We start from the raw sequence: 72,089 nt of genomic DNA, 5'->3' as shown, positions 1-72,089 counted from the left end.
CATGCTGTGCTCCATGAGCAGTTAAAGCCTCACTTTCAGAACTCTCTACTGCAGGGTAGTCTTCCCGGTCACGATTGCAGTCTGACAGCGGTGAGAGCTGGCGGTGCGGTGGACAGCTTTGCCCCGAATGCCTGCATACTTAGATGTGCCTGTTTTAATCATCAACCATGTGAGTTGCTAAATGTTGGACCTTCATTAAATGTTACCATATTGTTACACTTAGAGGCGCCTCTCTTCTCTTTTATACTCTGTAGCTCCTGCTGGATTTTTCTTCTAATCCCCTTGTGGAGGCTGCCATTTGTGGATGGACATTTTATGGTTACATTATGGTCACATTGCTATAATGTTTTTTTATATGGACTATAAACTGAAGGACTTATGAATAAATGGTTGTGGAACTAATCATTTGAGTTTCCATTATTTCTTATGGGAAAATTTGCTTTGATATAAGAGTGCTTTGGATTACAAGCATGCTTCTGGAACGAATTATGCTCGCAATCCAAGGTTTTACTGTACTTACCTGCTCTGTTTCAGTGGATTTGCGCAGAGCAGCCCCAATCCTCCTGTTCTTGGGTCCCTCTTCTGTGTTTCTGGCCTCTCCCTTCTGTTGAGTGCCCCCATAGCAAGCAGCTTGCTATGGGGGCACCCAAGTCGAGCTGCAGCTACCTTTGTCCATTCAGACATGGAAATGGGGTTCGGTCCCGCCCCCTCTCTCTCCTGACTGGTTAACTGACTTTGAATTACAGCATCAGGTGCCAATGGCGCCGCTACTGTGTCTCAACCAATCAGGAGAGAGAGTCCCGGATGCCCAAGACACTCGTGGACATCGCTGGACAGAGATGGGGAGCCGCTAAACATTAACGGGGCCAAAGGGGGCTGCTGCACTCAGGAGACTTTTTATCTTAATGCATAGAATGCATTAAGATAAAAAACCTTCTTACTTTATAACCACTTTAAGTCCAGAGTTGTCCCCGGCAGTACCTGCAGTACCTGTTCTCTGCAAAGCTACCCAGTGCAGTTCCAACGTGCCTGGTGTAAATGGGTCCTTAACCGAGTGTATTTATGAAAAAATATTTTTTTTCTAGATTTCTGCATAAATAAAGCCTAAAATGTGATCTGGTTTTGATTTAAATCATGTATGGTCTTAGGAAACAGCATGCACAACATTTTACATTGCCATTTTAGTATTGAATTAGTTACTTACACAATCAAGGTAATTGATGTAAAATCTATGCGAGTCTCTTGAAAAGAGGGTAATTGCAGGCTATTCCAATCAGTTAGATGCCCTATTGAATTCATGTGCGGGTTTAACTTGGCTAGACATGCTTTTAACAACAAATTTCTGTGAAAGTGCAAAATGACATGGGTAAAGGGCGGTGGCGGCCTGTCCATTAGGGGCCCCCTCTATCCACGCCACCCCCTATATTTATAATAGATCGATTCATGCATAGCATGAATCTATCCACAGCCATCGCGGTCACCCCCTATTCATGCTTCCGGCCCCTTTCAGGACGCTGGGCGCCTGAATTACAGCGACGGGGGTGTTTTTTTGAAGCACCTGATTAGAGCCATAGGCTTCAAAATAGGGTAGGCTCGTGGTGCAGAACATTTTGCCATAAGCTCACCCAGGTGTTACAACAGCGAATGAATATTGTTGGGATGTCGGTGGCAATATGGTTTGCCGCCCCCCCAAACAAAAATTACCTCCGGCCGCCACTGGTAAAAGGGATTTCAGTCCTAACCAACACTTGCTGACATTCTCTTATACTGAAAAAAAAAACTGCTGTTGTGAAAATTTAATTTCTGGATTTTGATTTGAATGGTCCAAACAATCTAATCTTTGTATAAGTCAAAACTTACGAAAGTAAATATTACAAAAATGTCAATCGCCAACTGCCAAACCAGCTACTGACAATACTGCTTATAGTCACACTGGAAAAAAAACAATAAATATCCAGTTCACTTCTACTTAATTTATATGGTTTTCAGTCTCAATGCCTGATGAAGGAAATGGTCTTGGACCCCCAAAATATGTTGGTACTCTTTTGATAGTTCCCTTGACCTTTATTGGAATAAAGTTATATCTGGACCTTTTAGCAGTGGTGTGTAGCTTCAGCAGACCGTGGAGATCCTATGGCGTGTAGCCTGTTCAGAAACTAGGTAACATCATCTCTGACTAGGGTTGCCAACCAACCATAAATTTACTGACATTTTGTAAACGTAGTAGGCCTATTTACGAACTGTCCATTTAAATATTGGTTACGAACTGTGGCTACTTGTAAACAAATTTGAATTTAGGCCAACTGTGCACTGCGCATGCACAGTGCCGAAGCTGCTAAAATGACATTCAGGTCGGGTCTGTGCATGCGCAGTGGGCATTTTGCATGACGTCATGATGCATGGCGCTCAGCATGCATAAAACCGCCTGCCATTTCCTGGCAGCTGCCATTTGCCTAGCAGGACTCCCGATGGAAGAAGCTGCTCTGCTCACTCAGTCACGCACCTTGCCTGCCCTGCTCTGCTTGCTCAGTGACCGCCAGTTTGCTCTGCTCTCAGTGCCTGCCCAGGCGCCACCGTGGGCACACCAGGGACCAGACCACCTGTGCCCACCACCAGTGCAGTGCCCACAAAAGTCAGTATGTATTCAGGCAGTTTGCAAATTGAGATGTGTACAAGTGCAAACTACAAATACTGTGCAAAACAGTGAATTTTTTTTATGCAAATTTGCAAATGGACATGTAGTCTCTGCTGGTCTGGACATGAGCTGGGCAGCTTGAGCAAATGAAGATGGAATGGATTGGTGGCATTATTGCCAAATGGCAATTTATTTATTTGACACGCATGCAAAAATGGAGCAGCAGTACTGCAGTGGGGCATTAAAGAATGAATGCATGCAATGGTCAAAATGTAATGGATGTGGTGGAGAAGTCTGGTCTGGCCAGGCCCTGGGGCTAAATAATACACAATGCTGGCAGTCAGTGGAGTAGTTTACTAGTGCTGGGGAACCACCAGGGGCAGTAATTATTTAAAGCAATGGTCAATGGATGGATGGAGCAATGAGTGTACCCCTGGTCAAATAATGAGAATACATTACATGCAATGGAGCAGCAGTACTACTGGGGCAATAATAAATTTATGCAATGATCAATGGATAGATGAAGCAGTCTACTCTCTCTGGGGCAATTATGAATACATGCAATAAATAGAGCAGTACTGGGGGCAGTAATGAATGCATGCAATGAAATAGAGCAAGCAATGACTGCAGTAGAGCACTGCCACAGACAGCCACAGCTATACTATCACGTTTGGTTTTTCTCCTTCTCCCTCCCTCCCTCCCTCTTTGTGCTGTTAGGTTGGATCTCCTTGGACTCCCAATCACATCTGCTTTAACTGGCCTATGCCACCACTGCCCCCAACGCCTTGCCTACCTGCTGCCACCCTCCTGTTGGAACAAGTAAACTACAACTGCACCAAACACAAGGTCAGCTGTCTGCCTACAAGCAGAATGCCGCCTGCCTGCTGCAACTTCTCCTGAAGCATTCCTTTTTACTGTCTATCATACAGTAAGCAAATATACAAATTGTTGTGGTGTGCTTTGTTAATAAATGATCTGCTCTATTGAGTCTCATGTTTGGTTTTCTCCTTCTCTCTCTTCATGCCGTAGGATGGTTCTCCTCTCCCTGGACTCCCACTTTCCCAGTCACACCACTCCTGAGCAGCCTCAGCCTGTTCCACCATTGACACCAACACCTTTGCCTACTGCCCTTCTTGGATCAAGTTAACTGCACCAAAACACAAGGTCAGCTGCCTGCCTGCCTGCCGGCTGCAACTCCCCCTGAAGCATTCCCTTTGGCTTCATATCATGGTAAGCAAATACACATTTTTCAAGGATGTGCTTTGTCAAGAAAGTATCTGCTCTAATGAGTCTCATGTTTGATGTTCTCCATCTTCCTCTTTGTGCTGTAGGTTGCTTCTCTTCTACTTAGACCCCCAGTCATGCCACTTTGACCAGCCTCAGCCTGTTCCACCACTGCCGCCCACACCTTGCCTGCTCCCCTCGCCACTCCTTCCATCAAGTGAACTGCACCAAACCTAAGTTCCACTGTCTTTCTTCACTACAAGCACAACATATGAATCGGACCGGCTTTCAATCTTGCTGGTTCACACATGTCTGGGGCGGCTACCATCCATTTCTGAAAAGGGTCCTGTGCAATTTTGTGTCATGATTAGGTGCGAATTCATGTAAAAATTCGCACTTGAATCGCACCAGAATCAGTGAACCAAACCCCACTGAATTCCGGACTGCAAACCCAAAAAATTTGTCTCTGTCAGTACATTTTTGCCGTCCTGTCAGTAAATTTAACTTAGAGAGGTTGGCAACACTGGCTCTGACATAATGATCATACAAAGGCTGGTGGCTTCATTGATACAAATTAAAGCCAACAGCCTGCAGAAGAACACTGCCTTTGCCAGGCCGCAGTGTTCAGCTGCAGTGCCATCTATGTAACAGTGTATTTATCAGATACTGTTGCATTATAAAAAATATAAATGAATGAATAACTTACAAAACTTACAAAAGAATGTAAAAATATATTTTTTAAACGTTTGCACGTTTTCAGTCTTTAATAAAAGCAGAACAGGGGTTTTCTTTTGTTATAACAGTGTACCAAATAGAAGCCTTATGTATACTTAAAAATGTATATAGTGTATATAAAAATTATTTGGTGATGCAAATTAGTCATAGAATTTTTGCTACATTCTGACCAATAAGGAAACAAAACCACTGAACATTTCCTTTACAAAACACATAACATTTTACATTTGGCAGTAATCCCAATTAAACACAATATTTACAAATAGTGCAGAAAAAAATTCCTGCGCTAAAGGATTCTCAAACTTTGTCTTAAAAGCATATGTGCTTCAAAGTGAATTTATCATGAAATAACTACATCTGGAGATCACAGTCTTTACATGAAAAGGAAGCCTTTGCATTGGTGTTTTAAAAATTTACTAGTGAAATATATAACCTTACATGTGAGCTTTCAGATCTGAACTCAGTTCTAAAGGGTGCTTAGAGATTTACAAATAAAAGAAGGGTGATGAAAAATGGACTGAAATAATAAGTACTTTGAATGACAGATTATAATTCTCTGCATCGAATACCACAATAATATGCCCAGAAAATAGAAGGGATACAGTGAGTAACCTCCACTGAGGCAGAATATTAACATAGAATGGGGAGCAAGGTTATCCACAACTCTACCTTTAACCACTTCAATACCAAGCACTTTCACCCCCTTCCTGCCCAGACCAATTTTCAGCTTTCAGCGCTGTAACATTTTGAATGACAATTACGAGGTCGTGCAACACTGACCCAAATGAAATTTTGATACATTTTTTTCACACAAATAGAGCTTTATTTTGGTGGTATTTGATCATCTCTGCGTTTTTTATTTTTTTGCGCTAAAAACAATAAAAGAGCGACAATTTTGAAAAAAACACAATATTTTTTATTTTTTGCTATAATAAATATCCCAAATTTGTTTAAAAAAAAAAAACAAAAAACTATTTTGTTCCTCAGTTTAGGCCGATATGTATTCTTCTACATATTTTTGGTAAAAAAGTTGCAAAAAGCGTATATTGATTGGTTTGCACAAAAGTTATAGTGCCTACAAAATAGGTTATTGATTTATGGCATTTTTATTATTATTTTGTTTTTTTTAACTAGTAATGGCGGTGATCTGTGATTTTTATAAGGACTGCGACATTGTGGCAGACAAATCGGACACTTTTGACACTATTTTGGGACCATTGACAGTGATCAGTGCTATAAATAGCCTTTGATTACTGTATTAATGTCACTGGCAGGGAAAGAGTTAACACTAGGGGCGATCAAGGGGTTAAATGTGTTACCTAGGGAGTGATTCTAACTGTGGGGGGAGGGGACTGACTGGGGGAGGAGACCGATCAGTGTTCCCATATACTAGGAACACACGATCTGTCTTCTCTCCCTTGACAGGATGTGGATCTGTGTGTTTACACACACAGATCCACATTCCTGATCTGTCACGAGCGATCGCAGGTGCCTGGCGCACATCGCAGCCACCGGGCACGTGCATTGGCTCCTCGGCTGCACTATGCCGGCCAGAAGCCGAGGACGTCATATGACGCCCGCCCAGGATGGGAGATCCCATCTGCGGATGTCATATTTCTATAGTCCGGTATTGAAGTGGTTAAAGATGAGCCTGTGTTTTACTCATACAGAATAAAACAATAGATCCACATTAATGGTGGCTCCACCAGCAGGTTACACTTTCCGTTCCTTGTGCTCTCCTGCTGCTCATTTTGGTCATCAGGAACAAAGAAAAATAACCTATCCTTTTGGATACAGGAATGATTTGATCCACTTCCCTTACTTCTATGTACCAGTGCTGTTGCTTGGTGATTGGCTGCTCGGATACTCTGTGACATGGGGGCAAGAAAAAAGTAGTTAAAGTGGTTGTAAAGGCTAAAGTTTCTTTTTTTGCCTTAATGCATTCTATGTTTTAAAGTGGTTGTAAAGCTTCTTTTTTTTTTTTTAATAACAAACATGTCATACCTACCTCCACTGTGCACCTCGTTTTGCACACAGTGGCGCCAATCCACGTCTTCTGGGGTCCCTCGGGGGCTTGGCTCCTCTCCGCATCAGCTAACCTCCTCTGGGAAGCGCTCTCCCTGTCCATAAAACGCCGACTACAGGACATGGCCCCGCCCCCCCTGGCCCTCGCGTCATTGGAGTTGATTGACAGTAGCGCGAGCCAATGGCTGCGCTGCTATCAATCTATCCAATGAAGAGCCGAGAACAGCCGAGAAGACCGGGCCGACATCGTTCTCGACGCGGGACTTTCGAGGGCTCAGGTAAGTAAATGGGGGGCTGGGGGGCCTGCAGTCGCCAAATGTTTTTTCACCTTAATGCATAGGAGGCATTAAGGTGAAAAAACATGAACATTTACAACCCCTTTAACCACTTGCCGACCGCCTAACGCACATATACGGCGGCAGAATGGCACGGGCAGGCAGAATCACGTACCCATACGTGATCTGCCTCCCGCGGGCGGGGGGTCCGATCGGACCCCCCCCCCGGTGCCAGCGGCGGTCGGCATTTGACTGGGAGCGTCGGGAGGCGAGGGGGAGACCATCCGATCGTGGCCCCCCCCTCGCGATCGCTCCCAGCCAATCGGAATCCTCCCCTGCCTGTGTGTAGTTTCACACAGGCAGAGGATGTGATGTCATCTCTCCTCGGCTTGGCAGTTTCCGTCCCAGCGCCGAGGAGAGAAGACATGTGAGTGCACAACATACACACACACACAGTAGAACATGCCAGGCATACTTTACACCCCCGATCCCCCCCCGATCGCCCCCCGATCCCCCCCCGATCACCCCCCCCTGTCACAAACTGACAGCAAGCAGTATTTATTTATTTATTTTTTTCTGATTACTGCATGGTGTCAGTTTGTGACAGTTACAGTGTTAGGGCAGTGAGTATTACCCCCCTTTAGGTCTAGGATACCCCCCTAACCCCCCCTAATAAAGTTTTAACCCCTTGATCACCCCCTGTCACCAGTGTCACTAAGCGATCATTTTTCTGATCGCTGTATTAGTGTCGCTGGTGACGCTAGTTAGGGAGGTAAATATTTAGGTTCGCCGTCAGCGTTTTATAGTGACAGGGACCCCCATATACTATCTAATAAATGTTTTAACCCCTTGATTGCCCCCTAGTTAACCCTTTCACCACTGATCACCGTATAACCGTTACGGGTGACGCTGGTTAGTTCGTTTATTTTTTATAGTGTCAGGGCACCCGCCGTTTATTACCGAATAAAGGTTTAGCCCCCTGATCGCTCGGCGGTGATATGCGTCGCCCCAGGCAGCGTCAGATTAGCGCCAGTACCGCTAACACCCACGCACGCAGCATACGCCTCCCTTAGTGGTATAGTATCTGTACGGATCAATATCTGATCCGATCAGATCTATACTAGTGTCCCCAGCAGTTTAGGGTTCCCAAAAACGCAGTGTTAGCGGGATCAGCCCAGATACCCACTAGCACCTGCGTTTTTCCCCTCTGCCCGGCCCAGCCCACCCAAGTGCAGTATCGATCGATCACTGTCACTTACAAAACACTAAACGCATAACTGCAGCGTTCACAGAGTCAGGCCTGATCCCTGCGATCGCTAACAGTTTTCTTGGTAGCGTTTTGGTGAACTGGCAAGCACCAGCCCCAGGCAGCGTCAGGTTAGCGCCAGTACCGCTAACACCCACGCACGCAGCGTACAGCTCCCTTAGTGGTATAGTATCTGAACGGATCAATATCTGATCCGATCAGATCTATACTAGCGTCCCCAGCAGTTTAGGGTTCCCAAACACGCAGTGTTAGCGGAATCAGCCCAGATACCTGCTAGCACCTGCGTTTTGCCCCTCCGCCCGGCCCAGCCCACCCAAGTGCAGTATCGATCGATCACTGTCACTTACAAAACACTAAACGCATAACTGCAGCGTTCACAGAGTCAGGCCTGATCCCTGCGATTGCTAACAGCTTTCTTGGTAGCGTTTTGGTGAACTGGCAAGCACCAGCCCCAGGCAGCGTCAGGTTAGCGCCAGTACCGCAAACACCCACGCACGCACCGTACACCTCCCTTAGTGGTATAGTATCTGATCGGATCAATATCTGATCTGATCAGATCTATACTAGCGTCCCCAGCAGTTTAGGGTTCCCACAAACGCAGTGTTAGCGGGATCAGCCCAGATACCTGCTAGCACCTGCGTTTTGCCCCTCCGCCCGGCCCAGCCCAGCCCACCCAAGTGCAGTATCGATCGATCACTGACACTTACAAAACACTAAACGCATAACTGCAGCGTTCGCAGAGTCAGGCCTGATCCCTGCGATCGCTAACAGTTTTTTTTGTAGCGTTTTGGTGAACTGGCAAGCACCAGCGGCCTAGTACACCCCGGTCGTAGTCAAACCAGCACTGCAGTAACACTTGGTGACGTGGCGAGTTCCATAAGTGCAGTTCAAGCTGGTGAGGTGGCAAGCACAAGTAGTGTCCCTCTGCCACCAAAAAGACAAACACAGGCCCGTCGTGCCCATAGTGCCCTTCCTGCTGCATTCGCCAATCCTAATTGGGAACCCACCGCTTCTGCAGCGCCCGTACTTCCCCCATTCACATCCCCAACCAAATGCAGTCGGCTGCATGAGAGGCATTTTCTTTATGTCCTCCCGAGTACCCCTACCCAGCGAACCCCCCCAAAAAAGATGTCGTGTCTGCAGCAAGCGCGGATATAGGCGTGACACCCACTATTATTGTCCCTCCTGTCCTGACAATCCTGGTCTTTGCATTGGTGAATGTTTTGAACGCTACCATTCACTAGTTGAGCATTAGCGTAGGGTACAGCATTGCACAGACTAGGCACACTTTCACAGGGTCTCCCAAGATGCCATCGCATTTTGAGAGACCCGAACCTGGAACCGGTTACAGTTATAAAAGTTAGTTACAAAAAAAAGTGTAAAAAAAAAAAAAAACACATACAAAAATATAAAATAAAAAAAAAAATAGTTGTCGTTTTATTGTTCTCTCTCTCTCTATTCTCTCTCTATTGTTCTGCTCTTTTTTACTGTATTCTATTCTGCAATGTTTTATTGTTGTTATGTTTTATCACGTTTGCTTTTCAGATATGCAATTTTTTATACCTTACCGTTTACTGTGCTTTATTGTTAACCATTTTTTTGTCTTCAGGTACGCCATTCACGACTTTGAGTGGTTATATCAGAATGATGCCTGCAGGTTTAGGTATCATCTTGGTATCATTCTTTTCAGCCAGCGATCGGCTTTCATGTAAAAGCAATCCTAGCAGCTAATTAGCCTCTAGACTGCTTTTACAAGCAGTGGGAGGGAATGCCCCCCCCCCAACGTCTTCCGTGTTTTTCTCTGGCTCTCCTGTCTCAACAGGGAACCTGAGAATGCAGACGGTGATTCAGCCAGCTGACCATAGAGCTGATCAGAGACCAGAGTGGCTCCAAACATCTCTATGGCCTAAGAAACCGGAAGCTACGAGCATTTTATGACTTAGATTTCGCCGGATGTAAACAGCGCCATTGGGAAATTGGGAAAGCATTTTATCACACCGATCTTGGTGTGGTCAGATGCTTTGAGGGCAGAGGAGAAATCTAGGGTCTAATAGACCCCAATTTTTGCAAAAAAGAGTACCTGTCACTACCTATTGCTATGATAGGGGATATTTACATTCCCTGAGATAACAATAAAAAATTATTTTTTTATGTAATCAAAAAGTGTCAGAAAGGGCTTTGTCTTCAAGTGGTTAGAAGAGTGGGTGATGTGTGACATAAGCTTCTAGATGTTGTGCATAAAATGCCAGGACAGTTCAAAACCCCCCCAAATGACCCCATTTTGGAAAGTAGACACCCCAAGCTATTTGCTGAGAGGCATGTCGAGTCCATGGAATATTTTATATTGTGACACAAGTTGCGGGAAAGAGACAATTTTTTATTTTTTTTATTTTTTTTTGCGCAAAGTTGTCACTAAATGATATATTGCTCAAACATGCCATGGGAATATGTGAAATTACACCCCAAAATACATTCTGTTGCTTCTCCTGAGTACGGGGATACCACATGTGTGAGACTTTTTGGGAGCCTAGCCGCGTACGGGACCCCGAAAACCAAGCACCGCCTTCAGGCTTTCTAAGGCCGTAAATTTTTGATTTCACTCTTCACTGCCTATCACAGTTTCGGAGGCCATGGAATGCCCAGGTGGCAAAAAACCCCCCCAAATGACCCCATTTTGGAAAGTAGACACCCCAAGCTATTTGATGAGAGGTATAGTGAGTATTTTGCAGACCTCACTTTTTGTCACAAAGTTTTGAAAATTGAAAAAAGAAAAAAACATTTTTTTTTTTCTCGTCTTTCTTTATTTTCAAAAACAAATGAGAGCTGCAAAATACTCACCATGCCTCTCAGCAAATAGCTTGGGGTGTCTACTTTCCAAAATGGGGTCATTTGGGGGGGGGTTTGTGCCACCTGGGCATTCCATGGCCTCCGAAACTGTGATAGGTAGTGAGGAGTAAAATAAAAAATGTACACCCTTAGAAATCCTGAAGGCAGTGATTGGTTTTCGTGGCCCCGTATGCGGCTAGGCTCCCAAAAAGTCCCACACATGTGGTATCCCCGTACTCAGGAGAAGCAGCTAAATGTATTTTGGGGTGCAATTCCACATTTGCCCATGGCCTGTGTGAGCAATATATCATTTAGTGACAACTTTGTGCAAAAAAAAAAAAAATTGTCACTTTCCCGCAACTTGTGTCAAAATATAAAACATTCCATGGACTCAACATGCCTCAAAGCAAATAGCTTGGGGTGTCTACTTTCCAAAATGGGGTCATTTGGGGGGGTTTTATGCCATCTGGGCATTTTATGGCCTTCAAAACTGTGATAGGTAGTGAGGAGTAAAATCAAAAATGTACGCCCTTAGAAATCCTGAAGGCAGTGATTGGTTTTCGGGGCCCCGTACGCGGCTAGGCTCCCAAAAAGTCCCACACATGTGGTATCCCCATACTCAGGAGAAGCAGCTAAATGTATTTTGGGGTGCAATTCCACATATGCCCATGGCCTGTGTGAGCAATATATCATTTAGTGACAACTTTTTGTAATTTTTTTTTTTTTTTTTTGTCATTATTCAATCACTTGGGACAAAAAAAATGAATATTCAATGGGCTCAACATGCCTCTCAGCAAATTCCTTGGGGTGTCTACTTTCCAAAATGGGGTCATTTGTGGGGGTTTTGTACTGCCCTGCCATTTTAGCACCTCAAGAAACGACATAGGCAGTCATAAATTAAAGGCTGTGTAAATTCCAGAAAATGTACCCTAGTTTGTAGGCGCTATAACTTTTGCGCAAACCAATAAATATACACTTATTGACATTTTTTCTACCAAAGACATGTGGCCGAATACATTTTGGCCTAAATGTATGACTAAAATTGAGTTTATTGGATTTTTTTTAGAACAAAAAGTAGAAAATATCATTTTTTTTTTTTAATTTTCGGTCTTTTTCCGTGTATAGCGCAAAAGATAAAAACGGCAGAGGTGATCAAATACCATCAAAAGAAAGCTCTATTTGTGGGAAGAAAAGGACCCAAATTTCATTTGGGTACAGAATTGCATGACCGCGCAATTAGCAGTTAAAGCGACGCAGTGCCGAATTGTAAAAAGTGCTCTGGTCAGGAAGGGGGTAAAACCTTCCGGGGCTGAAGTGGTTAAGAAAAAAAAACCTTCTGTGCTGCAGGATCACCCCAGCCCCACCTTATATTTACCCGAGTCCGATCCTTTTCAGCGATCGCACATGAGTGGGGCCACAGCCGGGTGCCCACAGTTACAATGCCGGCACCGCCGAGAGGAGGGGGGAGACAAGCGGGGCTTCGATCCCCCGCATCGCTGGACCCAGGGACAGGTAAGTGTCTGATTATTAAAAGTCAGCAACTGCAGTATTTGTAGCTGCTGACTTTTAATTTTTTTTTTTTTAATTGGAACTCTGCTTTAAGCATTATTAAAATCACTGCTCTTGAAAAAATGTCCGTTTTAAAAACCTTTTTTTACATTGATACATGTCCCCTGGGGCAGGACCCAGGTCCCCAAACACTTTTTATGGCAATAACATGCATATAAGCCTTTAAAATGATCACTTTTGATTATTTTTCATGTTTGTATCCCATGGACTTTAACAGTGTTTGCGTGTTCGCACAAATTCTTTGCCTGTTCACTGCGAACCTAACCAGGGGGTGTTCGGTCATCCCTATATATCATGTCCATGTCCACCTCTGTTAGGCTATTTTGTATCTTCATAGTCTATTTTTTCAACTAGATAGATGTTTGTTGTCTAGGGACACATTTTAGCTAGTACGTTTTAATTTTTTATTATATAGAATGGCTTGTGAATTTGTTTTTTTTTTTTAATTTTTATATTTCAAATACCAGCACCTTGTGTTGATTGGGCAAAAGGTGATGTGCCAAAGGTAGCTGAGAATGTGCTGTAGGTAGACCAGGACTTTTTCTACTTCTCTATTCCAAATATTTTTTGTAATTGGGCCTTCGTGCTAATCTGTTTGTGCTATTCATTCAGTACATTTACTGTGCAGATTTCTTGCTAGTGCTACTATTATAATGAAAGATTAGTACTGCATGGACTCATAGATATTAATTAGTACTTTGGTCTTATATCGCATACATTATGACTGTATCACGTAATATTGATTGTTTCCACCACAGAAATGGACAATAATTACAATGTTTATTACATTGGATTTACAGTGCTCAGCATAAATGAGTACACCCCAACCGAATTGCCAGAAAATCTTTACTTTCCTTTCAGAATCAACATTTTCTATGGGACACTATACTACAAAATACTCCCACAAATGCGGGTCATTGATTGCAACCAAGATTTGTCAATCTGCACGGACAAAAAAGTATTTTTCCTAACAAATACATTCAAGACAATGATGGTGCCCACCTGTCTCCATACCATAGGTCGGCGGGAGCGACGTCATTACGTCAGCTCCAACCACTTGTCTTAAAGGCACTTTTTTTTGTGTCATTTTTTTAAACGACTTTTTTTTTTTTTTTTTTGTATTAAAGTCTAAATATGAGATCTGAGGACTTTTTGACCCCAGATCTCATATTTAAGAGGACCTGTCGTGCTTTTTTCTATTACAAGGGATGTTTACATTCTTTGTAATAGGAATAAAAGTGATCCAAATTTTTTTTTTTAAAACAGTGAAAAAATAAATAAAATAAAGTAAAATAAATAATAAAAAAAAATATAAAATTTTAAAGCGCCCTGTCCCGACAAGCTCGCGCGCAGAAGCGAACGCATACGTGAGTAGCGCCCGCATATGAAAACGGTGGTTAAAACACACATGTGAGGTGTCGCGCGACCGGTAGAGTGAGAGCAATAATTCTAGCCCTAGACCTCCTCTGCAACGCAAAACATGCAACCTGTAGAATTTTTTAAACGTCGTCTATGGAGATTTTTAAGGGTAAAAGTTTGACGCCATTCCACGAGCGGGTGCAATTTTGAAGCGTGACATGTTGGGTATCAATTTACTTGGCGTAACATTAGATTTTACAATATGAAAAAAAATTGGGCTAACTTTACTGTTGTCTTATTTTTTCATTAAAAAAGTGAATTTTTTCCCAAAAAAGTGCGCTTATAAGACCGCTGCGCAAATACAGTGCAAAAAAAAGTATTACAATGACCGCCATTTTATTCTCTAGGGGGTTAGAAAAAAAACAATATATAATGTTTGGGGATTCTAAGTAATTTTCTAGCAAAAAATACTGTTTTAAACATGTAAACACCTAAAATCCAAAACGAGGCTGGTCTTTAAGTGGTTTTAATGACCAGGCCATTTTTTGCGATATGGCACTGCGTCGCTTTAACTGACAATGGCGTGGTCGTGCGACGCTGTACCCAAACAAAATTGACATCTTTTTTTTTTTCCCACAAATAGAGCTTTCTTTTTTTACTATTTAATCACCTCTGCGTTTTTTTTTAATGTGCTATAAACAAAAAAGTGCAGCAAATTTGAAAAAACAGCTATATTTTTTACTTTTTGAATAAATATCCCCCCAAAAAATATAAAAAAACAAATTTTTTCCTCAGTTTAGGCTGATATGTATTCTTCTACATATTTTTGTTAAAAAAAATCACAAAAGCGTATATTGATTGGTTTGCACAAAAGTTATAGTGTCTACTAAATAGGAGCTATATTTATGGCATTTTTATTCTTATATAATATAATTTTTTTACTAGTAATGGTGGTGATCAGTAATTTTTACGCCTGCGACTGTGCAGTGTTAGTTTTCTGCCACACATAGCGTTCAATTTTGGTCTCATCTGACCAGAGCACCTTCTTCCACAAGTTGGCTATGTGTCCCCCACATAGCTTCGCACAAACTGAAAATGGTACTTCTTATGGCTTTCTTTCAACAATGGCTTTCTTCTTTCCACTCTTCCATAAAGGCCAGATTTCTGGAGAGCACGACTAATAGTTGTCCTGTGGACAGATTCTCCCACCTGAGCTGTGGATCTCTGCAGCTCCTCCAGAGTTATCATGGGCCTCTTGGCTGCTTCTCTGATTAATGCTCTCCTTGCTCGGCCTGTCAGTTTAGCTTGATGAAAAATATATAATAAATGTGCCCGCGCTAGTATAGTGTCACATATAAAATATATAAAAAATATTTTCACATATAAAACACATGTAATGTGATAAATAAAACCATACAGGTAAAATATAATGCAAATAACTATAAATGATAAACCACCAAGTGCATATAAAGGTGCAATCGTGGTAGTAACTAATAAAAGTGCAACGTGCTAAAATATAAATATCAAAACACTTTCCAGTGACAAATGAGTGTATATCCCAATTAATAAATACAAATCACAAAAAACGTGAATAAATAGTGTCCATAAAATGAATAAACATCATGCTTCTTCTGATGAGTGTATAAATCACAACACGTGAAAACTGTGCTCTCCCTGATCGTATGGCGTGCGGTATGGCATGTGCAATCCTCCTCCTCTGCTGACAGCTCCGTCCTACGGAGGGGGGGTAGGACGGAGCTGTCAGCAGAGGAGGAGGATTGCACATGCCATACCGCACGCCATACGATCAGCTGCTTATTATCTTACCTGTACAGTCTGGTGCACTCTAGCACCCATTCAATGTGAGTACCCTCTTGGAGGGCTTATTCTTTAATAAATGTCCTGGCTATATTGCACTATGGAGTCCCTCTGTTTGTTTTTTCTATGATTTTGGATCTTGGTTTTACCTGAGAGGAGTGTTTTTGCACCATTGTAACCTGAGTGAGCCTAGCAGTTTCACCTGGGAGGAGTGTCTTTGCATCATTGTATCCTGAGTGAGCCTAGGAGTGGCCCCAATGCTTATTTTGACACCGTTTAATTACTGTGTCACAGGACTGAAGGTGAGCGCAAGCACATGTGGGGTGTCACGGGAGAGCACAGTTTTCACGTGTTGTGATTTATACACTCATCAGAAGAAGCATGATGTTTATTCATTTTATGGACACTATTTATTCACGTTTTTTGTGATTTGTATTTATTAATTGGGATATACACTCATTTGTCACTGGAAAGTGTTTTGATATTTATATTTTAGCACGTTGCACTTTTATTAGTTACTACCACGATTGCACCTTTATATGCACTTGGTGGTTTATCATTTATAGTTATTTGCATTATATTTTACCTGTATGGTTTTATTTATCACATTACATGTGTTTTATATGTGAAAATATTTTTTATATATTTTATATGTGACACTATACTAGCGCGGGCACATTTATTATATATTTTTTATCTATCTACACGCAATGAAACGTGGTTCAGTGCTTGCAGCTTAAATAGTTTACTCCTTAGAGGCATTAGTCCATCTGTGGCTCGCAAGACACCTAGATTTTATTTTAGTTTAGCTTGATGGCCCTGTCTTGGTAGGTTTGCAGTTGTACCATATTCTTCCCATTTTCGGATGATAGATTGAGCAGTGCTCCGTGAGATGTTCAAAGCTTGGGATATTTTTTTATAACCTAACTGCTTTTAACTTCTCCACAACTTTATCCCTGATCTGTCTGGTGTGTTCTTTGTCCTTTATGATGCTGTTTGTTCACTACGGCTCGCGAACGAACCCGCTGCAGCGGCGCTTTGCCGGCGGTTCGGCAGAGCGGTTTAGGAGTGATGTATACCGCTTCACTGCTCCAAAGATGCTGCTTGCAGGAGTTTTTTTTAACGTTTAAAACTTCTAGACTTCCAGACTAAAACTTCATTGCCAGTGCATCGCTTCAGTGTGAAAGCATTCGGGCTTTCACACTAAGACTGCAGGGGAGCCGCTTTTCAGGCGCTTTACAGGCGTTATTTTTAGCCCAAAAGCGCCTGAAAAACGTTTCAGTGTGAAAGGGGTCTTAGGGGTGTCAGAGTAAAGGGGGCTGAATACAAATGCAGGCCACGCTTTTCACATATTTATTTGTAAAAAAATGTTGAAAAACATTTATCATTCTCCTTTCATTTCAGAATTATGTGCCACTTTTTGTTGGTCTACCACATAAAATCCCAAGAAAATACATTTACATTTTTGGTTGTAACATTACAAAATGTGGACAACTTCATGGGGTATGATACTTTTTTAAGGCACTGTACTTTATAGAAATGTTATTAGAGGCAACTTGATACGGTATATCTTTTGCATTTATTGTGTTCACCTGTGCCTTATTCTCTCTCACCCCATTTTTTTATGAATCACTGAAGTCATTTATTTTATTATTCGTTTTATTTGTCAAAGTTGCTATAGAATGTACTTCTGTACTCATGTGTATATAGTAAATATAACTATGTTTACAATGATGTATTGCAGCATATTTTTTATCTTTTTTTTTCATTATCTTTCCTGACAAGGAGGCTGCTATCCATATCTGCCCGAGCATATATAATGATAACCTCCGATAGTACATAAACATCTGCATTGCTTTTATTTAGAATGTCTGGATGCTGCACAATATCACTTCTCTTGTTCTGTATGCTGGGTGTCATTCTCAGCCACTGTTCCTATTCTGTATGTATGGAGAATGCACAGCACCACTTCTTTTCTGCTGTATGCTGGGTGTATCACTTATATTAGCAAAAACGATGCAGCGCTATATATCTAGTAGATAATTAAGCAATACATGGTGTTCATAATTAATAAGTAGTGGATAATATCCCAATGACCAATTAAACAACAAAAATCTCTAAAACTTCACTCATCTATGTGCAAGGTAAATTCATCCAAAACACATATCATAAATATTTCATAAGAGCAATATAACAATCCTCAGTGCAAATATATAGATAAACTATATAGTAACAGCTGCTGTGTGAAACATAATAAATGTTCTTATAATTATTAAACCTCAGCACTGAGGTTTAATAATTATAAGAACGTTGATTGTGTGGGTGAACTGTCTTGGAATCCTGTACATTTTTCCATCCTGCTGGTCTTCAAGGGTAGAGTTTGTTTATGAAAAATCCCATTAATGATGGTGTAGGTATCATACAGTGAAATAAATCTGAATCAGCCAAAGTTCTAACATTCATGGCCAGCTTCAAGGGGAAGCATGTTGCTTGGTGAGATGACAGTGGCTTATGATGGCTAGCAGGAAATGTTATTTCAAAAGTGTGTTGTACTTACTTAACCACAGTCAACACACAAAAGGCACCCTCAAACACACGCATACCAGGTTGTTCTTCAGGTGTCTGAAATTTCTATATTCATTTTCTATACCTGATATACACTTGTGTCAAATGAGTAGAGAGTCTGGCCATTCCCCCATCATCTCCTAGATCTTGCTATTGACCCACTACTACGTGTTACTGGCATTATTGGCTACTGTACAGTAGTGTTTTAGAAGATGTAAAGAGAGGCCACGCACACAACCCGAGGACTGTATGTATTTCAGAACAATTAGTCGTTCTGGACAAAAAGGGTGTTTATAATGAGCTTACAAAAGCCAGCTGCATGCTAACAATACTGAATTAGGTAAGCATAACACAGACTAATCTTGCCTTAACAACATGCCAACAGGTCACAAAACACAGTGGAGAATAACAAAATAACACATAGCAGAGGAATAATGATGATAATAGAAAAAATGCTTTTTTTTCCTTTGGTAAGCCTCTGGCAATTTAATCTGCTTAGGCAGAAAATAAGCAAACAGTTCACAAAAAAATGAGTAATAATACAAAATATGTTTTTTCTCTTTTTCACTGCTGGAGGATTGTTTCTAGGTTGAAAATTACAGAGGGGTAATGCTCTCCTGTTTCCTTTTTTCGATGGAGAGCTCTCTGTTAAAACCAGTTCACTACAGAAAAAAATATAACGGCGAAGGAAGGATCCTTGGATGAGACATTGTTATTAAGGTGCACCCAGTAGACTAAAACTTCATTATTTCTTGTAGCTAGACTTCTGACATTCCCTCTGATTTAACGATGAAATGCAAGCCAAATATGCAAGGGCATGACCATTTTGTGGCAAAAAAAATTTATCTTTTAGATATAGATTGTACAACATACGTGGTTAAATCTATTTAAAGTTTTTTTTAAATTGAAAATAAACTGTTGGTCCCGGTAAGAAAAAATGTAATAGAAATTGACACAGTTAATGGTCTTCTTTGTTAATTTTTACTTCGATAGTGCTTTCTCCCTGGGGACTCAAAGCACTTGGGGTGCATCTTGGGCGCACTCAGTTGAACCAATTAACCTACCAGCATTTGGAATGTTGAAAAAATCCGGAGTACCTAGTGGAAACCCATGCAAGCACAAGGGGTACATGCAAACTTCATGCAAATTGAACCCTGGTCGGGGTTCAAACCAAGGACCATAGTGCTGCAAGGCAAACCTTTTAACCATTAAGCCAATGTGCTGCTACAGTGCTTGCTGTGTCAAGCAATTGTTTAGGAGTGAAAGATCATTTGAGACAATCCACTTTATTATATACATATTATTTATTGCTATGAGTATGGCCACTAGATTTGGTCCCTCAATGTCCACTGGGAAACTGACATTTCGAGGAGTGTCAATCTGCTGGCTCTCCCACAGATCACACTGGTTCCTCCCTCTAATATATCAGCACCATTCTCTCCTATACTGACATTAGATCAGAGGAAAGGACCAGTGGGAATGGCAGGTGATCACTAAGATCAATACTTCCAACGTTTTGGTTCCCCACCATTTTTAGTGACTGGAGCAGGGTCGGCAATGCGAACTCCAAGAAAGGTGACTATTTTACTGCCTTCTTTTACGGGTGGGAGAGGCTTTATCAAAAAAATTTCACAAAGGGTCATTTTAACAGTGATCATGTGTAACTCAGTGTTGTCTTGGAAATTTTCCAGCTAGGCAACTCCTATCCTAATATTGATTGGTGGTTCTAAATTCATAATAAATACTGCAGTGGGGAACAAGCTGTCAGAATGTTTATACTGAAATATTAAACAGTTTTATATTCATGAAAATAAGCAAGGATCTATAATTAAGGAGATTCCCAACTTATTTCCACAAATCAACAAAATAACTCGAGTTTGTTTATTTGTGCTAACCTGAAGACAAAAGGAATACAAAAATGTGCAAGTATATATATATATATATTAACTAAAAATCAGTGCAGAATAATATCAAAATATAACTGGTGACAAATAAATAATATGGATGAAAATTTCAATAATATGGATAATACAGATGATGAGAAAATAACCACAGGATATTGTTTCAGAATACCAATGTAGCAAAACTGAGTAACTCCTTGAAAGCAATTAATAGCTTATCATTAGCTCAGCAGGATGTAAAAACAAAAGGTGCAGATTTTGACACGTGACCTCTCTGTCAACAGATATGGCAAGCTCAAATTTACTTTAACAGCACATGGACGAACTTGTTATACCATGCACAGAATTGGTGATTTAACCAAGACTTATATTTACGGTAAAGATAAATTTTCAATATGATGTATTATTAAAAATAAAATAATTTAACTAAACCATTTACTAGAGACTGAAATCAGCTTCAATGAAATCATACATATGTGTGTATTTCTCTCTTTGATTAAAAAAGAAACAATTTATACTGCAGTTAAATCTTCAAATCTTCATGCTACAAGGACGAAATGGTCCAGCCAGATGTATATACCTAGTCAATTGCCTACAGATAAATAGAAATTTATACCTCGCCAGAAATCTCAAAATCTTTTGTCTGAGAGTTCAGACACGTCAGTTCTGTCTCCTCCTGGATACTTCTTCTCTTCCTTCTTTTTTTCGTGCTCTTCTATCTCAATCTTTCTTCAAACTTTTATCCCCAAAGAAAGTAGGTGAGGATATATTCTCCATGTAATTAACAACGTCAAATGACATATTATTTTACTATGTACCCATCCGCACAAGAGGGCAGTATTGGATTAAAAATAATTTTGTAATTTTCATTAAAAATACCAAGATTTCGCTTTGAATAACCTCTGACCTAAGCCTTGAACAAAACCATAAATATAATAGGGTGGTCTATTCTATGGCAGCATCTGTCCGACTTATTGTCTCTTCATAAAATATATGGCTTTAAGAAAGTCTGAACAACGGCAATTAACTTTTCCTCCAAATACCTTTGAGAGTGAGGTAATTGGTACTAAAAACACAATAGTTATTCACATATAGTCTCACTGATATAAATGTGTACATCCACTCTCATTCATAGTACTTTAAACCCGCACCCCTCATATTAATAATATATACTAATATATTTCAATGAGTAAAATCAAACAATATATAATCAATATATGTTGAATATTGTAAAAGTACATAAACAAAAATATGTAAAATTATTCAATTAAAGGGGTCACCTTAATGCATCCTATGCTGGGAGGAGCTACCAGCGCCGGCGGGGGACCCCAGAAGAGGATGATCGGGGCCACTCTGTGCAAAACAAGCTGCACAGTGGAGGTAAGTGTGACATGTTTGTTATTTTAAATTAAAAAAAACGAGGGTTTACAATCACTTTAAGTAGGCATATAAATGCTTCATATAATGTAACAATAATACAATAGAAATGATTGTTAATATAATTACTTGCAATTAATAATACTTATTCATAAAGCAACTAAATAAGCCCCTTTAAAATTTTTTTTTAGTAATTAAATAAATTTAAAGTCTCTATTCATTGTTTTAGTTAAGTCATCAATGACATGAGTCATCAATCTCATTATAACACATTCTGGCACCATGGCCATGTCCTTATCTTGTTTTTGTTGTCTAGGACCCTCACCATTTACGACCTGTGAGAATATGCGATAAGGCTCTTAAAAATCTTCTGCAAGAGTCTGTCCAAAAGCAATTAACTTGCATTCACCTTCTAACAGAGACAAGATGACTTCCAAGATGCCCATGAAACCAGGTATAAAATACTTCCCCCTTTTTTTTTAACCTCAATAGTTCTGACTAAGCACAAAAAGATACACTCAGCATTTTTCTATATAACTGTTCTGTTTTATTCATCGTATTTCAGTTTTTTTATAAACATGCTTATGTTGGTATCACTTTAGTATTAATGAATATACTTTTAAGGTAACAAGGTGAATAACTGAAGAAGTACCTAGGTAGGCTAGTGTCTTCTCAGGGTCTTTGAATTGTGACTACATGGCAGAAAAGTTATTATGATGCCAAGGGCGTTAACTATGGTGGACAAAGCATATATAATAAAATACATGTACTGTATATACAGAGTTTACAATTTCTCTCATATTTCCCCTCTTTTGGTCACTTTTATTGACCATACCTGTTATCACTTTTAACCTGGGATCTCTTTACATTTAAGCGCAGCTAATCCTAGCCTAGGAGGCCAACTTCATTGGAGATGCTGATAGTTAGGAGACATCATTATACGATTACCTTTTGTGTTGATTGAAGCTTACTAAAAACAAAGGAGAGATAAAACAATATTTACAGGTTATCATAGGTAAGGGACTTATCCTCTAACCATAACAGCCTTAGCCTTAGCACTACATAATCCTTATTTTGTATATGTTTTTCCTTTGTGACTCTTGTTATTCAGCCCAAACATAATTTAGTATCACAACCAAGTAAATCAACAAGAACTTCACTAGGGAAAATACAATCTATCTATCTATCTATCTATCTATCTATCTATCTATCTATCTATCTATCTATCTATCTATCTATCCATCTATCTATTATAAATAAGATTTTTCTGAATAATTTGTGCATTTAAAAGACAAGTATGGCCATGCTTCTCTTCTTGGTCACAGAAGTGCGCTTACTTTTGCTCTTCTGTGACTAAGAATCAGCCGACAGCAGGCTATTGCCCACTGTCAACTGACATTACAGGGCCATTCCAGACTCTGGGAGGATCCTGACTGTATTGTCAGGATCCACTCAACTGCCTGATTGACATCTGGCTCTGGCTCTCAGCGCGTGGCTGAGAACCGAAGCCAGCTGCGTCTGCCCCCTCTTTAGCCTGGAGCTCCAGTGAGCAATGGAGGAACACAGTGGAGAGCGGTGACTAACAGTCACTGCTCTCTGCTTCAAGAAGATCGAGAGCTGAGTGACCAGTAGTCATGTGAGCGCTAAGTTCTCAGGCTTAGAGTCAGTGGGGGACAGCTGTAGTATCTGACCAATGCAGCAGCATGGAGGTGAGTATGTATGTTTATTTTTATACCCCATACATGGCCTTTAACATTTTAAAGAGGAACTGCAGTCTGTTCACATAATCTGTAATAAAAACATCTTTGCCATTCTGAAGCTTCCCTCCAACCACTTTGCACATTATTTTATATAAACTGTGATTCTGTACTTGCCAAATATGCTGCAGAAATCTCCCTCCACTAAGTTTGGCTGCAACCATTTTAACTGTGGGCAGCTGAAGCTGCTGCCTGTTCACTTCCTGGATTTACACAGACACACAGAGGCACACCTCCAGCTCTGCAGCTCTCATTTGCACTCTTATGACTCATCCCCACTCCCTTCCTGGCAAACTCTCAGGAGAGTGAAAGAGAGAGAGAGAGCTGTGCACGATGTCATAAGCCTAGGCTAATATATAGTGAGATGAACCACTGAAGGCCCAAAAATGCCTTCAAACAGTTGCCAACATCCCGAATTGGTATAGAAAAATAAGACCCTTTGGTTAGGGAACTTATATACCCCCAGTATAATGGGACTTTGTGGGCGAACTATACGATTAATTTTCAATAAAAAGATATTTTATTTATTTGAAAAAACATAAAAACAAGATACATTGGACATAAATCTCAGTAGTATTACTTGTACAATAAAATTTGCTTTCATGTAACAATTTTGTATACTTCCATTTATGATAAGATATTTTCTCTAAAGGCCTAACATGTTTCAGGACGGTGTCCCTTCTTCAGAGGCGTGTTGCAGAGAGAAAACTCGCATAGGTAGGAAATATATTCTGAAACAACAAATGAAAATAATTTTGCAATATGAACAGGAAGAGATTTTTTGTAACCCAGCACGCCACAATGTCCACCATACATACCAGTGAGGGGTTGTTCAAAAAAGAGAGATATATGCGCAAGTATACACAGCCATCCAATTTTGGATGGAGCAACAAATTGTATCTTTTAGATAAAAAACCCTGGCTATCGGCTGACCGACCAGTGTGAGATAATGGTTATCCCTCGGCTTCAGGAATGACCTCGCAAAGGCCCCCAAGTGAAAGGACAGCCCCGGAGGGTCCCAGATTGACCTTTAAGAGAGAAAAAAAAAAAAAAAAAATACAAAAAGCTCCTGAATAGTTTATTCAAAACTCATAAATTTGTACAAAATATAACACTCCCCTAACAGGCTTTTCCTGCATTTACTTTTGGACAGACAACCATTTATATATGCAAAACAAGTGTCTCATATGATACAAGATCGTATTGTCTTAAAAGACTTCAAATATTCAAAAAGGAGGCTTTTAGAAAAATCGATTAGGTTTGAAAGATTGATAATGCTGCCATTTAGTACCGAAAGGGAAAAAAAAAAAAGCAAGGAGAGAGAGAGCCTTTCTACCTGTATACAGGGATGGAATGGAACAGTTGTTAACCAGCTGAACCATTTAGCCAGGTAAATGTGAAAGGGAGAGCCATAAAGAGGTTTGTTTGTTTTGTTTCTTATAGAGAGACTAGATAGCTTGTCTGTTTATATTCCTCATAGAATGTATCTTACAATAAGGTATGTCACCCATAGAGCTAGGGTAAAGGATTATAAAAAGTCACTTACTTTCTAGAAGCAGAGATGATGCATAAGCAGCTGCAGTACAGGACGCCCTGCAGCCTATACAGTGGGACAACACACTGAGCAGGGCGTCCAGACACGGCCTAAATAGCCGCCGGCGTCTGCGCAGTGAAGCCCGCATCAGAAGTGTCAGCAGAGGAAGGAAGAATCACTCCGCAGCGGCGCACATGCGCCGAACGGAGCGACACGTCCGGGGGGGGGGGGGGGGCGCGCGCCAGTGATCCCAGACAGGAAAAGCGACCGGAAATACGCCATCACCGAGAAGGGCGTCATCACGCATGAGGCAGAGCGCAGCCGCATACTGGCTGATGATTTTTAATTACATAGGATCAAACCAGTGCAATGGAAAGAAAAGAATATTAAATATAACTGATGGGGACGCGGTCACATATATAAAGAAGGAAAAGGAGAAGAGAGGAAAAAGGGAGGAATAAACGGGAGAAAGGAGGGGAAGAAGATGGAGAAAAAAAGGAAAAGGAAAGAGGGGAAAGAACAGTGAGAAGAAATATAGCGACCCTGTAGGGAAAAAATGATGAATGGAATGAAATAAAAGATCACCCAAATAATTTACCTCATTTCCTGTTTTTGAACATAGAAAGAGGGAAGGACCCCGGGCGTCCAAAGAGGTGGGGTCCCAGGGGAGGGTCTGCACGGCGCCCACCCAGAGCCGAAGTGCTGGGGGAGCGTCATGCAGGTCCACCCCACCGACGCACGAATACACCGTCATTACAGGCCCGTACTCGGACCTGCTTGCAGCGTAAAGAGGTGCCACGCTGTCATCATGGACGATTCGACGTGGCCCACGTGCGCCGGGCGAGGGCAGATCCAAAGCCGAGCAACCAATGAAATTATCTCCAAATGGTTATCAAAAATGTATCAATCTGGTACATAAGGCATGATGGACATAGCTGGGTGGGCAAAGAGATGGACAAACATATATGGCAGTTGATGTAGTACATATATACGGTATATTTTATACATCAATTAAAAGACAGAGAAAATCAGGGCTATATTCATGTTAAATAAACATATACATGCTCAATAAATCTTATCAATCATTACAAGTGTACAGCTGTATTGGAGCTATATTCTATACAGGTGACATTATCAAAGGGTATCCACAGGGAATTCATCATCAAGGACCTAGTTGGCTAATCATTGCCTATTGGGCGACTCATAGATATCCCACAAAGCGCACACTCCTGACATATTGCCGGGTGTAAAATATTAAACTTTCATTCTTTTTCGCACTCCCCTGAGGTGAAGCCTTCCAGAAAGGGACGAAAGCTCATCTGGATGTTTAAACCTGGAAATTGTGTTGTATTCAGGCTTGCGATCCAACGGACCTCCCTCTGGAGCAAGACCTTATTCCAATCACCACCCCTCTTGCTCGGATGGACACGGTCAAGGATGGTGAAATGGACGCGGGGAAGCTTTCCCATATGGTGGTCTCGCACGTGTCGCCCCAGAGGGAGGTCCGGGTCCGCTTGCCTCATGCTGGTGATATGTCGTGCTGCCCTTTTGTGGAACTCTACTTTGGTTTTGCCAACGTAGAAACATCCACATTGGCAAATTTGTAAATAGACGACTCCAGGGGTCTTGCAATTCGAGAAATGTCTCGGCCTGTACAATCTTCCATTGGGTAATTTGAATTTGTTTTGTGTGTTCATGTAGCGACAACATGAACATCCACCACATGTAAAAGTTCCTGATCGTTTGCATTTATCTGAGTGGAAAGTGCCTGTATATTCACTTTTTACAAGGCAGTCCCCTAGAGAGCGGGCCTTCCTAAATGTGATGGTAGGTGTGGCGGATATATGTGGTTTTAAATTGGGGTCTATTTGTAATAGATGCCAATGTTTTTGTAGGATACTTTTAAGGATCCCGTGCTGTTTGTTAAAGGTGGTGATTACTCTATTGGCTGGTTGGGAAGTGGAAGTGGTTTTTTTAGAGAACAAGATGTTGTGCCTTAATTGTCCTCGGGCTCTTTTGAAAGCTTTTTTTAAACATGTGGGCGAGTATCCTCGTTCAAGGAGTCTTTCTCTTAATTTATTAGCTTCCCTAACAAAGTCAGCTTCTTTTGAGCAATTACGTCTGAGTCTTAGGTATTGCCCGTAGGGTATAGATGCAACTAATGATTTGGGATGTGAGCTTGATGCATGTAGAATCGTGTTTCCAGCGGTCTCTTTCCGGTAGAGACCGCTGGAAAGAGACCCATCTGTGGATTTGGTTATGCTAAGATCTAGAAAGTTGATTGAAGTATCACTGAATGTCATCGTAAAAAATAGGTTAGAATCATTAGAGTTCATAATTTGTATGAACGAATAAAGGGCCTCAGGGGTACCATTCCATATCATGAATATATCGTCTATATACCTGAACCATGCTGCTATATGGGTGGTATATAGCGAAAGGTTATCGTCTGATAGAAGCGACCGCTCCCACTCCCCCAGGTACAGGTTGGCATACGATGGGGCACAACAAGTCCCCATCGCAACCCCCTGCACCTGGAGGTAGTGGGAGCCGTCGAATGTGAAAAAATTGTGTGTTAAAATGAAATCAAGGGATTCCAAAAGAAAAGAGTTGAGTTTGCGATCATCTTTGTGAGATTGTGACAAAATATGTCTGATAGCTAAGAGTCCTGCATTGTGCGGAATAGAACTGTATAGTGCCTCGACATCGATGGCTACTAAGAGTGAGTGTGGTAATGTATGTAGTTCTTCCAGATTTTGCAACAGGTGGATAGTGTCCTTAATGTATGAAAACAGACCTGCAACGTAGGGTCTGAGATGACTGTCTACAAACCTGCTAAGGTTTTCAGTTAGGGACCCATTTCCGAAGATAATGGGGCGTCCGGGAGGGTTTACTTTGTTTTTATGTATTTTGGGAAGGCAATATAACGTGGGGGTGCGTGGATATGGAGTTCTTATGTATTCCCAAATGTCTTTGTCAATAGCTCCACTACAGAATGCATTATCAACTAAATCATAGAAGGCAACATGGAATTTGTCTACGATGCTTTTAGAGATGGGTTTATACCAAGATAGGTTAGTTACAACCTTTAGGCACATATCTTTGTACTGTTCGTTGGTCATAATGACGATGTTGCCACCTTTGTCTGATGGCTTAATCGTGAGAGAGTGCTCCTTTTTTAGGGATTCTAAGGCTCGTAGTTCATCATTAGAGAGGTTACCTTGGGAGGCTTGTGATTTTCTACTTTTCAATTTTTTAATTTCTGATGTAGTGGATGCTATGAATGCAGCCAAATTAGGATTAGTTGTGAACGGTGGAAATTTATCTGATTTTTTCTTAAATTTTTTCTGTTTATCTGGGCAACATGGAACTTCCTTTTTGATATGTTCCTCTAAAAGGCTTTCAATATCAATAGTATCGATGAGGTCACTGGGGTCCTGTTCCTCAAGGAGGGTTAAGAGGTCCTCAAGTGCCTCATCTGTTTTCTTGGTTTCTATTTGTGAGGTATCTTTATCTTTCTCTTTGGAAAAGGTGCTTTTGTAGTATAACTTTCGTGCAAAAAGGTGTAGGTCCTTGATAACTTCAAAGGGGTCTAAGTCTGCATCAGGGCAGAAACTGAGACCTTTATGTAGTAGGTCACTCTCAGCTTGTGTAAGTGAATGATTAGAGAGATTAACAATGTTTAAGGTGTTGAGTGGCAGGGAAGATAGTGGCTTAATGGATTCGGAGACGGGATCTCCGTTTAGTGAACTAAAAAATCTTGATCAGAGCGAAGGAGTGTGGTAGTGATAGATGATAAAGAGGTGTTACCCATAGATGTGGATACAATAGAGCCTGCACCAATAGATCCTGTTGAGGAAAGCTGGTTTACACCTCGTGAGTTACCTTTACCAGAAGGAAAGAGATTAGTAGTTAAGGTGCTAGCCGTGTCTGTCATTCTTTTCTTAGCATCCGCCAAATCATCCTCAGATGGTGGTCTTTTATTTTTTCGTGGTTTGCGATTTCTTTGTCTGTTACGAGAAGAAGATGAGACAGAAGAACTTAAGGAGGAGTTAGATTCAGAATCCCTAGGGGTTCTATTGGTATTGCCCCTGTATGGATGTGCAGTTGAAAAAGATTGATGCCATTTATAGGCAGTGCCTTCCTGGAAGGCTCTTTTGTCTCTCCAAAGTTTTTTGTCCCTAATTTTTAGTTTTTCTTGGGATTTTAGGTTCAAACGAATTTTAATTTTTTCCTCATATTCTTTGAAGATGGGCGTGTCTTTAAATGGAAGTAATTTAACATAAATCGTATCAATAATTTTATCTAAATTGGAAATTCTCTTCCTATATTCTTCACTTAATAGTGCCATCATGGTTTGAGTACAAAGTTGTAAGTTGTTTTCCCACTTGCTTTTAAAGCTGGGGTCGACATCTTCCAACATTGGGAAGATTTGAATGCGTAAGCCTAGGGGGTTAATTCCCTCCTGCATATATTTGTCAAATGTGTCTGCATGCCAAAAGCATGCTACCTTTTTGTCAACAATTTTACCAAGTTGGAAGAATAAAGAAGAGATCTCCGATTGAGAAGATGTTTTCTGATTATGATCTTTGGAGAGGCCTGCCATTATATTATCCCACTCTTTGCCTTGAAACATTCTGAAATAGTTTTTTGGAACAATAATATTTGCAAACAAATGTTATTTAGCAGAAAAACTTCAAATTTCACCTGGCAAACATTGCTGCCTGCAAGGTAAAATATCAAACCTATATACGTATTCTATGGGGAAAATATGAATATTATGAAAAAGGGCTGTATACAAAAAGCAAAAAGAATATTGTTCATTAGAAGATGTGGTTCAAAAGAGAAAGAGGGGGGAGTGGGTATTTGCTACCCTAATTAATTAGTATATAGTGAGATGAACCACTGAAGGCCCAAAAATGCCTTCAAACAGTTGCCAACATCCCGAATTGGTATAGAAAAATAAGACCCTTTGGTTAGGGAACTTATATACCCCCAGTATAATGGGACTTTGTGGGCGAACTATACGATTAATTTTCGATAAAAAGATATTTTATTTATTTGAAAAAACATAAAAACAAGATACATTGGACATAAATCTCAGTAGTATTACTTGTACAATAAAATTTGCTTTCATGTAACAATTTTGTATACTTCCATTTATGATAAGATATTTTCTCTAAAGGCCTAACATGTTTCAGGACGGTGTCCCTTCTTCAGAGGCGTGTTGCAGAGAGAAAACTCGCATAGGTAGGAAATATATTCTGAAACAACAAATGAAAATAATTTTGCAATATGAACAGGAAGAGATTTTTTGTAACCCAGCACACCACAATGTCCACCATACATACCAGTGAGGGGTTGTTCAAAAAAGAGAGATATATGCGCAAGTATACACAGCCATCCAATTTTGGATGGAGCAACAAATTGTATCTTTTTTGAACATAATTTTGCAATATGAACAGGAAGAGATTTTTTGTAACCCAGCACACCACAATGTCCACCATACATACCAGTGAGGGGTTGTTCAAAAAAGATACAATTTGTTGCTCCATCCAAAATTGGATGGCTGTGTATACTTGCGCATATATCTCTCTTTTTTGAACAACCCCTCACTGGTATGTATGGTGGACATTGTGGTGTGCTGGGTTACAAAAAATCTCTTCCTGTTCATATTGCAAAATTATTTTCATTTGTTGTTTCAGAATATATTTCCTACCTATGCGAGTTTTCTCTCTGCAACACGCCTCTGAAGAAGGGACACCGTCCTGAAACATGTTAGGCCTTTAGAGAAAATATCTTATCATAAATGGAAGTATACAAAATTGTTACATGAAAGCAAATTTTATTGTACAAGTAATACTACTGAGATTTATGTCCAATGTATCTTGTTTTTATGTTTTTTCAAATAAATAAAATATCTTTTTATCGAAAATTAATCGTATAGTTCGCCCACAAAGTCCCATTATACTGGGGGTATATAAGTTCCCTAACCAAAGGGTCTTATTTTTCTATACCAATTCGGGATGTTGGCAACTGTTTGAAGGCATTTTTGGGCCTTCAGTGGTTCATCTCACTATATACTAATTAATTAGGGTAGCAAATACCCACTCCCCCCTCTTTCTCTTTTGAACCACATCTTCTAATGAACAATATTCTTTTTGCTTTTTGTATACAGCCCTTTTTCATAATATTCATATTTTCCCCATAAAATACGTATATAGGTTTGATATTTTACCTTGCAGGCAGCAATGTTTGCCAGGTGAAATTTGAAGTTTTTCTGCTAAATAACATTTGTTTGCAAATATTATTGTTCCAAAAAACTATTTCAGAATGTTTCAAGGCAAAGAGTGGGATAATTTAATGGCAGGCCTCTCCAAAGATCATAATCAGAAAACATCTTCTCAATCGGAGATCTCTTCTTTATTCTTCCAACTTGGTAAAATTGTTGACAAAAAGGTAGCATGCTTTTGGCATGCAGACACATTTGACAAATATATGCAGGAGGGAATTAACCCCCTAGGCTTACGCATTCAAATCTTCCCAATGTTGGAAGATGTCGACCCCAGCTTTAAAAGCAAGTGGGAAAACAACTTACAACTTTGTACTCAAACCATGATGGCACTATTAAGTGAAGAATATAGGAAGAGAATTTCCAATTTAGATAAAATTATTGATACGATTTATGTTAAATTACTTCCATTTAAAGACACACCCATCTTCAAAGAATATGAGGAAAAAATTAAAATTCGTTTGAACCTAAAATCCCAAGAAAAACTAAAAATTAGGGACAAAAAACTTTGGAGAGACAAAAGAGCCTTCCAGGAAGGCACTGCCTATAAATGGCATCAATCTTTTTCAACTGCACGTCCATACAGGGGCAATACCAATAGAACCCCTAGGGATTCTGAATCTAACTCCTCCTTAAGTTCTTCTGTCTCATCTTCTTCTCCTAACAGACAAAGAAATCGCAAACCACGAAAAAATAAAAGACCACCATCTGAGGATGATTTGGCGGATGCTAAGAAAAGAATGACAGACACGGCTAGCACCTTAACTACTAATCTCTTTCCTTCTGGTAAAGGTAACTCACGAGGTGTAAACCAGCTTTCCTCAACAGGATCTATTGGTGCAGGCTCTATTGTATCCACATCTATGGGTGACACCTCTTTATCATCTATCACTACCACACTCCTTCGCTCTGATCAAGATTTTTTAGTTCACTAAACGGAGACCCCGTCTCCGAATCCATTAAGCCACTATCTTCCCTGCCACTCAACACCTTAAACATTGTTAATCTCTCTAATCATTCACTTACACAAGCTGAGAGTGACCTACTACATAAAGGTCTCAGTTTCTGCCCTGATGCAGACTTAGACCCCTTTGAAGTTATCAAGGACCTACACCTTTTTGCACGAAAGTTATACTACAAAAGCACCTTTTCCAAAGAGAAAGATAAAGATACCTCACAAATAGAAACCAAGAAAACAGATGAGGCACTTGAGGACCTCTTAACCCTCCTTGAGGAACAGGACCCCAGTGACCTCATCGATACTATTGATATTGAAAGCCTTTTAGAGGAACATATCAAAAAGGAAGTTCCATGTTGCCCAGATAAACAGAAAAAATTTAAGAAAAAATCAGATAAATTTCCACCGTTCACAACTAATCCTAATTTGGCTGCATTCATAGCATCAACTACATCAGAAATTAAAAAATTGAAAAGTAGAAAATCACAAGCCTCCCAAGGTAACCTCTCTAATGATGAACTACGAGCCTTAGAATCCCTAAAAAAGGAGCACTCTCTCACGATTAAGCCATCAGACAAAAGTGGCAACATCGTCATTATGACCAACGAACAGTACAAAGATATGTGCCTAAAGGTTGTAACTAACCTATCTTGGTATAAACCCATCTCTAAAAGCATCGTAGACAAATTCCATGTTGCCTTCTATGATTTAGTTGATAATGCATTCTGTAGTGGAGCTATTGACAAAGACATTTGTGAATACATAAGAACTCCATATCCACGCACCCCCACGTTATATTGCCTTCCCAAAATACATAAAAACAAAGTAAACCCTCCCGGACGCCCCATTATCTTCGGAAATGGGTCCCTAACTGAAAACCTTAGCAGGTTTGTAGACAGTCATCTCAGACCCTACGTTGCAGGTCTGTTTTCATACATTAAGGACACTATCCACCTGTTGCAAAATCTGGAAGAACTACATACATTACCACACTCGCTCTTAGTAGCCATCGATGTCGAGGCACTATACAGTTCTATTCCGCACAATGCAGGACTCTTAGCTATCAGACATATTTTGTCACAATCTCACAAAGATGATCGCAAACTCAACTCTTTTCTTTTGGAATCCCTTGATTTCATTTTAACACACAATTTTTTCACATTCGACGGCTCCCACTACCTCCAGGTGCAGGGGGTTGCGATGGGGACTTGTTGTGCCCCATCATATGCCAACCTGTACCTGGGGGAGTGGGAGCGGTCGCTTCTATCAGACGATAACCTTTCGCTATATACCACCCATGTAGCAGCATGGTTCAGGTATATAGATGATATATTCATGATATGGAATGGTACCCCTGAGGCCCTTTATCGTTCATACAAATTATGAACTCTAATGATTCTAACCTATTTTTTACGATGACATTCAGTGATACTTCAATCAACTTTCTAGATCTTAGCATAACCAAATCCACAGATGGGTCTCTTTCCAGCGGTCTCTACCGGAAAGAGACCGCTGGAAACACGATTCTACATGCATCAAGCTCACATCCCAAATCATTAGTTGCATCTATACCCTACGGGCAATACCTAAGACTCAGACGTAATTGCTCAAAAGAAGCTGACTTTGTTAGGGAAGCTAATAAATTAAGAGAAAGACTCCTTGAACGAGGATACTCGCCCACATGTTTAAAAAAAGCTTTCAAAAGAGCCCGAGGACAATTAAGGCACAACATCTTGTTCTCTAAAAAAACCACTTCCACTTCCCAACCAGCCATTAGAGTAATCACCACCTTTAACAAACAGCACAGGATCCTTAAAAGTATCCTACAAAAACATTGGCATCTATTACAAATAGACCCCAATTTAAAACCACATATATCCGCCACACCTACCATCACATTTAGGAAGGCCCGCTCTCTAGGGGACTGCCTTGTAAAAAATGGATATACAGGCACTTTCCGCTCAGATAAATGCAAACGACCAGGAACTTTTACATGTGGTGGATGTTCATGTTGTCGCTACATGAACACACAAAACAAATTCAAATTACCCAATGGAAGATTGTACAGGCCGAGACATTTCTCGAATTGCAAGACCCCTGGAGTCGTCTATTTACAAATATGCCAATGTGGATGTTTCTACGTTGGCAAAACCAAAGTAGAGTTCCACAAAAGGGCAGCACGACATATCACCAGCATGAGGCAGGCGGACCCGGACCTCCCTCTGGGGCGACACGTGCGAGACCACCATATGGGAAAGCTTCCCCGCGTCCATTTCACCATCCTTGACCGTGTCCATCCGAGCACGAGGGGTGGTGATTGGAATAAGGTCTTGCTCCAGAGGGAGGTCCGTTGGATCGCAAGCCTGAATGCAACACAATTTCCAGGTTTAAACACCCAGATGAGCTTTCGTCCCTTTCTGGAAGGCTTTGCCTCAGGGGGGTGCGAAAAAAAATGAAAGTTTAATATTTTACACCCGGCAATATGTCAGGAGTGTGCGCTTTGTGGGATATCTATGAGTCGCCCAATAGGCAATGATTAGCCAACTAGGTCCTTGATGATGAATTCCCTTTGGATACCCTTTGATAATGTCACCTGTATAGAATATAGCTCCAATACAGCTGTACACTTATAATGATTGATAAGATTTATTGAGCATGTATATGTTTATTTAACATGAATATAGCCCTGATTTTCTCTGTCTTTTAATTGATGTATAAAATATACCGTATATATGTACTACATCAACTGCCATATATGTTTGTCCATCTCTTTGCCCACCCAGCTATGTCCATCATGCCTTATGTACCAGATTGATACATTTTTGATTTGGAGATAATTTCATTGGTTGCTCGGCTTTGGATCTGCCCTCGCCCGGCGCACGTGGGCCACGTCGAATCGTCCATGATGACGGCGTGGCACCTCTTTACGCTGCAAGCTGGTCCGAGTACGGGCCTGTTATGACGGTGTATTCGTGCGTCGGTGGGGTGGACCTGCATGACACTCCCCCAGCACTTCGGCTCTGGGTGGGCGCCGTGCAGACCCTCCCCTGGGGCCCCACCTCTTTGGACGCCCGGGGTCCTTCCCTCTTTCTATGTTCAAAAACAGGAAATGAGGTAAATTATTTGGGTGATCTTTTATTTCATTCCATTCATCATTTTTTCCCTACAGGGTCGCTATATTTCTTCTCACTGTTCTTTCCCCTCTTTCCATTTCCTTTTTTTCTCCATCTTCTTCCCCTCCTTTCTCCCGTTTATTCCTCCCTTTTTCCTCTCTTCTCCTTTTCCTTCTTTATATATGTGACCGCGTCCCCATCAGTTATATTTAATATTCTTTTCTTTCCATTGCACTGGTTTGATCCTATGTAATTAAAAATCATCAGCCAGTATGCGGCTGCGCTCTGCCTCATGCGTGATGACGCCCTTCTCGGTGATGGCGTATTTCCGGTTGCTTTTCCTGTCTGGGATCCCTGGCGCGCGCCCCCCCCCCCCCCCGGACGTGTCGCTCCGTTCGGCGCATGCGCGCCGCTGCGGAGTGATTCTTCCTTCCTCTGCTGACACTTCTGATGCGGGTTTCACTGCGCAGGCGCCGGCGGATATTTAGGCCGTGTCTGGACGCCCTGCTCAGTGTGTTGTCCCACCGTATAGGCTGCAGGGCGTCCTGTACTGCAGCTGCTTATGCATCATCTCTGCTTCTAGAAAGTAAGTGACTTTTTATAATCCTTTACCCTAGCTCTATGGGTGACATACCTTATTGTAAGATACATTCTATGAGGAATATAAACAGACAAGCTATCTAGTCTCTCTATAAGAAACAAAACAAACGAACCTCTTTATGGCTCTCCCTTTCACATTTACCTGGCTAAATGGTTCAGCTGGTTAACAACTGTTCCATTCCATCCCTGTATACAGGTAGAAAGGCTCTCTCTCTCCTTGCTTTTTTTTTTCCCCTTTCGGTACTAAATGGCAGCATTATCAATCTTTCAAACCTAATCGATTTTTCTAAAAGCCTCCTTTTTGAATATTTGAAGTCTTTTAAGACAATATGATCTTGTATCATATGAGACACTTGTTTTGCATATATAAATGGTTGTCTGTCCAAAAGTAAATGCAGGAAAAGCCTGTTAGGGGAGTGTTATATTTTGTACAAATTTATGAGTTTTGAATAAACTATTCAGGAGCTTTTTGTATTTTTTTTTTTTCTTTTTTTCTCTCTTAAAGGTCAATCTGGGACCCTCCGGGGCTGTCCTTTCACTTGGGGGCCTTTGCGAGGTCATTCCTGAAGCCGAGGGATAACCATTATCTCACACTGGTCGGTCAGCCGATAGCCAGGGTTTTTTATCTAAAAGATACAATTTGTTGCTCCATCCAAAATTGGATGGCTGTGTATACTTGCGCATATATCTCTCTTTTTTGAACAACCCCTCACTGGTATGTATGGTGGACATTGTGGTGTGCTGGGTTACAAAAAATCTCTTCCTGTTCATATTGCAAAATTATTTTCATTTGTTGTTTCAGAATATATTTCCTACCTATGCGAGTTTTCTCTCTGCAACACGCCTCTGAAGAAGGGACACCGTCCTGAAACATGTTAGGCCTTTAGAGAAAATATCTTATCATAAATGGAAGTATACAAAATTGTTACATGAAAGCAAATTTTATTGTACAAGTAATACTACTGAGATTTATGTCCAATGTATCTTGTTTTTATGTTTTTTCAAATAAATAAAATATCTTTTTATCGAAAATTAATCGTATAGTTCGCCCACAAAGTCCCATTATACTGGGGGTATATAAGTTCCCTAACCAAAGGGTCTTATTTTTCTAAGCCTAGGCTAAATACCAGACAAGAAACAGGAAGTGGGCTGTATAAGGTATTTACTGGCAGAAAAAAAATGTTGGACAAGTTCAACAATGCTTTGTTGTACTTTACTAAGACCCCTTTCACACTGAGGCGTTTTTCAGGCGCTTTTGGGCTAAAAATAGTGCCTGTAAAACGCCTAAAAAACGGCTCCCCTGCAGTCTCAGTGTGAAAGCTCGAGTGCTTTCACACTGAGGCAATGCGCTGGCAGGACATTAAAAAAACTCCTGCAAGCAGCATCTTTGGAGCGGTGAAGGATCGGTGTATACATCGCTGCTAAAGTGCCCCTGCCCATTGAATGAATGGGCAGCGCCGCCAAACCGCCGGAAAAGCGCCGCTGCAGTGGCGCTTTGCGGGCCATTTTAACGGTAAAGCACCGCTAACAATAGCGGAGCCGATGCGCGTGCCCGCACCCGCGATCGCTCGTGACAGAGCTGTGTCTGTAAACACACAAATCCCGGTTCCCTCAGGGAGAGGAGACAGATTGTGTGTTCATACTAAGTATGAACACTGATCTTTCTCCTCCCCTAGTCAGTCCCATCCCCCCTACAGTTAGAACACGCCAAAGGGAATACAATGACATTTATACAGTAATCAATGGCTATTTTTAGCTCTGATCGCTGTATAAATGTCAGTGGTCCCAAAATAGTGTCAAAAGTGTCTCATCTGTCCACCGCAATGTCGCAGTCCTGATAAAAATCGCAGATCGCCGCCATTACTAGTAAAAAAAAAAAAAATAATAATAAAAATGACATAAACCTATCCCCTATTTTGTAGACGCTATAACTTTTGCATAAACCAACCAACATACGCTTATTATAATTTTTTTTTTTACCAAACATATGTAGAAGAATACATATCGGCCTAAACTGAGGAAAAAATGTGTTTTTTTTTTTTTTAAATTGGGATATTTATTATAGCAAAAACTACAAAATATTGTGCTTTTTTTTGTTTATAGCACAAAAAATAAAAACCGCAGAGGTGATCAAATACCACCAAAAGAAAGCTCTATTTGTGGGGAAAAAAAGGACATAAATTTTGTTTGGGTACAACGTCGCATGATCACGCCATTGTCAGTTAAAGCGACGCAGTGCCGTTTCGCAAAAAATGGCCTGGTCAGGAAGGGGGCAAGTCCTTTCGGGGCTGAAGTGGTTAAAGTCTGAACATCTAAACTGCAAAAATACTGCCATCTTGTGGTTAATTTACATCCTGCAATCAGTAACAGTGCAGTTTGTTACACAGTAATAAAGGTATTAGGGTGGCTGGGTTCAAAACAGTACACCTTTTGATTGTTAGATGTGTAGGTGATAACAATGCAACTTCATACCCTGTGAGCCTTGCTTTAGACAAATGTTTTGTTTGGGCTCTTTGAAGTAATTCCCACACAGAATATGGGATCATTAGGGTTAAATCAGAACAATGTCTGCAACTTTATCTAATAGCACCTTGCATGCAGCTACTGCTTTGATACAGTTGGGTGAACCCTCGATTACCGGGCTCAGCTGGCATGAAACATACTTCAATGGATTTTTTTTTCTACAATGTTCTTGTACAAGAACTCTAGTTGTGTGTCCTTGGTTTTCATTACAGAAAAGAGTAAAGGATTTCCTGTAGTCTGGTAGGATCAATGCAGGGACAGTGGTAACAGCTTGTTATCAGCGTCTGCATCTGTCTTTTATTTTTATTATCAAACTTGAAATTCTGACATGCTGTGGCAGCATACAAAGGACCTGTCAACTGAGATGCATTTGGGATCCACTCCCTGCAATATCCCACCAGACCCAGCAGAGCTCTGAGCTGTCTGTAATTACAAAATGGTTACAGTATGATTTATGATTACTTACACCTTGTTTTCAGTAAGGTTTTTCTGTAGCTTGTGAAATGCAGTGTCCTACAAAAAAACCTTTTCCTGGCAATATTATAATTTCTCTTCACTTCCTCTGTTATTATTTTTATCTAGATGACACACCAAGTCCTTTGTTTCTATCCAACATATTTTCCTGATGATGTCACAATATAATGATATAACCACTTGCCAACTGTCCCATAGCACATTTATTAGTAGACATGCTGCCCAGGATCACGTGTGTGTGTGTGTGTGTATATATATATATATATATATATATATATATATATATATATATATATATATATAATCCTGCACTTCTGGGTATTGGGCGCGAGGGCTTATTTCACACAGCGGAACCCAATGTCCGCCGGCACCCCCTGATCATTCGGTACACTGACAGAACGGCAGTCTGCCTATGTAAACAAGGCAGATTCCCGTTCTGTCAGCACAGAAGGCATGGATCCTATGTTTCTGTAAAGCAGGAAAAAACGATACATGCCTTCCACTAGTAAAAGCACTTCCCCCACTACACTGAATCACCAGCTAGGCATACATTTAACCCTTTGATTGCCCCTGATGTTAACCGCTTCCCTGAATGAATGGGATAGTGCTCTGTGCTGAGCGGCTTCCTGTTCATTCACAAAGAATGAACACAGTGAGTGAGTGTGTTCACTGTGCTCATTTAGAAGAGGAAGGCACTGATAAATTACATATTTACTAGCCCCTTCCCCCACTCTCCGTCCTGAAACATCCCCCACAGCAGCTGAGGGGAGAAGTGAGGAGAGAAACCAGCAGCACTGTGAGGCTGGGGGCCAAAGCGGGGGAAGCCTGGGCAGTAGAGGGAATGGTCACTGCATGTAGTGATTATGGTGTGCCCAGGCACACCTGACACACCCCCTGCACACGCCTATGCTTTAGTACTACTTTAATTAAACTGGCACATCTATGTAATTTTTTCAATAAGAAGCAAAAATCTGGGGGGGCGTGACTGCATGTGAGATGCGGTGGATGTGTTAGAGGAGAGCTCCGGTAAATCCTAGTGACAATCCTGCACCACATGACTGTCTACTAGCCCAGTGAGGAGAAAGAAAATGTGCCCACTCCCCAAAGAGAGGGAAAATCAAAAAGAAAGGCCATAAATGACAGAGTGCAGATCACTCATAAATCGTGTATAATTTTATTAAACAAAGTATATTAAAATTATGTTGCTGCCTAACATTAAGAGGTATGGAACCCTAATTTTTGCTAGAAAATGCAAATTGATGCACACTAGCTGCTTCTAATGCCCCGTACACACGGTCGGATTTTCCGATGGAAAATGTCCGATTGGAGTGTGTTGTCGGAAATTCCGACCGTGTGAGGGCTCCATCGGACATTTTCCATCGGATTTTCCAACACACAAAGTTTGAGAGCAGGATATAAAATTTTCCGACAACAAAATCCGATCGCGTCAATTCCGACCGTGTGTGGCCTGTTCCGATGCACAAAGTGCCATGCATGCTCAGAAGAAATTCTGACACGGAACAGCTCGGTCTGGTAAACTTAGCGTTTGCAATGGATACAGCACTTTCGTCATGTTGCAATGTTAAAAATGGTTTAATACAGTGCACTCTCTTCTTCTTTATAATGTGAGAAGAATTAAGTAGTTTTGCTGCTCATATTCACACACACTTCTCACAAACTTCTTTCTTTATTTTATTTAGCGGGATTTGTCACATCTGACAACAATTTTTTTTTTTTTTTTTTAAAGCCAGTTTTTTTTTGGATCTTATGTTTGTATTTTTTCAAAGGCTGATATTTGTTTAATTTTATTTTTTGTTTTACTCCATAATATTTTTGTGTGTGTTTTTGTGTGTCAAGTTACCACAACACCATTGATATCTTTTATTATTTAATCTCAAGGAGATTGTTTGGTGTTGGTGTCTCTTGTTAATTTTACATTGTATTTTTGAAATGTACCGGCCTCCTCACAAACAAACTGTCCTTTTGAAGGAAAACACACATAGGCAAGTATAATTCAAACCAAAATTCCTTTATTAAGGGCTCAGAACCAAACAAAGAGTGAGGCAACGCTGGAGAAACAGGAGAAATTAGCAAAGCCTTGGACCCCCAGGGCAGACAATCAGACATCAATTCTTGAACATCAAAATTGGTGGCCTGAGGAGTCCATATGTAAGGAAGTGCAGTCTGGTCCAGAAGTCCCAGAGATCAGGAAAGCAGCAGATGACATCTGTGTCCCCAGGCTGTGGTACCACAAGAGGCTGCATCTTTTGCCAGACCAGACTGGATCCAGGGTCCTCACTTTCTGGTCTTCCTTCCACGCTTCCTTCCTGGCTGTGGCTCTGCTGTTGGAGATGTGGTAGGAGGAGGAGTAGGACCTGGAGGAGGAGGAGGACTAGTAGGACCTGGAGGAGAAGGAGGAGGACCTGGAGGAGGAGGAGGAGGAGGACCATGTGTGAGGTCACAAAGGTGGGTATCAGATGTTAGTTGGGCCCTCAACCCCTTATTGAGAGCCTCCAACATTAATGACTCACACATGAGTCCTTGCCCCTCCTCCATCCACTGCATTTTACAGGCAATGATGGCAGCAAAGTCCTCCTCCACAGTGTGTGGTGCTCCCAGGGCCTCTGTAGCCTTCCAAAAGAGGCCTATGGCAGCCTCCTCTAGGGTACTCCTCCTCCTGCCACTTTCTCTTTGCGGGTGTAGGGGAGGGACCGGCCAGCCTGCTCGGCCCGGCCACCTCCTGGCTGAGACTTCCCTGTGTATGAAAAAGGGACATGGTTGTAATGTTTTGCATCATCAATCACAATCATAAATTAGTACTCCAAACTAACATATAGTTAACATCATTAATTGGACAACCTGAACTATTTAGAAGAATGCTATACCTGGCTCAATCTGGGCTCCTCCACATGTTGCTGCCTGGAAGGCCCAGGTTGGGCGTCAGAAGCCTCAGCTGGAGGGGAAGGAAGCGTGGAAGGAAGACTGGAGAGTGATGACCCGGGTTCAGTCTGGCCTGCCAGAAAATGCAGCCTGTCATAGTACCACATCCTGGGGACATAGATGTCATCTGCTGCTCCGGATCTCTGCGAATCCTGGACTTTCTGGCGCTCCCTTACATATGTGCTCCTCAGGCCACCAATTAGGATCTTCAAATATGTGATGTTTGCCGTGGGGATCACCTGCTTCACAATTTCCAACAATTGATCCAGCGCTGCCTTCCTATTTGTTTGGTTCCTATAATGTGGGTGGTTGATCTCCCACAGACAAGGCAGCTCCCTGAACATGTCAATGAATATTGCCATGAAGTCTGTATCATTCAAGATATCCATTTTCACTGCAAGACACAACACAAGACAAACCCTAATGTCAGCCAAAACTCTCCTAATCTTGTTACAATATATGCCTCAATCTAGAAGCAGTATAGGCCCAAGTTTGTCTCTTACCTTCAGTATTACGATCGGCACCTCCAATGCTCCTCCCTCCGCTCACAGATCGTACGTAATACGCACGCGTGTTACGCTTTATACACACTGCGCATGCGTGTAACTCCGCCCACCCCTGATGTTCTTTCTAGTCTATTCCCCGCCCCTTTTCGTTTGGCGCAGTGGGTAAAAAGCACATGGCGGAGTCAGAGCAGGTGCGTGCTAATTATAGCAACGAGGAGGAGGAAAGCCCGGATCCGGAAACGTCCCAATCCAGAAGAAGAAGATTTAAGGCCACAAATATGTCCTTTGGGGAGATGTTGGAGATGGTCGACATCCTGAAGAAGGCCGACTATGACGGAAAGTATGGGCCTTACCCCAACCCCAATATCAGAAAGGCCAAGATCATTGCGAAAGTGGTCAAGAGTCTGCACCGGAATTTCGGGGTACGTCGATCGAAAGATCAGCTCAGGAAGCGGTGGTCGGACCTGAAATTAAGAGAGCCCGAGCAGTACCGAAAGATTCGGAGAGTGCTGCAAAAAAGTAAGTAGTTGTGCTGTGTTCCTATTCTTTTTGTCTTTATTACGTTCGTGCTGCTCCATATGCTTTTCTTAAGTTTTGTACAGTTTAAAATGGCAACTTTAATGTTCATGGGTCCATCATTCGTTCGTATCAAACATTTTTTTTTCGGCCTCTAAAACACCATTGTTTAGGCCATATGCATTTTCCAACATTTTTTAGGGCCTACTTGTATGAAAAATATTTGGTTGTGTAGATGGGTTTGTTACTAGAATGAAATGCAAACTAGATTCTGTGTAAGGAGAGGACGCTCAGCAACTGTTTTCACATCTGGATGCTGGAGCACTAGTGTGGGACACAAGCACACCCTTTTTATTAGGGGGCCCACACAGGTGCTCCAGTGTATACTATAGGGGTGTCTCCATCTGTGAAGCTTGTACAAGACAGGTGAAGTATTGAAGCTTGACAAAGGACAATAAAAATGCTACATCTTGGAACTCTGCCCAAATAGACAATTGTACCCCACTTCCAAGCAATGTTTCATCTTTATATTTCGGCCATCAAATATCTGCGTGCTAATTATACCATTTTTGTTTTACATAGGGGAGAAAAGACTCGGAGGACACCCCTCATCCGAGGAGACCAGAGACCCCCCACCTCTGGAAGAAGGGGAAATACCCCCAACCCAAGCTGAGCAGGAGGAGGAAGAAGATGTGGTGGAAATTGGCACCACAACAGGTGAGTGTCTGCGACCACAGACTCAGGTAAGAGATGGATGCTGGCAGATTTTTGATACCTGTTTTTGTTTGTTTTCTCTCTTTTTAGGTGATCGTGATGTTGTGGATCGAGATCCTTTCACATCAGAAAGTGCCCAGATCCTGATTGGGGAGATCATGGGGTGTAATTTAGAATTGGAAAACGTCAAGAAAAAAATCAATGATGTTATTATTCAAAAAAATAATAATATCATTGATGTTTTGGGGCGAATTTAAAACCCCACAAAATCACTTTGTTTTTTGTGTGCTACAATCTTAAAACATTTTAAGCGATGTTTCGAAAAGCCAAAATTGGTGGATGCACACAGTGTGCCAACATGTGTTATCTGCCATCACGGGAGATCAATGGACGCGTTTTGGGGGTGCAACCCCATCCTCAATAATAAAGTAGCTGTGAGGAAGGGGTTGCTCCCCCAAAACACGTCCCTTGATCCCCCGTGATGGCAGCTAGCACATGTTGACATTCGTAAATTGGTGTGCATCTTCCAAATTTGGCTTTTCAAGGGGTGACTTCACCCCATCTGAATGCAATATCAAACACAGTTTCTAAATACTCATGTCTGATATTGCCTTCAAGTTTTACCATATGTGAACTTTGTAAGTTCAAGATTTTTGTCTTTCTTGTTGGTTTTACACATGCCTGTTTTATCTTAAATGGACATTTCTATTTTTGATAATGCTACCCCAAAAATTGTTATACAACAAACATGTTGGTTTGTTTTAAAAACCTTTTCTAAATGCACATGTGATTGTGCAGGTATTAAAAAGTTTGTTAATCAAGAATGTGTGGATTATTGTCTCAACGCTACAACACTTTTGTGGTGATGTAATTGCTGTTTTCTGTGAAAATGGGGGTTATTTCCTAAGGGCAAATCCTCTTTGCACTACAAGTGCAGTTTCAGTGCAGTTTCAAGTGCACTTGTAGTGCAAAGTGTCTACGCCTTTAGTAAATAACACCCAACAGTGCTTTGTATAAAAGGTTACACAATCACGCCATTTTCAGGACTCCCCACATTGCTGTCAGGGTCAGCTAAAACAAACACAAGCAGTAAATGTCACCAAAGATTAGCTTTTTTTTTTTATTTGATAAAGGCTTCACAAATTGTCTGGCATATTGATGGCCCCCCTACCCGCAAAGAACTCAAGGTATCTTAACCGGACATCACGGGCACTCAGGGAGGGCAAGCCAGGACGGCCACTTTCAAGCGCCGTCAGGGTTGTATCATGTATCATTCCGGCCTCAGGCCCAACTGAGCCAGCATAGTTGGCAGAATGTTGGCGTAAAAAGTTATGTAGAACACAGCACGCCAGGATTATATGATTAAGTTTATACTCCGCCATATGGATGGGTGTCAGAAATAGGCGGAACCGGCTGGCCATGATTCCAAATGTGTTCTCCACCACTCTTCTGGCTCTGGCCAGCCAGTAATTAAAAACCCTCTGTTCCGGGGTGAGGGTCCTCATCGGGAATGGCCGCATAAGATGGTCCCCCAGCGCAAATGCTTCATCCGCAACGAAGACGAATGGGAGTCCTTCCACATTGTCCTCTGGAGGTGGCAAGTCCAAGCTGCCATTCTGGAGACGCCTGTAGAACTCCGTCTGAGCGATGACTCCACCATCAGACATCCGGCCATTCTTCCCCACGTCCACATACAAGAAGTCGTAATTAGCCGACACTACTGCCAACATCACAATACTATTGAACCCCTTATAGTTGAAATAGTACGACCCCGAGTTGGGTGGTGGGATGATGTGGACATGTTTCCCATCAATTGCCCCTCCGCAGTTAGGAAAGTCCCACCGCTGGGCAAAGTGGGAGGCCACAGTCTGCCATTCCTGTGGCGTGGAAGGAAACTGTTGAGGAAAACAAAAAAAATTAGTATTTTTGCACATAAACATGGCAAGCAGATTAGACACAAACATTCTTGGCCTACCTCCAGATAGCATTTATTAAGGGGAATTTAACAACACCAAAGTATAAGGTACACCTATCATATCCCCCCCCCCTCTCATGGGCCATTTCTAACATTATAGGGGGGGAATCTTGGACAGGTAACCCTCTCCACTTCATTGAGAGATGAATGCCTAAATACAGGGTATTACTTGGAACAGCCCCTCCTTAGTTACACTATTGGCAGCCCACTGGACAGGTAAGAAGTGTCATAATACAAAGATATAAATACACACTGTACACATTTCAGGACATTTGGACATTCTGCTATTACCTGTCAAGATAATAATAGGATACAAAAACTTGAAACAGTACCATTTGAAAGTATACAGGCAGGCCCTTGCACTACATGCTTTGGGTAATTCATCCATAAATCTGACCACTAAAGAGATGGGTATAGTGTGTATGGGTCTGGCAAAGTCAGCAGATAGATGATTGAGGATAGATAGAGAATTGGGATCAGCTGACTTAGCAGTTGGGGGGAGGGAGGGTTAATAAAAATGATTTGGGGACACCACAAAAAAAGCCTCTGGCACTCTGCCTGAATTTAAAGCACAAATCACATTTAAAAACATTTTAGGGGGTGTTTGGGGTAAAGCACTACTAAGAGGCTGATAAAATACATTGTTAAGTGACTACATGAGGTGAATATAGGGCAGGAGAGCATGCTGGGGAGGTTATTGAAGGCAAATATGTATGAAGGACTAAAAAAATAATTACAGACAAATCCAGCATGCATGAGAACAAAGGGGACATTCACAGCATATTACAATCATGGTAATTAGGGAATGAGGAAAGAAATACAATATATTTTCAAACATTTAATACAATAAAATGTGATATTAAAGGATAAAAATCTTACCTTCATATACTCCTTCTGCAGGACCTGGATGATGGCAGAACAGGTCTCTGGGATAATGATACCCAGAGCCTGGGGGGAGATGCCTGTCGAGAACTTGAGGTCCTGCAGGCTTCTCCCTGTCGCCAAGTACCGCAGGGTAGCGACCAACCTCTGCTCCGCAGTGATGGCTTGCCTCATGCAGGTATCCTGCCTGCTGATATAGGGGGTCAGCAAAGCCAGCAGACGGTGAAATACGGGGTCCGTCATCCTGAGAAAGTTCCTGAAATCATCGGGATTATTCTCACGGATCTCACGGAGCAAAGGCATATGAGAGAACTGGTCATGCTGAAGCAATCAATTCTTGGTCCATGAACTCCTCCCCACCCTGTTCATGGACTGGACTTGTGTCAAGGTCAGGACCCCAACACCAAGCCCCCGCACAGCACGAACTCTACAAGGAGTACGTATACGCAACATGGCTAGAAAACGGTCGGCTGCTCAGAATGAAGTAACAGAACGCACTGAAGAACAGCAAGGCCTGTGAAGAGCGACCTGAAAAACAGTAACGAACGAACAAGAACACAATGACTATAAGTCACGCGGAACTTGCTTGCACGCACTGAAGAGCAGATACAAACCCACAAGCACAAACTGAACTGCAGAAAATGATCTGAAAGCCACGAGTCTGAAATAGCGCGAATCGTCTCTCACCACACTTTTACTAACACGAGATTAGCAAAAGGAGCCCAAAGGGTGCCGCGCTTGGTTCTGAACTGGCCTTTTCTAGTCTCGTCGTACGTGGTTGACGTCACCGCGTTGTTGGCGAACGGAAATTCCGACAACTTTGTGCGACCGGGTGTACGCAAAACAAGTTTGAGCCAACATCCGTCGGAAAAAATCTGAGGATTTTGTTGTCGGAATGTCCGAACAAAGTCCGACCGTGTGTACGGGGCATAAGACACAAAAAAACCCAGACTGGGTGAAAACAACAGAAAACATGTAACACAGGCTTTCTCAACCTTTCAACCCTAGAGGAACCACAAAAACAATTTTCGTGCCTCGAGGAACCCTTACTAAAACCAAATCATCAAGGCTCAATAGGAACAATGCTCCTTATATTGGTGGTCAATAGGAAGAATGTCCCCCTTAAAGTGGTGTTCAGAATGCCACCCTTAAAGGGCTTTGCTAAGTGGTGCTGAACCTTGAACTCTGTAGGCATCATCAAATAGGTGGTTCATCAGCCACAGCTCAAGGAACCCCTAGCAAGGACCCTGGTTGAGAATGGCTGATGTAAAGGGTTGCAATAAAACACAAAAACACACACACACATTGCCGTCCGGACACCAAGTTGATTGGCACACAGGAGCTCCTCCGCGGTGACCGCCGTGTGTCAGGCGTAGTAATCTGTCTAGGAGGTGTACCTGTGTGTCAATCCCTTGGAGGCTCGAGCTTTAGGGCTGAGGGGGACCAAGAGGGATGGCAATATTCTAATAGTCTCTGTGGGGCATGAACGTGTGCTAAAGCTGGCTGGAGTTGCAAAGTAGGATTCTTGGATCCCTAATGGGAATGTCCACGTCAGTCCATGTAAATCAGAGAAAGTAATTCTATTTGGAGCAGAGCAATTGGTGGAGGGGTATTGTAGATCCTAGAAATTACTCTGATTGAAAAGTTTGGTAGAGGGGAGGAGGACTGCTTCACTGCTGCTGTATGCAGGACAATTCTGCTGGTGCTCCTCTCAAATTCACTGCCTTGGCCAGTGTCTCTCTGGCTGCCTCTGGTGTGCAGTGTGTGTGTGACACTGAAATAAGATTATGTAAACATCAAACCACAGTGAATATCAAAGTTCTTCCTAAAGTTTTCTTATTTCTACAGAGTTCAAACTTCATGTAGATAAACAGAATTAATGAGAACGGATTGAATGGCAATTTCCACTTCCTACAGCGAGCAAAAATTATTTTATTCTGATGAAGTTTGTTAATCTGCTTCACCTGGAAAGGATTTTACAACTTTACAGCACATCATCTTCTGGGAGAAGTCTCTGTTTGGACAGCATAGCATTTGCATTTATTTTACAGAGCATTGCATTGATTATACTTCATCTCAGTTATGTCATTAAACCTCTCGTCTCTCTTCTGCCTAGTCAGGAACATTTTTTGAGAGTTGCTACTAATAAAATTGGTTGACCTTGGCGCAGCTAACTGCTATAACTCACATTTTTGCAGCTTTTGACATTTTTTTTTGCCCTAGCCCCTGAAAACAACTCAATAAAAGCTTATGTGTTTCAGAAAACGGTTGGACGTGACAAAAACATGTGTAAACACGTCTAAATGCGTTTTCATGCTAGGCACGTTTAGCCCTTTTATTTCAATGGTAAGAATAAATTATTAGTCTGGCCAATGAAATGAATTAACCCCCAAGCGCTGGATGCTGCTAAACGCGGTAAAAAGTGTGGCTAAATGGTATATACACGTACCAGCATTCAGCATTTTCATGCTGCTAGGAGAAAGGCATCTAGAGAATGTCCAGTGTGCATGTAGCCTAAATAGGCTGTGATACCAGTAGGAAGGGCTCCTCATAAGAGTTGAACTCCATTTAATCACCAACTATCCCACTGTGTTTCCATGGATTAAAAGGTGGCAATCCTAGGGCCAGTAGAAAGCAACTTTCTAAAGAAGAAGTCTTTTGTTCCCCTGCTGTCACGTACTTGACTGTGGAGCCCGAGATGATGAGGGTGGCCTCTTGCACAATTCCCGTCCAAGCACTCCTGGTAGTGGAGACGGGGACTGCTAGGGCAATGGAAGGGTGCAGGTGCCTGGCAGCTGTAGCTTGAAGACACAGGTGTCATTCCAGCTGTGGTGTGGAGTCTGGTCACAAGCCTTGTTCAAGAGCCAGGCAGACAGGTGCAGAATCAGGATCAGTTTTAAGGTCGGGAACAGGCAGAACTCAGTAATGTGCTGGCGGTGGGGTACCAAATCAGGAGGTGGAGACGTGGTCATAATTCCAAGCCGGGGTCGGTAAAATAAGCAAGAAGTAGATATAGCAGGCAGGGATGATCCCAGAGGGGTGTCAGACGTAGCCGGGTCAGGAACAAAGTTGGCAGACAAGGATTAGAATCAAGAACACAGGAACCAAAGCTGAAGACAATCCAGCACTGAAGGTAGGCTCTCAATTTAAATAGGCTGCTGGGTGCCAGAGTCTGTGGATGCGTGCGCATGCCTACATGTACGCACGTCTTGGGCTCGTCTTGGGCTTCTATACTTGTGACGCTGCACATGCACATTAAAATTAGCACTTGCTGAATGGGAATTAACAGCTGCTAAATGGAAATGAGCACCTGCTACGCAAGATCCCTGACACCTGCACTGGCCCAGCCACTGTATGGGCAGACGTGCAAATAAAATCTATGTCTGCTCAGATGAGCACAATTTAGCAATATTGCCTTAGGTTCCTTTTTCTTAAACTGGTCATCAGATTGCAGCATTTATAACTTACTCATGCTTATGTCACTATCATGGTCTATGCCAACTATTCTAAACCAACATTCCCTGGAACCCTAGGGTTCCTCCAGAGGTTGCCAGGGGTTCTTTTAGATGTGGCTAATTGACCTCCTATTTAATAGTGCCTGCATAGTCGACCAGTATGGCCATTTTCAGACAGATACCGCGATCGTCTAATCATGCTTATGTCGGTGACTGACTCCTATAGGCCAACCGATATAAGAAGGAAAGGTCACCAGTCTTGAAAAACCTTATCCAAGTCCTATTGTTTCCCAGAGATATGTAGGGGTTGCTTGCTCATACCTCCAACTGCATATTCTGTATAGTAGCCATTCCCAATGAGAATTCCATGAAACCCTAATGCCCTGTACACACGGTCAGATTTTCCAACGGAAAAAGTATGATCGGATTGTGTTGTTGGAAATTCCGATCGTGTGTGGGCTCCATCGGACTTTTTCCGTCGGAATTTCCGACACACAAAGTTTGAGAGCAGGCTATGAAATTTTCCGACAACAAAATCCAATTGGTTAAATTCCGATCGTGTGTATACAAATCCGACGCACAAAATGCCACGCATGCTCAGAATAAATTAAGAGATGAAAGCTATTGGCTACTGCCCCGTTTATAGTCCCGACGTACGTGTTTTACGTCACCACGTTTGGAACGATCGGATTTTCCGACAACTTTGTGTATGCAAGACAAGTTTGAACCAACATTCGTCGGAAAAAATCCATGGATTTTGTTGTCGGAATGTCCGATCAATGTCCGACCGTGTGTACAGGGCATAAGTGGCTATGGATTCATTGAGCTGTAGCTGAATGTCCTCCCATTTAATGGAGCCTGCATAATTCCAGGAACAACATCACTTGGAAATGCCAGCAGCATGGCACTAATTACGCCTTTAGCTGTCTGTAAGGGTTATGATCATCACTTTAAGGGTTGCATTCTTTCTAATGATCACCAACGTAAGGGTCATTTTGATCCCTGATAAATTAGTTATAGTAGGTGTTCACCGAGATCTGAAACTTACTTTAGCGGTTCCTGTGGGGTAAAATGGTTGAAAAGGCTTGTCTACGCCATTTCTATGCCATGTAATCAGTGGTCCAGGGAATTGTCATACATAAGTCAAAGCTTAAAGTGGAAACATTTGATTCTCTAGAACAGTTGGAGCATTAATGTTTTGAATTACCATGGGATGTCATTTCATTTTTTACTGCTGCCAACATTATAATGAAACATTGAAACCTATGATATATAAAGAGCTGTGACTGACAGTTATGTACCCCAGCAACTGCAGCCAAAGACAATGCCTAATACAAAGTAGAGGTCGACCGATATGGGTTTTTCTCTGGCCGATGCCGATGCCGATATTTAGAAATCGCGGTGGCCGATGGCCGATATGTGATGCCGATTTTTTTGGGCCGATATATTTGGCCGATTTTTTTTTTCCCTTTCTTTTTTCCCTTCATCTCATAAAATCTAACAGTTAGACCCCTTTCACAATGGGGCGTTTTTCAGGCGCTTTTGGGCTAAAAATAGCACCTGTAAAGTGCCTGTAAAACGGCTCCCCTGCAGTCTCAGTGTGAGATCCCGAGTGCTTTCACACTGAGGCGATGCGCTGGCAGGATGTAAAAAAAAGTCCTGCAAACGGCATCTTTGGAGCGGTGTATACTGCTGCTCCACCACTCCTGCCCATTGAAATAAATGCGCACCGCTACCGAAGCGCCTGCAAAGCGTTTTGGCAGCGGTGCTTCAGGGGCGCATTTAACCCCTTCCTCGGCCGCTAGCTGGGTTATAAGCGCCCCGCTAGCAGCCGAATAGCGCCTCTAAAATGACGGTAAAGTGCCGCTAAAACTAGCAGCGTTTTACCATCAACGCCTGCCCGCTCCAGTGTGAAAGCAGCCTTAAGTAATACAGAAATTTTTTTTCATTTAAACATTAAACAAAACAAACCTCCAATCAGTTCACTTGTATGTATAATTTAGAAAAAAAACCTAAAAAAAAAAAAAAAAAAAAAAAAAACCCTATCTTAAATAATAAATACACAAAAACAGGTAATCAAAACTTTTGGACGAAAAAAAATGGGCTAACTTTACTGCTTATTTTTTTTTTTAATTCATTACTGTATTTTTTTTTTTTAAATTGCGTTTGAAAGACCGCTGCGCAAATACCGTGTGACATAAAATATTGCAACAATCACCATTTTATTCCCTAGGGTCTCTGCTAAAAAAATATATATAATGTTTGGGGGTTCTAAGTGATTTTCTAGCAGAAAATACAGGATTTTTACTTGTAAGCAACAAGTGTCAGAAAAGATTTAGTCTTTAAATGGTTAAACTGAAAACTTCTCCACGGAGTTCAGTCTATTGATAAAAAGAACCTGAAAGAGATACAAATGTATCTTCTTATCAGACTTGGCAGGCTGCCCAGAGGAGGGGAGAATCCTCTCCACAGATAACTTAGGGAAACTTGCATTAACTTCTATTACAGAAGTCATTTGCAAGTCACGGCTGAAGTTATAATCGGCCTTTTTTATCAGCACAATCGGCCGATGCCGATTAAGTAAAAAACGCCAAATATCGGCCGATATATCGGCCGGCCGATATATCGGTCGACCTCTAATACAAAGTATGATGGCTTCATGAATACAATGATGACTGACAGCTGGTTCCCAAGAGGGCAATGTGTTATTTTATTTTTAGCTCTTTATCCTGCTCTGGCAAATTCTCTAACAATAACGCAACTTTTTTTTACATGTCATCAGTGTATTTGTCAAATAGTTGAACTATGTTAATTTATTCTTTTTGCATGCAAGCTTAGGTTTCCCTTTTCCACGTTATCTACCTGTGACATATTGATATTCATTTTTTATATTCCCAGCCACATGCTTCCCAATTTTTTGAGATGTAAAAGGAAGACGCATGATCAGTGTTCTTTGCATGCCTTGCAACCAGGTGGCTCTGATTTCTTGTGGGCCCACTCACATTATTATGTTGCATTAACATACACATTTCTGTAACTAACTACAATTGCTGCTATATGTGTTGGTGCAATAAGGTGCCATTCTGAATAGCACACCAGTGCACCATGTGTTGCCCTGCATTTGCATAAAGCAGGGAAGGGTTAAACAAATGTAAGGTTTTTTTTTTTTATGTTTTTGTGGTAATTTCCCTTCGCTTCCTGTTCCAGAGGTGCAACAGGTAGTAGGAAAATTATCTTGAAGTGGGTATTTCCATTCTTAGGGCTCGTTTACACTGGAATGCGGTCTGGAACACTCGCATTCTGTGAAATTTTTTCGCATCGCATTCAAAATGCACTAGGTGTGCAATCTGCTGCAGGTGTGAGCCAGCCCCGGTGGTTGGGATGAAATGCGTCAGTGGGCAAGGCTAGATGAGAGTTGGCTGAGAACACATCCACTGCTGTAGCACCAGGTCAGTGAGCGGCATCCCTTTCTTCTTTTCGGCATTATATTGACACCCCTGAATGGTGTATAGGCGCCTGCTCCCTTTACTGCATGACCAGCGAGGAGCTTTTTTTTTTCTGGACTGGAGCGGCACTACAAGTTCTGTACATATTCTACAGCCACCTAACACATGAATGACACCTCTATTGCCATACAAATCAATGCCCCCATGTTGCATTGACCTATACAGTCAGCTCGTTTTATCAGGAGTCAGGCTTGAAATTCAGCCATTATAAGTTCCTGGAACTTGCCTTTCTATTAGCGTTCCATATTACCCTAAATCAGCCTTTTTCAACCAGGGTACCCAGGCATCACGGGGTGCCTTAAAAGTTCTTCAGGGGTGCCTTGGAAAAATTCCTAAAAATGTATCAAAAATTGTATACAAGCCAGCAGGTGGATGAAGGCTCCCTTTTTTTGTTACACAAAGCCACAAGTTTTCATTATGTACCATTACCACTTTCTAGACACCGTGATCCTAACAACCAACGATGTAATCAGTTGATAAGAAGGATGTCTATCGCCTCCATAGTGTCCTTGTTTGACCCTCCTCCGCCTCTCCCTCAGCACTGGGGTCAAATTAGCTGACTGATGGAGAGAAATTGAGGGAGAAGCGAAACATTGGAACTCTAGTCAGTACCAGTGTGCGAAAGTGTATTTGCTTTGGAAGAAAAAATTACCTCTAACGTTGGGTGTCCTACATGTGGATGTTGCTGCATTATGTAAAACTATTAGAATAGTTTTTTTTACATTTTAGAATGAGGTGCCTCGAGACTGTCCATAATTTTAAACGGTGCCTTGCGATTGTCTATAATTTTAAAAGGTGCCTTGACTGAAAAAAAGTTGAGAAACACTGCCCTAAATAACAGGACTTAGGCCGGCCCATAACAAACAATCAGAAAGTGGTGAAGTGGTAAAGTATCAACCTGACATCCTGGCATCTGCCATCTAGCAAAACCTGGGCAGTCCATATATTTTCATTTCAATAGTTTTTTTTGTTTTTGTTTTTTTTACAGTTAGTAACATACATATAAAATTTTTTGGACCACTGGCACCCATTGATAAGACAGTTCCCATGAAGATGGTTACATTTATAATATAAGATTTCATTGAAACATTGAAAAAAAATCTAAAAACAAAATCCTGTCGTATTTATGAAAAATTTGCAGAGCTGTCAGTTTATGAACACTGCATGTAAATTAATTCTGTGTGAAAGGAACAAAATCAAATAAAGGTTATATTCTAAGCAATTAGAATGTGTAATCTGGAAAATACTGCATTGTGGCCACCAGATGTCACTAAGCAGAGTACTTATTTTCTATAATAATCAGCACCATTTAGTGACCATAATGCAGTATTTTCATTCACACATTTGAACTACAGAGACTATATCATGAGAACAATCGATTTTGCCTTATTTGCACAATACAAGTTTAAAGTGGTTGTAAACTCTGGAAAAAATAAACAACCTGCAAGACAAAGGCATAATGAGCTAGTATGCATCGCATACTAGCTCACTATGAAATACTTACCTTAGAACGAAGCTGTTGCAACGGTCCCCATACACCGATGTGACAGGCGACATGTTTCCGGAATGTTACTTCCGGGTTTGCGTGTTCCGACGCTGTGATTGGCTGGAGCCGCTATGACGTCACTCCCGCGCGTGGGAGCCGCCAGCCATGGCACAGCTAATCAAGAAATGGCACTAGCGAGCCGTTTCTTTAGTGCACATGTGCCGAGGACGTTGGCACATGCATATACAGTGAATATCTCCTAAACAGTGCAAGTTTAGGAGAAATTCATGGTATCTACAGGTAAGCCTTATTATAGTCTTACCTGTAGGCAAAAGTGGTTATAAAGGGTTTACAACCACTTTAATTGCAGTTTTGATGACAGCTATTCACATTTTTATATAAATGCATGCAGTATCATTGTGTCAAATCTTTATGTTTTTATTTTACTGCAGTTCCTTTTTAAAACATTTTCTTTGGGTTCACATGCTCCCTAGATGAAAATCTGTGATCCTTTCAGGCTACAAATGTCATTTTAGAAGTGGTAGGATTAAGCCATGGAAATCTTTTAGTGACATTTTAGAAGGTATCAACATCACTATCAAAACTGAAAGAAATCAATGCAGGTCACAGATCTCTGATTCATTGTTTCCCTACAGAAATTGGATTGTATATTACGGCACGTTACAACGCGGCTTTCTTCCGAACTCGAACGCACAGTAAACAAACGGCACTTATCAACTTTCCATCAAGCTGAGAGCTTCACGACTCTTTGATTCGGGTAAAAGCTATTTAATTGCTCTGGCCCCATCTGGAAGGAACACTCAAAAAGATGCTCAAAGAAGTGAAAACATACAGCCCAAATAGAAAGGTAAAATACAAAAAAAAAAATGACGGTACAATTGGTTCTTTTGTATAAAATGGGAAAAATCTGATTCTGTTTTATTCAGTATATAAACCTAGCTCATGCAAGCTTAGGCATACAATGCTGTATTTCTGCTGAACTACTACAAGTCACAGCATGCCATTTGTTTGCATAAGGGGGCAATATTCAACTGGAAAAAAAAAAAAGTTTGCATAAAAATATTTCTGATTGTTTTACAATCTTTATTTATTTATTTTTATACAAGAATTGCTCTTATCTCTGTATTTCTCTGTATGCATGATGAGCATTTTCAGAATATGGTCAGAAGTAGTAGACTAGGCAGATTATGTATTTCTGTTCAAACTGTTTTCTTTAAAGTTGAACTCAAGGCAAACAGCTAAATGTACAGATGAAATGCATATATGGGAACTGGTTTACCTGCCAAAGAATTTGCATTTCTGTCCTTACATTCCTAAGATTTGCACAGCTCTGCCACACAGAACAGACCTGCATGTAGAGGAGGGGACCTAATCTTTCCCTGCCGTAGTTTCACTTAGATCTCCATCCCTTCTCTGGACTGGACAGTGGAAGGCTGCTGCTTCTTCCTCCTTCTCTGAGCACTGCTGTACAGGGATTGCAAGAGACCAAGTAAAATGTAGGTACTTAGCCAAGCTTCAGGTTAAAGTGTCATTAAATCCACAGCCAAATATATATATATATATAGATATATATATATATATATCTATCTATATATATATATATAGTAGTATATTGCAACTTACCAATCATTAAATGTGGTGGCTGCATTTGTTTGTTTTTTTTACTTTTTTCCCCACTGTTTTCACCTGGTGATTTGCCCAGTAACACGCCACCTGTATTAGAGTGGAAAACAAATGGAGAAATCTGGATGGCCGCACTTCCATGAAAAAAGCACCTTTATTGTAGTAAAAAACCCCAGGTCACATAAAGGATGGATACACAGGACAATTACTAGCTAACGCGTTTCACATCAACAGATGCTTACTCATAGCTAAGTAGAAGGTTATCACAGCAGAAACATATATAACAGATAAGTGATTAAAAGCATGTGTAACACCTGATAATGAACACCAAACCAAGTGGTAATGCCCACCCCATGTTCATTACATGTGCTAACCTTCTAGTGCCCAGAAAACAACAAATGTGAAAAAAAGACTAAGTTAAAAAACATTATTGAAGGAAATAAATTGAAATGATATACATTTTTGGCTATTTGCCCTTGCAAACTTTAAATTTAAATTTAAATTTAATTATATTAATACTATTTTGACATTTTCGGAAGGGGTCCTCTAGAACGTGAATGAGGTTCGCATTTTTTCAGCCCATTTGATACTAAGTGTTGTCCCACACAATGTATACTTTGTATTTGGATACGTTTAACTTATAATTGTTACATTTACACAAGCATTATATGTGGCTCACTTGATAGCAATCTTAAGTAGTGTGCTGATTTATTGCGATTGTCCAGATCTCCATTACAGATTTAAATAATGTTTTTTAACTTAGTCTTTTTTCACATTTGTTGTTTTCTGGGCACTAGAAGGTTAGCACATGTAATGAACATGGGGTGGGCATTACCACTTGGTTTGGTGTTCATTATCAGGTGTTACACATACTTTTAATCACTTATCTGTTATATATGTTTCTGCTGTGATAACCTTCTACTTAGCTATGAGTAAGCATCTGTTGATGTGAAACGCGTTAGCTAGTAATTGTCCTGTGTATCCATCCTTTATGTGACCTGGGGTTTTTTACTACAATAAAGGTGCTTTTTTGCTTTTTTCACGGAAGTGCGGCCATCCAGACTTCTCCATTTGTTTTCTACTCATCGTGCAGAGGCAGCACTGTGAGGCTGAGGGAGGATGTTCATTATTGCTTAAGAGTGGTTATCCTGTAAGCGGCTTTTTCATTCTTTCATCACCTGTATTAGAGTGCCCAAACTTTGGATCAAGAAGCAACAGAGACACCTTCGGACAGCAGCATTGTCAGTCTGGGGGGAGTGGAGCGTTAGATGTACCAGCAGATTTATATACACTAACTTATTGAAACTGGAAGGAAGGAAGGAAAGAAAGAAAGAAAGAAAGAAAGAAAGAAAGAAAGAAAGAAAGAAAGAAAGAAAGAAAGAAAGAAAGAAAGAAAGAAAGAAAGAAAGAAAGAAAGAAAGAAAGAAAATGAATGCAGCTATCACATCTTAGAATTGGTGAGCTACAATGTAATAAATGTTTGTTGTTGGGTTTAAGACTTCTTCAGGCTTGGTTCACACTTATGCTGCATGTGGCTCACAGCAGGGGTCCGGTGCGTCCCCGTTCACCGTTTTGGGCTGAATTTGAACCTGAAACGGACCAAAAGACACACAGGACCCCTGTGCAAATTCACAATGGAGATATGTGAACCGGCTCCATAGAGAGCCGATCACAATTTCCTACCATGCAAATTGGATGCGGTGAAACCCGCATCCAGTTCGCATAGGTGTGAAGCTCAAAATTCTTTTTAGAAGATCAAAGCTCTTTTACTATTTATCTGAAATTTACAAATCTTTCTTCACTTCCAAAAATAGAACTATGGTCTTCTATTTAAAAAAAAATGTGCTGCAGCACTTAAAGTGGTTGTAAACCCTTACAGACCACTTTTCACTACAGGTAAGCCTATAACAAGGCTTGCCTGTAGCGACCCTGCATATTTCCTAAACTTGCACGGTTTAGGAGATATCCACTGTATCAGCATGTGCCAACATCATCGGCACATGCGCACTGAAGCACTGAAGCTCGTTCATGGCATTGCTTTGGCTCATGTCCCGCTACTATGCGCGGGAGTGACGTCTTTGTGGCTCCAGCCAATCACAGCTTCGGAGCCCGTGATACCCGCAAATTAAGTCAGGTCCATAAATATTGGGACATCGAAACAATTCTAATCTTTTTGTCTTTATACACCACCACAATGGATTTTAAATGAAACAAACAAGATGTGCTTTAACTGCAGACTTTCAGCTTTAACTTGAGGGTATTTACATCCAAATCAGGTAAACAGTGTAGGAATTACATCAGTTTGTATATGTGCCTCCCACTTTTTAAGGGACCAAAAGTAATGGGACAATTGTCTGCTCAGCTGTTCCATGGCCAGGTGTGTGTTATTCCCTCATTATCCCATTTACAAGGAGCAGATAAAAGGTCCAGAATTCATTTCAAGTGTGCTATTTGCATTTGGAATCTGTTGTCAGCCCTCAATATGAGATCCAAAGAGCTGTCACTATCAGTGAAGCAAGCCATCATTAGGCTGAAAAAACAAAACAAACCCATCAGAGAGATAGCAAAAACATTAGGTGTGGCCAAATCAACTGTTTGGAACATCCTTAAAAAGAGAGAATGCACCGGTGAGCTCAGCAACACCAAAAGACCCGGAAGACCACGGAAAACAACTGTGGTGGTTGACCGAAGAATTCTTTCCCTGGTGAAGAAAACACCTTTCACAACAGTTGGCCAGATCAAGAACACTCTCCAGGAGGTAGGTGTATGTGTGTCAAAGTCAACAATCAAGAGAAGACTTCACCAGAGTGAATACAGAGGGTTCACCACAAGATGTAAACCATTGGTGAGCCTCAAAAACAGGAAGGCCAGATTAGAGTTTGCCAAACAACATCTAAAAAAGCCTTCACAGTTCTGGAACAACATCCTATGGACAGATGAGACCAAGATCAACTTGTACCAGAGTAATGGGAAGAGAAGAGTATGGAGAAGGAAAGGAACTGCTCATGATCCAAAGCATACCACCTCATCAGTGAAGCATGGCGTGGGCATGAATGGCTGCCAATGGAACTGGTTCGCTTGTATTTATTGATGTGGCTGCTGACAAAAGCAGCAGAGTGAATTCTGAAGTGTTTCGGGCAATATTATCTGTTCATATTCAGCAAAATGCTTCAGAACTCATTGGACGGCGCTTCACAGTGCGGATGGACAATGACCCGAAGCATACTGCGAAAGCAACCAAAGAGTTTTTTAAGGGAAAGAAGTGGAATGTTATGCAATGGCCAAGTCAATCACCTGACCTGAATCCGATTGAGCATGCATTTCACTTGCTGAAGACAAAACTGAAGGGAAAATGCCCCAAGAACAAGCAGGAACTGAAGACTGCAGTTGCAGTAGAGGCCTGGCAGAGCATCACCAGGGATGAAACCCAGCGTCTGATGATGTCTATGCTTTCCAGACTTCAGGCTCTAATTGACTGCAAAGGATTTGCAACCAAGTATTAAAATGTGAAAGTTTGATGGGTGATTGTTAATCTGTCCCATTACTTTTGGTCCCTTAAAAAGTGGGAGGCACATATACAAACTGTTGTAATTCCTACACCGTTCACCTGATTTGGATGTAAATAGCCTCAAATTAAAGTCTGCAGTTAAAGCACATCTTGTTTTTTTCATTTCAAATCGATTGTGGTGGTGTATAGAGCCAAAAATATTAGAATTGTGTCGATGTCCCAATACTTATGGACCTGACTGTAACTCCGGGAGAGATGTCACTGGCCAGAGCAGTGTACGGGGACCTCTGCGGGGGCTTCGATCTAAAGTAAGTATTTCATAATAAGCTAGTATGCTTTGCATACTAGCTCATTATGACTTTGCCTTGCAGTTTTGTTTTTTTTTTTTTTGTTCGGTGGATTTACAACCACTTTAAAGTGGAACTTATGTGAAGAAGCCAAATTATGGTATGCTCAGGCCAAGATTAAGTTTTTTTTTTTTTTTTTAGACAAAAGCAAGAATCAGCTTTGCTGTATTAAAATTTGATCAATTAATTAAAATTAAAATTTGATACCCCTGTCAAACAGTTTGCGGAAAAATTAGGTGGAGCTATGCTTTGAGGAGAGATTATTTAAGTAGCCAGGTGAGAGTGGCTGGCCTCTAAAGGTGAACACATGGAGGAGAGGTAAGCTGACAGACAAAGATTACTGCATAACCATGACAGCTTTGTTCAGTCAGAGGAAGAGCAGTGGAGAAGGTGGCCGGCTGACCGATGCCTTTAGACAATTTTTCAGTCCTCAGCGCCAAGGTCTGATCGGTTCAAGCCACCATCGCCAGCGTCTGCATTACATGGTGCAGGAATATCTAGGGGCAAGAGCAGACTTGGAGACCTTTCCAACAGAGCATCCACTGGGTTACTGGGTCTTGAGGATGGACCACTGGCCAGAACTTGCTCAATATGCAATTGATCTACTGGCCTGTCCTGCATCCAGCGTTCTTTCTGAACGCACATTCAGTGCTGTTGGAGGGTTTGTAATGGATCATAGAGTGCGCCTGTCCACAGAGTCCCTTGATAGGCTCACATTCATAAAAATGAATCCGTCTTGGATCAGCAGCAGCTATCAAGCACCTGATGCTGATGTAACTGATTGATTTTCCTATGGATGTGGGATCCCTTGAAGACTGCCTATGCTGAGTAACTATCCTATTCCTCCTCAATCTTGATGATGCTAGCTTCCAACAATAGTTTTGGTTTAGGGCACCACCACCACTGCCTAAGGCCCAATTTTTCTGTCCCTGTTTAACAGGGGCATGTCATTACAATTTCTGATGTAAAATTTCACAGCATGGCCCTGTCCTGTGCCCAACAAGAGTATCTGTGAGGGGTTACAGTTTTGTGGCATCACCACCACCAAAGGTCCAATTTTTCTGCCCCTGTCCCAGCAGCAGAAAAAAAGAACAAGCGTGCCCCACAGCCACCTGCAGAAGATGCATCATGTCCATGACCAACACTGTGGACTGTAGACACAGAGCCTGCTTGCCCTCTTTTAGTGGCCTGTGAGCATCTGCCTCTCCTTGGTGGCCTTCCAGACATGATGGGGATTTTGTTTTGCAACACCACACTACACTGTATTGTGTACTGTGTACACCGCCAGAAAAGTAGTAGCAACTGCACTATGGGTGCACGGCATTGTGTACACCACCAGACGTCTAATAGCAACTATGGGTGCACTGTATGTATTGTGTACTGTGTGCACCACCAGAAAAGTAGTAGCAACTGCACTAGGGATGCACGGTACTGTGTACTGTAGAAACAGTACACCAGGAACGGCCTGCAGTGTGATATAGCTAAACTGTATGCAGTGGATATATATATATATATATATATATATATATATATATATATATATATATATATATATATATATATACACGAGACTCTATCTGTATATATATATATATATATATATATACATATATATATATATATATATATATATATATATATATATATATATATATTAAATACACTGCAGCTAACTGAATCACCTGCCTGTCAGAAGTATATTAGAAACAGTACACCAGGAATGGCCTGCAGTGAAATATAGCTAAACTGTATGCAGTGGAGATATATATATATATATACAGTGGGGACGAAAAGTATTCAGACCCCCTTAAATTTTTCACTCTTTGTTATATTGCAGCCATTTGCTAAAATAATTTAAGTGCATTTTTTCCCCTCATTAATGTACACACAGCACCCCATATTGACAGAAAAACACAGAATTGTTGACATTTTTGCAGATTTATTAAAAAAGAAAAACTGAAATATCACATGGTCCTAAGTATTCAGACCCATTGCTCAGTTTTTAGTAGAAGCACCCTTTTGATCTAATACAGCCATGAGTCTTTTTGGGAAAGATGCAACAAGTTTTTCACACCTGGATTTGGGGATCCTCTGCCATTCCTCCTTGCAGATCCTCTCCAGTTCTGTCAGGTTGGATGGTAAACGTTGGTAAACAGACATTTTTAGGTTTCTCCAGAGATGCTCAATTGGGTTTAAGTCAGGGCTCTGGCTGGGCCATTCAAGAACAGTCACAGAGTTGTTGTGAAGCCACTCCTTTGTTATTTTAGCTGTGTGCTTATGGTCATTGTCTTGTTGGAAGGTAAACCTTCGGCCCGGTCTGAGGTCCTGAGCACTCTGGAGAAGGTTTTCGTCCAAGATATCCCTGAACTTGGCCGTATTCATCTTTCCCTCGCTTGCAACCAGTCATCCTGTCCCTTCAGCTGAAAAACACCCCCACAGCATGATGCTGCCACTACCATGCTTCATTGTTGGGACTGTATTGGACAGGTGATGAGCAGTGCCTGGTTTTCTCTACACATACCGCTTAGAATTAAGGCCAAAAAGTTCTGTCTTGGTCTCATCAGACCAAAGAATCTTGTTTCTCACCATCTTGGAGTCCTTCAGGTGTTTTTTTAGCAAACTTTCATGTGTCTTGCACTGAGGAGAGGCTTCTGTCGGGCCACTCTGCCATAAATCCCTGACTGATGGAGGGCGCAGTGATGGTTGACTTTCTACAACTTTCTCCCATCTCCTGACTGCATCTCTGGAGCTCAGCCACAGTGATCTTTGGGTTCTTCTTTACCTCTCTCACTAAGGCTCTTCTCCCCTGATAGCTCAGTTTTGCCTGGATGGCCAGCTCTAGGAAGGGTTCTGGTCGTCCCAAACGTCTTCCCTTTAAGGATTATGGAGGCCACGGTGCTCTTAGGAACCAGCAGCTGCAGCAGAATTTTTTTTGTAACCTTGGCCAGATCTGTGCCTTGCCACAATTCTGTCTCTGAGCTCTTCAGGCAGTTCCTTTGACCTCATGATTCTCATTTGCTCTGACATGCACTGTGAGCTGTAAGGTCTTATATAGACAGGTGTGTGGCTTTCCTAATCAAGTCCAGTCAGTATAATCAAACACAGCTGGACTCAAATGAAGGCGTAGAACCATCTCAAGGATGATCAGAAGAAATGGACAGCACCTGACTTAAATATATGAGTGTCACAGCAAAGGGTCTGAATACTTAGGAACATGTGATATTTCAGTTTTTCTTTTTTAATAAATCTGCAAAAATGTCAACTATCCTGTGTTTTTATGGAGTATGGAGTGCTGTGTGTACATTAATGAGGAAAAAATGAACTTAAATGATTTTAGCAAATGGCTGCAATATAACAAAGGGTGAAAAATTTAAGGGGGTCTGAATATTTTCCGTCCCCACTGTATTTACAAGACTATCTTTATATATATATATATATATATATATATATATATATATATATATATATATACATATATATATATATATATATATATATATATATATATATATATATATATATATATATATATTAAATACACTGCAGCTAACTGAATCACCTGCCTGCCTGAGGTATATTAGAAACAGAACAGCAGAAACGGCCTGCAGTGAGATATAGCTTAACTGTATGCATATATATATATATATACGAGACTATCTGTGTTTATATATATATATATATATATATATATATATATATATATTAAATACACTGCAGATAACTGAATCACCTGCCTGCCTGAAGTATATTATATATTAGAAAGAGTACTTGTCTATGTACTCCTCACCTGGTTGCTGCCACACACGCTTGACACCATCTGTACCAAATGCGTTTATCTTGGTCTGTTTTCGGGCTTTCCTGTGCATCATCTTTGGAAGAGGCTTCCTTCTGGGACGATAGCTATGCAGACTAATTTGATGCAGCATGCGGTGTATGGTCTGAGAACTGACAGGCTGACCCCTCACCCCTTTAACCTCTGCAGCAATGCTGGCAGCACTCATACGTCTATTTCCCAAAGACAACCTCTGGATGACGATGAGCACGTGCACGCAACTTCTTTGGTCGACCATGGTGAGGCATGTTCTGAGTGGAACCTGTCTTTGTAAACCACTGTATGGTCTTGGCCACCATGCTGCAGCTCAGTTTCAGGGTCTTGGCAATCTTCTTATCGCCTAGACCATCTTTATGTAGAGCAACAATTCTTTTTTTCAGATCCTCAGAGAGTTCTTTGCCATGAGGTGCCATGTTAAACTTCCAGTATGAGAGAGTGAGCGCAATAACACCAAATTTAATACACCTGCTCCCCATTCACACCTGAGACCTTGTAACACTAACGAGTCACATGACACCGGGGAGGGAAAATGGCTAATTTGTCCCAATTTGGAAATTTTCTCTTGGGGGGTGTACTCACTTTTGTTGCCAGCGGTTTAGACATTAATGGCTGTGTGTTGAGTTATTTTGAGGGGACAGCAAATTTCCACTGTTATACAAGCTGTGTTGACACATGAAAAGAGAGAATAAAATATTTACAAATGTGAGGAGCGTACTCACTTTTGTGAGATACTGTATATAGTTACTATGAAAATAAAAAATGAAAACCAAAGAACACAAAAATATGTATTATCTTGCGATAAATTGTATGGTACATATATATAGAGTTATTATGAAAATAAAAAATGAGAAACAAAGAACACAAAAATATATATTATCTTGCAATAAATTGTATGGTACATATATATAGTTTACTATGAAAATAAAACATGAAATACAAAGAACACAAAAATGTGTATTATCTTGCAATAAATTGTATGGTACATTTTTACTGTGAAAATAAAAAATGAAAAACAAAGAACACAAAAATATTTATTATCTTGCAATAAATTATATGGTACATACAATTTATTGCAAGATAATACATATTTTTATGTTCTTTGTTTTTCATTTTTTTATTTTCATAGTAATCATGTCTTTGTTAATGTCTGTTTCTACAATCATCATGCACAGATGATTTTTTATAGAAACTACATTTGTATAATTTACTTGTATAATAAATTCAGATTTGTAATCAATTTCTAGTATCTTTGCCAATTCAAAGCCCCATTTCTTTTTTGGGGGTACAAACTACCTTGGGTGTTATTATTATTATTATTATTATACAGTATTTATATAGCGCCAACAGTTTACGTAGCGCTTTACAACTTGAGGGTAGACAGTACAAATACAATACAATTTGATACAGTAGGAATCAGAGGGCCCTGCTCCTTAGAGCTTACAATCTAAGAGGGAAGGTCAAGAGATACAAGAGGTAATAACTGTGGGTGATGTGCTGATTGAGAAGATAAATGTACAGTTGTTAGGTGGGGGCCAGATAGGCTTCTCTGAAGAGATGAGTTTTCAGGGATCGTCTGAAAGTGAATAAAGTAGGAGAAAATCGGACGGATTGGGGTAGAGCATTCCAGAGGATGGGGGAGGCTCTGGAGAAGTCCTGGAGGTGAGCATGGGATGAGGTGACAAGGGAGTTTGAGAGCAGGAGGTCTTGGGAGGAGCGAAGAGAACGATTAGGTTGGTATTTTGTGACTAGGTTAGAGATGTAGCTAGGGGCCAGGTTGTGGATGGCTTTGTAAGTTATAGTTAGTATCTTGAATTTAATTCGGTGACTGAGTGGCAGCCAATGGAGGGATTGGCAGAGGGGTGTAGCAGACGCTGAGCGGTTTGTGTGGTGGATGAGCCTGGCCGCAGCGTTCATGATGGACTGAAGTGGGGATAGCCTATTTAGAGGTAAACCAATGAGGAGGGAGTTGCAGTAGTCAAGGCGGGAGATGACCAGGGAGTGGATTAGAAGCTTTGTGGTGTCATTGGTTAGGAAGGGGCGTATCTTGGAGATGTTGCGAAGACAGAGGCGGCAAGCTTTGGATAGTGATAGAATGTGGGGTCGAAAGGTTAGTTCAGAGTCCAGGATTACACCTAGGACCTTGGCGTGGGGAGATGGGTTGATAGTTGAGCCGTTGATCTTGACAGGGAGATCAGGGGAAGTGGCACCTGAGGGAGGAAATATCATGAGCTCGGTTTTGGATAGGTTGAGTTTGAGAAAGCGATGTGACATCCAGGCTGATATGTCTGCTAGTAAGTTGGTAATGCGTGAGGAGACAGATGGAGAGAGCTGGGGGGTGGAGAGATAGATTTGGGTGTCATCAGCGTAGAGATGATATTTAAAGCCGTGGGAGGCAATCAACTGACCCAAGGAGGTGGTGTAGATTGAGAAAAGGAGAGGTCCGAGAACAGAACCTTGGGGGACCCCAACGGAAAAAGGAAGAGGAGAGGAGGAAGTAGAGTTGTAAGTGACACTGAAGGAGCGGTGGGATAGGTAGGATGAGAACCAGCGAAGAGCACAGTCACGGAGACCAAAGGAGTGGAGTTTTTTGAGGAGGAGGGGATGGTCCACTGTGTCAAAGGCAGCAGAGAGATCCAGGAGAAGTATTACAGAATAGTGTCCATTGGCTTTAGCCATTAGTAGGTCATTTGAGAGTTTAAGGAGAGCAGTTTCCGTGGAGTGTTGAGGGCGAAAACCGGACTGAAGGGGATCAAGAAGTTTATTCATGGTCAGATGGTCGCTTAGTCGGTTGTAGACCAGTCTTTCAAGAAGTTTGGAGGAGAAGGAGAGTAAGGAGATGGGACGTAAGTTGTTGAGACTGGTGGGATCCAGTGAGGGCTTTTTTAGTATGGGGGTGACTAGCGTGTGTTTTAGAGAGTTTGGGAAGATGCCACAAGAGAGGGAGAGGTTGAAAATGTGAGTTAGAGAGCGTAGAATCGAGTCAGAGGGTGAGCGTAGCATTTGCGAGGGAACAGGATCCAGGGGGCAAGTGGTTAGATGAGTGCTAGATAAAAGTTTAGCAACCTCAGTAGTAGTAGCAGGGTTGAATGAGGGAAGTAATGATTGTATCTGTGGACATGGGGTGTTGCATGGGGGAGGTTTTTGCGCATTGGCGATCTCCTCGTGAATTGTATCAATCTTAGTTTTGAAGTGATTGGCAATCTCCTGGGCAGTGAGTGAGTTGGTGGGTGGAGGCAGTGGAGGACAGAGTAGAGTGTTGAAGGTAGAGAAGAGTTGACGTGGACTGGATGAGAAGGTGTTGATGAGTGTGATAAAGTAGGTCTGTTTGGCAGTGTGAAGGCAGGAGTAGTATTTTAGGAGGGCAGATTTATATTGTGTGAAGTCTTCCTGGCTCTTAGTCTTATGCCACAGGCGCTCAAGAGCGCGGCTACGTTTTCTGAGACTTCTGGTGTCATCTGTTTGCCAGGGTTGTAGCAGTCGGGGCCTAATCCTGCGTGTAGTGAGGGGGGCCAGCTTGTCTAGGGAGGAAGACAGTGAGCTGTTGTAGATGAAAGTAGCTAGGTTGGGGCAGGACAGGGGGGAGATTTTGTCATAGAGGTGATCAGTAGCAGAGTAGAGAAGAGAAGGGTTGAGGTGGCGAAGGTTTCTGCGTGTAACTGTTAGGCAGTTGGAGGGAGAAGAGGTGGAAGACAAGGAGAGAGCAAAAGTAATAAGGTGGTGATCAGAGAGTGGGAGTGGATTGTTGGAAAGGTTGCACGGAGTGCACAGATAGGAGAAGGCAAGGTCAAGGGTGTTGCCATTGGAGTGGGTAGGAGCCTGTATCCATTGCTTCAGGTCAAGCGATGAGGTTAGACTGAGAAGTTTAGAAGTAATAGTAGTGTTAGTGTTGACAGGGATGTTTAAGTCCCCAAGAATAATTGTGGGGATTTCAGAAGAGAGAAAGTAGGGTAGCCAGGCAGAGAAGTCATCAAGAAAGGCTGATACCGGCCCAGGGGGCTGGTAGATGACAGCAATTCTTAGAGAAATGGGAGAGAAAAGACGAATGCAGTGTGCCTCAAAAGAGGAGAGTGTCAGAGAGGGCGGTGGGTGAAGAACCTGATAGGTGCTGCATGGGGCTAGAAGGATTCCCACTCCACCTCCCTTCCGTCCACTTGGTCTGGGGGAGTGAGTCCAGAGAAGGCCCCCATGGGAGAGGGAAGAAGGAGAAATAGTATCCGATTCATGAAGCCAGGTTTCAGTAATGGCAAGTAGGTTAAAGGAATTTGTGATGAAGAGGTCGTGGAGGGCGGTGAGTTTGTTGCAGACAGAACGTGCATTCCACAGGGCACAGGAAAAGGGGGGGCTGGTTTTGGAAAGAGGAATAGAGACCAAGTTCTGTGGGTTGCGGCTCCTGCCAGAGGGTGTAGGGGGATGGGAGCGTTGGGCAAAGACAGATGATGGTGGCCCAGGGTTTGGGGATATGTCACCAGAGATTAGGAGAAGCAGGAGGGTGAGGGAGGTAATGTGGGACTGTGATTTATGTGAAGGGGCATGTCTCAGAGTACTGGAGGTTTTATCAGTGTATGGATGTAGAATGAGCGAGAGTTGGTAGGAGCAGTAGTAGGGGGAAGACAGAAGGCAGGGTGATATGTATAAGCAGGCGGGTGGAGAGGGGGGGTGAAGGTAAGAGAGTTTGAGGAGAGAGGAGAGGAGTGTCAGAAGCAGTGGTAGAGAGTGCATGTTACAGAGTGGAAGGAGAGCTTAATAGAGACAGGGTCACCTGCAGTCTGTTAGCTGCTTTCCAGTGCAGATTGCTGTATTTATTTGCTTCGTGCAATCGCTGAAGTGCAGAGATTGAAGTGCATATCACTTGTAGAAAGAATCACTTAGAGATAGAAGCCTTAATGATAGAAGCCACTGCAATGTGCTCCCCCAGCAATGTGCTGACCCCTTAAGGATGCTCAAATTTATACTGTTATAAGGGTGGGGTTGAAGTTCGTTAATTAATCATGAGTGAATATAAGAATGCCTAGCAATCAAAGTGAACTTTTTGCTTCAAAAGTCAGAATAGCAAGAGGCCAAGACAAGATCAACTCATAAAACTTAGGTAAGACAGACCAGAAAAACAATGTCATGGTTGCTCGCACAGGGCAACAGATAGAGAAGGACACATACCAGAGACACACACACACAGAGACAGCAGGCAGATCCCAGTTTCAGTTAACGGTGGAAGATGTGGATGAGCTGACACATACCAGAGACACACACACAGAGACAGCAGGCAGATCCCAGTTTCAGTTAACGGTGGAAGATGTGGATGAGCTGACACATACCTGTAAAGAGACAGAAGGAATGATCAGGTGAGGCAGAACTTAGTGCAGAGATTGAAGTGCATATCACTTGTAGAAAGAATCACTTAGAGATAGAAGCCTTAATGATAGAAGCCACTGCAATGTGCTCCCCCAGCTGTTGGTGATGCCTTCACCCTGTAACCTTCTAGAGGTACTCTTGATAAAAGCAAGAATTGGCCTTGCTGTGAAAAACTTGAAATTAGACGCCTCAATCAGAAATTTGACGCCCCTGTCACACAGTTGCGGAAACATTGGTATTTGCTGGTGCTTTCACCCTGTAACCTTCTAGAGGTACTCTTGATGAAAGAAAGTATTGGCCTTGCTGTAAAAAAAATAAATTTGATGCCTCAGTCTAACAGTTATGGAAAAATTGGTCTTTGGATGTTGGTGGTGCCTTCACCCTGTAAGCTTCTAGAGGTACTCTTAATGAAAGCAAGAATTGACCTTGCTGTAAACAATTTAAATTTGATGCCCCGGTCAAACAGCCCCGGTCAAACAGGAAAAATTTGTAGCATGACTGCCAATTTGTTGTTTCGCCTCTCTGTAAGCTTATGTTACTCCCTTCCTCTACCTCAGAACCAACATTAGAATCAAGTAATGTCTGTGCATCCTCAAGAAGCAAGTGGTTGACGCTGTGTTCAAATAATTCAGCTGACTCCTCCATGCATGTTGATGGGGCTATGGCAGGAGTAGCTGTGGACAAGGAGGCAGAATAAGCTGCTCTGGCAGCTGCGGTGGACTGCGCACTAGTGTCAGCTTGAGTCATAGAAGATGAGGAGGATGAGGATGGTTTAGTAAGCCAGTCCACCACCTCATCTGCATGCTGTTTCATGGGCAACATCACTAAACAGAGACAAATGTGCCCTAACTGATGACAGACCCCATCCACCTTTATCTGTGGACCTAGTCGCTGCTGGCCTCCTCATAGTGGCATGGGAACATCTGCCTTTCCTTGTTGGCCTCCCAGAAATGGTGGGGGTGGGGGGGCTTATTACCCAAATTTAATAGAAAGTGGGAAATGTGTGATTGGATGCACTTTAATGAATGAAAAGTGGTGTTTGGTGCACTTTAAATGACGCTGACAGAAATGTAAAAACTATTAAAAAAAATTAAAAAGGGGGAACACCATCGTCGCAGTCAGAAAAACTGCGGCTGACAACAAAAAGGGGGTAGGCAGGGGACAAAAAAAGGACAAAATAAAAAACAACAAAAAAAACAAGCAGCAAGCAAAAAAAAAAGGTATACAGCACTGTATACAGCACTAAATGTTATGTAATGCTGTGGTAAACACTACATTAACACACTATACTGACACACTATACTCACATACATTATACTCACACTACACTACACTGACACACAATACTTAGGGACATACTAAAAAAGTGGAACTTCCACTCGTTGTACACCTTCCCCCCTCAGGTGCCACATTTAGCACCTTTCGAGGGGGAGGGGGGGCAGGATACCTGTCTTTCACAGGTATCCTGTTCCCACTTCCGGGAGCCTCAGCTGTTGGTATTGATGTCACCGCCCGGGCTCCCTCCTCCTACCCCGGCCGCCGGGCCAGTAGGAGAGAGGAGCGGAGCATCGCGCATGCGCAGTAGGGTTCCCGGCGCGAAGCCGTAAGGCTTCACTGCCAGGTTTCCTTAATCGTAATGGAGGCAGCATGCACTCGACAGCTGATGGAAACCTCAGCTGCGGTGCTGACATCACTGGACTCCAGTACAGGTAAGTGTACGATTATTAAAAGTAAGCAGCTGCAGTATGTGCAGCTGCTGGCTTTTAATTTTTTCAGCGGTGGGTAGACCTCCGCTTTAATGTGAAAATGGCTTAATGTAGCTTAATGTGTAATAAAGCCCTAAACCTCAATCAATTGCGCTGAAACTTTGCACATCCTAAGTTTTTAACGTTCCAAACATATCCTAGAAGTTTCATGCACTTTGGTGTTCCACAAGGCAAACTATGGACATTAAGCTTGTTTTTTGGGAGCTCAATGTAGCTTATTGTACAAAAAAAGAGCTTAGATGTTAACCAATTTTCCCTAAACTTCACACAATAGAAGACTCTGTATATGTTCACATATTCTGAAAATTTCAGATCATTTGGTAAATCACACCAAAAGTTACTCATTAAGCTATTTTTTACAATCCTAAAACATTTAATGTGAATAGCTCAAAGTGATTGTAAAGGCTCATTTTTTGTTTTTTTAAATAGCAAAGATATCATACTTACCTCCACTGTGCAGCTCGTTTTGCACAGAATGGCCCCGAACATCCTCTTCTGGGGTCCCTCGGCGACTCTCGCGGTTCCTCCCCACATCAGATAACTCCCTAAGAGAAGCGCTCTCCCGGGGTGGTTACCTTGTGGGCGCGCTCCCGAGTCCAGCATTTGCGCCCATAGACACGAATGCCAGACTCGGCCCCGCCCTGGCGCCCACATCATTGGATTTGATTGACAGGACCAATGGCTGCGCTGCCTCACTCTATCCAATCAAGAGCCGAGAACCCCAGGCAGAGGAAGCGCGCATCCCCGCTGGGTGAAATTCCAGGGCTCAGGTAAGTAAAATGGGGGGCTGGGGGGCAGGTCACTGCCAGGTGTTTTTTCACCTAAATGCATAGGAT

At 41.7% G+C, this 72,089-nt stretch overlaps 2 long non-coding RNA genes across 2 annotated transcripts in view; both read left to right on the top strand.

Annotated features, from left to right (window-relative positions):
- LOC141102563 (uncharacterized) overlaps nt 1–3,818 on the top strand; it is a 13,951-nt gene extending 10,133 nt beyond the window's left edge. Inside the window, exons 2-3 of the long non-coding RNA XR_012235149.1 lie at nt 3,353–3,563; nt 3,665–3,818. This is a non-coding gene — a long non-coding RNA (uncharacterized lncRNA). The remainder of the gene's footprint in view (nt 1–3,352; nt 3,564–3,664) is intronic.
- A 17,987-nt stretch (nt 3,819–21,805) lies between these two features.
- LOC141102564 (uncharacterized) lies at nt 21,806–57,996 on the top strand. Its single transcript, XR_012235150.1, has 3 exons — nt 21,806–22,030; nt 55,464–55,675; nt 57,639–57,996. It is a non-coding gene; the product is annotated as an uncharacterized lncRNA (long non-coding RNA).
- The last annotated feature ends 14,093 nt before the right edge of the window (nt 57,997–72,089 follow it).

Source organism: Aquarana catesbeiana, linkage group LG07 (genome assembly GCF_042186555.1).
Source record: "Aquarana catesbeiana isolate 2022-GZ linkage group LG07, ASM4218655v1, whole genome shotgun sequence".
NCBI lineage: Eukaryota > Metazoa > Chordata > Amphibia > Anura > Ranidae > Aquarana > Aquarana catesbeiana.
Note: the sequence above shows the minus strand (reverse complement) of the source record. Positions and strands in the feature narration are given on the sequence as shown.